The 71521-nt window shown below is 47.3% G+C and overlaps 5 protein-coding genes and 1 non-coding gene across 6 annotated transcripts; all 6 read left to right on the top strand.

Moving 5' to 3' along the window:
* The first annotated feature begins 28094 nt into the window (after positions 1-28094).
* On the top strand, positions 28095-30054 carry LOC125512664 (growth-regulating factor 1). The gene is made up of 3 exons (XM_048677760.2): positions 28095-28499; positions 28610-29599; positions 29685-30054. The coding sequence occupies exons 1-3, from the start codon at positions 28268-28270 to the stop codon at positions 29690-29692; spliced, it is 1230 nt and encodes a 409-aa protein (XP_048533717.1). The 5' UTR covers positions 28095-28267; the 3' UTR covers positions 29693-30054.
* Positions 30055-32852: 2798 nt separating this feature from the next.
* LOC147966210 (ubiquitin-like protein ATG12) lies at positions 32853-37173 on the top strand. Its single transcript, XM_087528733.1, has 8 exons — positions 32853-33304; positions 33392-33450; positions 34077-34145; positions 34229-35039; positions 35132-35190; positions 35868-35929; positions 36013-36075; positions 36783-37173. The coding sequence occupies exons 1-4, from the start codon at positions 33277-33279 to the stop codon at positions 34376-34378; spliced, it is 306 nt and encodes a 101-aa protein (XP_087384859.1). The 5' UTR covers positions 32853-33276; the 3' UTR covers positions 34379-35039; positions 35132-35190; positions 35868-35929; positions 36013-36075; positions 36783-37173.
* LOC147966209 (ubiquitin-like protein ATG12) lies at positions 34900-37173 on the top strand. Its single transcript, XM_048680256.2, has 5 exons — positions 34900-35039; positions 35132-35190; positions 35861-35929; positions 36013-36075; positions 36783-37173. Exons 1-5 carry the CDS (start codon positions 35012-35014, stop codon positions 36840-36842), a joined length of 279 nt encoding a protein of 92 aa, XP_048536213.1. The 5' UTR covers positions 34900-35011; the 3' UTR covers positions 36843-37173.
* A 3713-nt stretch (positions 37174-40886) lies between these two features.
* On the top strand, positions 40887-43300 carry LOC125514887 (uncharacterized). The gene is made up of 4 exons (XR_015608801.1): positions 40887-41226; positions 41410-41629; positions 41722-41833; positions 42349-43300. It is a non-coding gene; the product is annotated as an uncharacterized LOC125514887 (transcript).
* A 1913-nt stretch (positions 43301-45213) lies between these two features.
* RPA1A (replication protein A 1A) lies at positions 45214-48870 on the top strand. The gene is made up of 2 exons (XM_048680255.2): positions 45214-45662; positions 46883-48870. Exons 1-2 carry the CDS (start codon positions 45382-45384, stop codon positions 48564-48566), a joined length of 1965 nt encoding a protein of 654 aa, XP_048536212.1. The 5' UTR covers positions 45214-45381; the 3' UTR covers positions 48567-48870.
* A 4795-nt stretch (positions 48871-53665) lies between these two features.
* Positions 53666-53992, top strand: LOC147966208 (uncharacterized). The gene has a single exon (XM_087530755.1). It carries the CDS (start codon positions 53666-53668, stop codon positions 53990-53992), a length of 327 nt encoding a protein of 108 aa, XP_087386881.1.
* The last annotated feature ends 17529 nt before the right edge of the window (positions 53993-71521 follow it).

Genomic DNA, 71521 nt, shown 5'->3' with positions numbered 1-71521 from the left:
GGTCTTATATCGTTGCACCTTGATGCACTATTTTGTGGTGAAGATTCTTTTTCTCTTGCTTGTCTTGACGAGGCTTTCCATTTCGTTTGGTATCCCTCCTCTTGACAAGCCATCATTGTCTATCTTCACCATGGGTCGTCACAAGTTTTGTTTTTTAAGTTGTTCTTTGGAGAGCTTGTGAACCCATTTGCTAGTTAAGTGTGTGTGTGGGAAGGACATGTCTTGCACACTGTATCTCATTGTTTAAGACTATGTTGATGCTTAATGCTCATTCATATATTAGTCTTATCAAGTTCTTTGCCATGACTCACACACATCCTTTTGGTTGAGCCCATTCGTAAGTTGCCTCTTTTACATGTTGCTCAACCATGTGCTTGTTGCAAGAGCTATGCCTTGTCTCTTATCTTAGCCCACTTGCACTTGTTGTGAGTTTCTATTTATTTTTGGGGAGTGATGATCCTATTTTGTGCTCGTTGTATACAAATACAAAACTAAATAATGCAAAAAACATGGGGAGCTTCTCTAGTTTCTGTTGGGAAACATTGCATGGAAAATAAAAAAATTCTACGCGCATGCAAGATCTATCCATGGAGATGCATAGCAACAAGGGGGAGAGTGTGTCTACGTACCCTCGTAGACCGTAAGCAAAAGCGTTAGACAACACGGTTGATGTAGTCGAACTTCTACGTGATCCAACCGATCAAGTACCGAACGTACGGCACCTCCGCGTTCAACACATGTTCAGCTCGGTGACGTCCTCGCCTTCTTGATCTAGCAAGACAGGTGAAGTATTAGATGACTTCCGGAAGCACGATGGCGTGGTGACGGTGATGGTGATGTGATCTCCACAGGGCTTCGCCTAAGCACTATGAAAATATGACCGAGGGAGTAAACGGTGGACGGGGGCACCGCACACGGCTAAGACAATGTTGTATCTTGTGTGGAGCCCCCTCCCCACATATATATAGGTGGGAGGGAGGGAGGAGCAGACAAAGGAGGCGCCCAAGTAGGAGGAATCCTACTTGGGGTCCCTCCCAAGCCGCGCCCTCCCTTTCCTTATTTGGAGTGCGGGGAAAGGCAGGGGAGGGTGGCGCCCCCCTTTCCTTTCTCCCATGAGAGGGAAAGGCGGGAGGGGGAAGCTGAGGGAGTCCTGGATTAGGGGGTCCTCGGACTGCCGGACTACATACTTTGGCCGGACTGTTGGACTATGAATATACAAGATTGAACACTTCATCCCGTGTCCGGGTGGGACTCTCCTTTGCGTGGAAGGCAAGCTTGGCAATTCGGATATGTAGATCTCCTCCCTTGTAACCGACTCTGTGTAACCCTAGCCCCCTCCGGTGTCTATATAAACCAGAGGGTTTAGTCCGTAGGACAAGAACAATCATAATCATAGGCTAGCTTCTAGGGTTTAGCTTCTACGATCTCGTGGTAGATCTACTCTTGTAATACTCATATCATCAAGATCAATCAAGCAGGAAGTAGGGTATTACCTCCATCGAGAGGGCCCGAACCTGGGTAAACATTGTGTCCCCTGCCTCCTATTACAATCCGCCTTAGACGCACAGTTCGGGACCCCCTACCCGAGGTCTGCCGGTTTTGACACCGACATTGGCGCTTTCATTGAGAGTTCCACTGTGTCGTCACCATAAGGTTTGATGGCTTCTTCGATCATCGGCAACGATGCGATCTAGGGTGAGGTTTTTCTCCCCGGACAGATCTTCGTATTTGGCGGCTTCGTACTGCGGGCCAACTCACTTGGCCATCTGGAGCAGATCGAGAGCTACGCCCCTGGCCATCAGGTCAGGTTTGGAAGCTTGAACTATACTACCGGCATCCGCGGAGACTTGGTCTTCGATGGATTCAAGCCCATGTCATGTGCGCCACACAGTCACAACGAGCATGACTTAGCTCTGCCGCCGGACGGTGTTCGGGAGATCACACCTGTGTCTACTCCAGCCTTCAATCCGGAGTAGATCGTGCGGTCCGAGGACGAGTGGATGGACCCCGCCACGAAGACCGCACATCCAGCGGTGATAGAGCCTAATATTGACTTCATCTCCTATGAGACCTGTGTTGCCGGACCCTTGTATTCGTCCCCGGCCACAAGCTCCGAACCGCCTGCATCCGTGCCTATCGAATCTGATTGGGCACCGATCATGGAGTTTACCTCCATGGATATCTTTCAGCACTCGCCCTTGGGCGACGTGCTAAATTCATTGAGGTCTCTCTCCTTGTTAGGAGACCCTTGGCCGAACTATGTCCGGCTTGAGTGGGAAGCGGGCGAGGAAGAAATTCATTCCCCACCCACCACCCACTTAATAGCCACTGTCGACGACTTAACCGACATGCTTGATTTCTGCTCCGAATACATCGACGGTATGGACGACGATGCAGGAGAAGAACAGGAACCACCGCCCACAGGGCGCTGGACAGCCACCTCATCATATGATATATATATACATGGTGGACACCCCCAAAGAAAGCGATGACAATAAGGCAACGGAGGATAATCCCCACGAGAAGCAATCTAAGCACCGGCGTCATCGGCGCCACTCTAAGCCCCGCCATAGCAAAAGCAGTGATACCGGCACAAGAGACAATAACGCTGCGGATAGTGCCAAAGACGAAGACAATCCCCTCCAGCAAGGCTTCAAGCGGGAGGATGGGCAAGCTAGCCCTAAGGAACAGGCGGCAGGCGGAGAATCAGATGATGACAATTACATGACCCTCTCCGAAGACGAGGTGAGCCTCGGCGATGAAGAATTTATCATGCCTGAGAATCCCGTCGAGCAGGAGCGCTTCAAGCGCCGGCTTATAGCCACAGCAAAAAGCCTGAAGAAAAAGCAACAGCAGCTTCAAGCTGATCAAGATCTGCTAGCGGATAGATGGACCGAGGTGCTAGCAGCCGAGGAATACGAACTCGAGCACCCAACCAAAAGTTACCCAAAGCACAGGTTGCTACCCTAGCTCGAGGAGGAAGCATTAAAGCCTACACTACCAGCATGTGATGCGGTTGACCAACCACCTCGTGGCCAAGACAAAGCGGCATATCAGCCCAAAGCCCAGACCGCACCCCGTCGCCAGTCAAACAAAAATACCAAGGCCCGGGGTAACACGCAGGACCTGAGAGAAGTATTGGAAAACAAATCGGGACAGAAAAGATTGGTCTACGGATCACGGGGGCGCGCCCCAACGCGTGACGATAAACGTCACACCGGATATACTAAAAGCAAATCCGGCCGGGCCGAACACAGCAGACAAGACTCGTATGAACTGCGTTGTGATATAGCCCGGCACAGAGGCACCGCACACCCCCTATGCTTCACTGATGAAGTAATGGATCATGAATTCCCAAAAGGGTTTAAACCCGTGAACATTGAATCATATGGCGGCACTACAGACCCCGCGGTATGGATAGAGGATTTCTTCCTCCACATTCACATGGCCCGCGGGGATGATCTACACGCCATCAAGTATCTCCCGCTAAAACTCAAGGGGCCAGCTCGGCATTGGCTGAATAGCTTACCGGAAAACTCCATCGGAAGCTGGGAGAACCTGGCAGACGCATTCTTGGAAAACTTCCAGGGCACTTATGTGCGGCCACCAGATGCTGACGATTTAAGTCACATAACACAGCAGCCCGGAGAGTCAGCCAGGAAATTCTGGACTCGGTTCCTAATTAAAAAGAACCAAATTGTCGACTGTCCGGATGCTGAAGCCCTAGCGGCCTTTAAACATAACATCTGTGACAAGTGGCTCGCCCGATATCTCGGCCAAGAGAAGCCAAAATCCATGGCAGCCCTCAGGACACTCATGACCTGCTTTTGCGCGGGCGAAGATAGCTGGTTGGCCCGTAGCAACAACACAGCAAGAAACCCTGGCACATCAGAAGCCAGAGATAGCAACGGCAAACCCCGACGCAACAAACACAAGAGCCACAAAAATGGTGGAAACGCCGAAGATACGGTAGTCAATGCCGGATTTAGGGGCTCTAAGTCCAATAAGCGGAATGGGCCACTCAAAAATGACAATTCGGGTCCGTCCAGTCTGGACCGCATACTCGACCGCCCATGCCAAATTCATGGCACCCCAGGAACACCAACCAATCATACCAACAGAGAATGCTGCGTCTTTAAACAAGCCGGCGGGTCAGGTGCCAAAAACAAAGATAAGGGGTCTCAAAGCGACGATGGCGACGAGGAGCCCAGATCACCGAGTATAGGAGGACAAAAGAAATTTCCCCCGCAAATCCAAATGGTAAACGTGGTAAATGGCACCTACACTCCCAACCCGGACCGGACGCACACCCTTAGGGATGTCGACTTAACGGAACCAGTCGTCCCACAATATAAACTAGGGCCGATCACCTTCAACCGCACGGATCATCCGGTTAACACCAATCAGGGCAATCCAGCCGCACTAGTCCTCGACCCAATAATTGACAGGTTCCACCACACGCGAGTCCTTATGGACGGAGGGAGCAGTCTAAACCTGCTTTACCAGGACACAGTGGGCAAGATGGGCATCGATCATTCGGTGATCAAGCCCACTAAAACCACCTTTAGAGGTATTATACCAGGTATGGAAGCCAGCTGTACAGGCTCCATCGCCCTTGAAGTAGTCTTCGGATCAACAGACAATTACCGTGTCGAAGAGTTAATCTTCGACATCATCCCCTTTCGCAGTGATTATCAGGCACTGCTCGGATGAACCGCGTTCGCTCGATTCAACGCGGTACCACATTATGCCTACCATAAGCTCAAGATGTCCGGTCCGCGCGGCATCATCACGGTTAATGGCAAGGCCAAACTTCCCCTCGGCACCAAGGAGTATACCGCAGCTTTAACAGCAGAAGCTACAAGTGGCACCTTCCAACCGAACCTCGACTTGACGGCCCGATTCCCGGACACCGCCAAAGAACTTTGAACTACTTCGCGGCAAGATAGCCCGGCTCGTCCAGAGCTCAACTAAACACTCTGGCGAAAGCCAGGACGGGCCACATACCGTGGCTCAACCACCCTGCGGCACACAAGCATTTATTACATTTTGTTTGCAGGTTCAACTTTGCATAGACCAGGGCTGGCGATTTGGAAGCAGCTCGAACGCGCAAGGGAATCCTTAGATATTCCCCGCGATGACCATCCAACTATACTCCGGACCGCACACAGCTTCTTCCCCCTGGTCTCAGCAGGTTCCACAGTCATATTTCTTTTTTATCACATTACCTGTACTCACACGCAGCGACGTACTATTCAAATACATGTGGATTTATATAACGCTTATCTACTGTTATTTCTTATTGAGATTCTTTTGTCAAGTAGCATCCGTACACTGTGATATGCTTTAAATATGCCAGGGTCTTTGTTTTACCCATAATACGACAATAAAGTCCGAACACCTTCATGGAAGTTCGGCACCCTGAACTTATAGCATTATATGCATCAGCTCCGAATCATGTCTTGGGTCAAATGTTGGGTTTGCTCGGCTCCCATGTTTTGCTGCCTTACGTTCCACTATATAGGCTAAGGCGGCACAGGGAGAACTACTGTGATTGTGTCCCAGTTCTTTCGGACGAGCAGCTCAGTAGAGAAAGCCGAAAACTGACTGTCATGATACAGCGAGAGCTGGTCAACTGTTCGAGAGGTTGTAAAATCTTTAAGGATTTCTCCCGCATAATTCCATAACCAATGCAGTGTGCGATGGATCGGATTTTCTTCCGATTAGGTGCTTATATAGCCCCTCGTGCGGTCTTCCGAACATCAGGGGCTGCGCCTACCTTCCTTTTATAAAGCTCCTATGGCTAAGTCAGAGTGATAAAGCCCTATAGTCCGATTGCCTGGTTTGTTGTGCTGAACACCTCCTTCAAAGGACCCAAAACTAGGATAAAGAGTGATCAGGTTTATCCCGAACACCCCCGTACTTCCTATGTGGGGGCAGAAGCCAATGACTAGCCAACTCTCAGGATTAATATATAAAATGGTCGCGCAGAAGGATAAACTTTTATATAATAGGCAATAAATAATAGAAATGACCTCGTTCAACATTACAAAGGACAACATGATTGTATTCATGGAAATATAATGTCCTTGGTGCGTTGCTCCGCCGCTAGGCAGGACCCTTTCAGGACACTTTCATAATATAATTCAGGCTTGCGGTGCTCCTTCCCCTCTGGCGGTCCCTCGGTCATCAGCTTTTCAGCATCCATCTTCCCCCAATGCACCTTTGCGCGGGCGAAGGCCATTAGCGCACCCTCTATACAGACCGACCGCTTGATGACGTCAAGTCGAGGGCAGGCACTCACAAGCCGCTTCACGAGCCCGAAGTAGCTGCCTGGAATCGGCTCGGCAGGCCATAGCCGGATAATCAAATCCTTCATGGCTAGTTCGGCCGCCCTATGCAGTTCGATCAGCTGTTTCAGTTGGTCGGCAAAAGGCACCGGATAATTCGGTGCCAGATACTGCGACCAAAAGAGCTTATCCGAGTGTTCCCTTCTTCGGCTCGGTAGAATTGGGTAGCATCCGATATGCTACGGGGCAGTTTCGCAAATACCCCTGGAGAAATCCGAACTCAAAATTAGAAACATGATTTTCTCCTCAAATACTTGCTTTACATGGAAAATGCCTTACCCGCCGTGATCGTCCTCGCCTCTTGGATCTCCTGCAGGGCGCCTTGGGTTTCCCCCTGGGCATCGCGTGCGGCCTGATGAGCCCTGGCGAGTTCAGATTCTTTCTCCGTTAAACTCTGCTCCAAGGTCTCGCATTTCTTCATGGACTCTTGAAGCTCCTGCTCAGCTTCAATAACCCTGGCCTCGTGCTTCTCACGAAGAGCCTGCTCTGCGGCTGCCTTTTCCTCGGCCTCGGCAACAGCCTTCCTCAGAGCCTCGACTTCGGTCATCGCCCCTGGCGCAAATAATGAAACATATTTTATCATACTGAGAATTTGTTCGCACTGAACGCGAACAAGGCTTGCGCATACCTTGCTTATCTTCCAACTGCCTTTTCAACTGGCCAAGTTCTTCTTCGGCCCACTCTAGACTTTGATTCAGTCCGGAGACCTCCGCAGCATGAGAGGCAGCAGCCGCCGCAGACGTCGGCTTATAAAAGAAGAGAGATAGATGTCATCAAGTGAGTCTTCCTGCGAACATAAAATTGATCCTCTGTCTGGTCCTTTCTTGCACTGAACAGTGTATCAGGGGCTACTATCCATACTATGAAACTCTTCGAAACCTCATAAAACATACCTCAAAGCCTCTTATAAGGCTGATACAGGCTTCATTCAGTCCACTCTCAGCAGACTGAATCTCCTTAATCACCGCACCAATCAGGGCACGGTGTTAATCGACGATGGAGGCGCTCTTCAGTGCCGCCAACAAAACATCCGGCACCTCTGGCTGGACAGAGATTGCCGGTGGAACAGGCACGCCCCCTCCAGACAAGGGAGGTCGCCTACTTGATTCTGGAGCCGTATTGGTCTCCGGAATTGTGTCCGTATGGGAGCCGAATTCAAGATGGCTCCCGCCGTCGACTCCCATGGGAATCTTCTCCCCCATGTCTCCGGCCCTCAAAGTTTGACCTCCAGGCGCCGCTTTCATGAGCTCTTCCCCCCCCCCCTCCTTGGCTGGTGTCCTTCTGGGACGAAGCCTCGGTGTTATGTACATATTTGGGGGAAGGGGCCTTCGGGGGCGTCCTGCTCTCTATAACATCCGAGCTCATTGAATCCTCTGATGAGGATCATTCGGTGCGGGACCTCTTCGGACTACAAAAAATATAGCTCAGGTTAAAATATTATGCCATGATGAGTCTGGACGCATAAACGTGTTCAGATTTTATACTCATGAGTTCACCAGGGGCTGGGCCCTGGGATCCCACGCCGGGCTGCTGTCGGCAGCGGCAGTGGACTCTTCCAAAAGAGGAGCCTTTCCCCTTTTGGGCGACTCGGCCTCCAAGTGTATGGAGGCCGCCCTCTTCTTTCTTCCCCCCGCTGGGGATTCGTCTTCCTCCTCCTCCTCGTCATCCTCTTCGGAGGTAGAACAGACATTGGAGCCTTCGGATATTGTGCCCAAAGTGTCACGGCGACAAAGGCCGCCCCGGGTCTTTTTGGCCTCCTTCTCGGTCTTCTTCTTCGGCGCCTTGTACGGCGCCGGGGCCAGCATCTTCGTCGGAAGTGGGCCGGACAGTTCTTCGGGCAATGGGGCCGCACAGTGGATCCGCCCCGCCTTCTTCGTCCAACCCTAGGGGGTTGAGGAAAACACATTAAGCATTTCCCTTGGGTTATGTGGGTAAACCGCATAAAAACTTACCGAGCTTGCAGGGCGGGACAGTTGATACCCACGGTCCTCGGCCGAGTCCGGCCATGATTTTCCGGACTTGAAAAGCACCTTCCAGATGTCTGCATGCAAGGAGCCAAAGAGCTTTCGCATGGTCTGGTGCTTGGCCGGATCCCGCGAACTAACATCACCTAGACTACATTGACAAGTTCGATGTTCTTGTCTTCCATATCTTTAACGCGCGTTTGGAGCATAAACAGTTCATCGGACGAAGACCAGTTCAGGCCCTTCTTTGGCCAGGACGTAAGCCGTAGAGGGGCTCTGGATCGGAACTCTGGAGCAGCGGCCCATTCCATGCTGCGCGGCTCAGTAATGTAAAACCACTGTTGTTGCCACTCTTTGACGGAATCATTAAAAGTACCTATTGGCCATGTGATGTTGGGCATCTTGCTCACCATGGCGCCCCCGCACTCGGCGTGCTCGCCGCTCACCACCTTGGGCTTCACATTAAAGATCTTCAGCCATAAGCCGAAGTGTAGCGAGATGCGGAGAAAAGCCTCGCACACGATGATGAATGTCGAGATGTTGAGGAAGGAATTGGGGGATAGATCATGAAAATCGATCCCGTAATAATACATGATGCCACTAACGAACCGGTGGAGGGGAAACCCTAGCCCGCGGACAAAATGAGGGAGGAATACAACCCTCTCTTGGGGTTCCGGAGTAGGAACGATCTGTCCCGCCGTCGGGAGACGGTGGCCGATTTTTTTGGCGAGATATCCGGCCTCCCAAAGCTTTTTGATATGCTTCTCCTGGATGGTAGAGGCCATCCACTTGCCTCCTGCTCCGGATCCTGACATTTTCGGAAGGCCTTTGCGGGCGGAAAAGATGAACGCTTGGGCGCTGGAGCTCAGGCGAAGGGGAATGGATCGGGAAGAAGAAAGCGTGGGTGCGAAAGGGAGTCCTTATCCCCTTATAAAGGCAACAGGGATTCTGCGCCTCCCCACTTGCCTGGTAAACTTGCTTATTCCCCAAGCGCCGTGATTGATGGCGCGGTTGGGTTACCCACACCCGTATTGATGAGAATCCCGTGATAAGGGGACACGATCTCTGCTTCGACAAGACATGCCAAGAAAACCGCCTCGCAATATGTGCAATAGCTGGTTGAGAAAAACGGTTCGAATAATGACCGGGTCATAGCGTGATGTCACATTATAAAAAGTTGTTAGCAGATTAGATTTGTGGAATAATATACTCTCTACGGTGGTATGTGGAATTTGTTTTGCAGAGCCGGACACGATCCTTGTGTTCAAAATCTTCTATGGAGTATTCGGAGAAGGAACCCGCCTTGCAATGCCGAAGACAATCTATGCGTCGGACTCATCGTCATTGAAGCCTGGTTCAGGGGTTACTGAGGGAGTCCTGGATTAGGAGGTCCTCGGACTGTCGGACTATATACTTTGGCCGGACTGTTGGATTATGAAGATACAAGATTGAAGACTTCGTCCCGTGTCTGGGTGGGACTCTCCTTTGCATGGAAGGCAAGCTTGGCAATTTGGATATGTAGATCTCCTCCCTTGTTACCGACTCTGTGTAACCCTAGCCCCCTCCGGTGTCTATATAAACCGGAGGGTTTAGTCCATAGGACAAGAACAATCATAATCATAGGCTAGCTTCTAGGGTTTAGCCTCTATGATCTCGTGGTAGATCAGCTCTTGTAATACTCATATCATCAAGATCAATCAAGCAGGAAGTAGGGTTTTACCTCCATCAAGAGGGCCCGAACCTGGGTAAACATTGTGTCCCCTGCCTCCTGTTACCATCCGCCTTAGACGCACAGTTCGGGACCCCCTACCCGAGATCCGCAGGTTTTGACACCGACAGTAGCCCTCCCCCTTTTTCTTCCCTAGGGCTGGCCAAACAAGGGAGGGGGCGCACCAGCCCCTTATGGGCTGGTATGTCCCCTTCTTTGGCCCATAAGGCCCATATCTTGCCGGGGGGTGCCCGGAACCCCTTCCGGTGACCCGATTCCTTCCTGGTACGTCCTGAAACACTTCCGGTGTCCAAATACCATCATCCTATATATCAATCTTTACGTCTCGACCATTTAAAGACTCCTCGTCATGTCCGTGATCTTATCTGGGACCCGAAAAACATTCGGTCACCAAATCATATAACTCAAATAACACTATATCATCAACGAACGTTTAGCGTGCGGACCCTACGGGTTCGAGAACTATGTAGACATGACCGAGACACCTCTCCGGTCAATAACCAATAGCGGAACCTGGATGCCCATATTGGCTCCTACATATTCTACAAAGATCTTTATCGGTCGAACCTTATGACAACATACGTAATTTCCTTTGTCCATCGGTGTGTTACTTTCCCGAGATTCGATCATCGGTATCTTCATACCTAGTTCAATCTCATTACTAGCAAGTCTCTTTACTCATTCTATAATACATCATCATGCAACTAACTCATTAGTCCTTCGCTTGCAAGGCTTCTTATGAAGTGTATTACCGAGAGGGCCCAGAGGTACCTCTCCGATACTCGGAGTGACAAATCCTAATCTCTATCTATGCCAACTCAACAAACACCTTTGGAGATACCTGTAGAGCATCCTTATGATCACCCAGTTATGTTGTGATGTTTGATAGCACACAAGGTATTCCTCCAGTATTCGGGAGTTGCAAAATCTCATAGTCGAAGGAATATGTATTTGACATGAAGAAAGCAATAGCAATAAACTGAACGATCAAAGTGCTAAGCTAATGGATGGGCCTTGTCCATCACATCATTCTCCTAATGATGTGATCCCGTCATCAAATGACAACTCATGTCTATGGTTAGGAAACCATAACCATCTTTGATCAACGAGCTAGTCAATTAGAGGCTCACTAGGGGCACGGTGTTTGTTTATGTATTCACACATGTATTTGGGTTTCCGATCAATACAATTCTAGCATGAATAATAAACCTTTATCATGAATAAGGAAATATAAAATAACAAATTTATTATTGCTTCTAGGGCATATTTCCTTCAGTTTTTGTATAACACTTCTATGTCTTCAACTTAGGAAGTGATCATGCGAGTGACAACATCGTGGTTGTGTGTGCAGTTGAAGGAGAACGCCTTCATCATGGCAGAGTGAGCCTTGCCGATAAAACGAGAAAAACACCCAGAGGAGGTGGAGCTGGCAGTAGTAGGATGAGACCGAGCAGCAGACCTACGAGTAGGGGCAGACTTGGAGGTACCCTTGGGAGCAAAATCGTTGGCCATGTGAGGAGGAATAATCCACTTCTCATGCACATGGGTGCGGACAAGAGAGAATGGAGCCACACTCTCAATAAGAGCCTGAATGAATGGAGCATTAGGAAAGGCATGCTTCTACTGAAAGCTAGTAAGATGAATTTCATGCCATAGGACATGAGGAACATTGATCTTGCCTTTGGGAGACTCATGGAGGTGAGACATAAGATCAATGCAATAACTGTTGCAAGATCCCTTGTCCCCCATCTTAGGATATATGGTACGAATGATACATTGGTAGATGATGTAGTAGGCAGATCTCCAAATAGAAACCTGATTCAGATCCTTCATCTTTTCCTCCTTAGCAAGGTCATCAAGTTCCTTAAGAAGATAGCCACAAGCCTCAACTGCTTTGGGTTTGTGATTTGGGTCCTCCTTATGGATCTTAAATCCACTATTTGGAAACCCAAGAGCAGCAACAAATTGAGCATACGTGGTAGTGAGCTTGGTGTCAGAGGTCATCCAGGTGACGGTCTTGTTAGGAGCAAAGAAGCAGGTGGCATAAAACTGATGGATAGCAGCCTGATTGAAATCATGATGAAATGTGAATGGAGCAGCAATACCGGATGACTCAATGAACTAAATGGCACCCGGATACTTCACGGGATGTTTCTGAATATGAGCCAAGTCAATGTAGTGATGCAGAGAGAGACCCTTTGGAAGGACAACAGAGGTGTAAATATCTGCCTGAACATTTGTGCGAAAACATTGATCCAGAGAGTCTTGAACCACTTTGAATTGATCAACATCATGTCGGAACTTCAAATATGCAGGCTTGAGCACTTTGGTAAAATCCTTGAGGATACGTCCATGAAGTTGAGGAGCCTCAAGGGGTATGTGTCGATCATCGGCATGCGGCTGATCGGGAGGAGGAGCAGGCATGTGAGTGGCCCTGCGAGAACCGTGGGACGAAAACGTCGCTTGCACACCATGCTCCTCCTCCTCCATCTCTTCTTCATAGTTAGAGCCCTCTGTAGAGGAGGACTCCTCGATCACAGCATGTTTCCCAGGATGCTTGCATGGACGCAACTCCTCCTGAGAGTCATCAGAACCACCACCACGAGAGGCTGAAACCAGGAGGAGAGGGACATCGACGCACCATAGTGAGCCCTTGGTATAAACGGAGATGGAGATTAATAAAGGAAAGAGAATGAAAGGATATAAATTACCGCGGGCACAGGAACCCCTGGCATCCTTGCGAGCGGTGTGCTTGAATTTTACCATCATGAGACGAACCTCACCTCGGGGATTAACCAAGAGAGAAAGGGAATCACTACCGTGAGTACGAACAAGTGATGGAGACAAGAGAGAGAGCCGAGGAAACACATAGGGGGTACCATATCAAGACAAGGCGAGGAAGAGGAGGTTGGGCGCGGCGAATCGGCAGCCCCCCGGCGAAGGCGAGGGCGAAATCGCCCTCCTGGCAGCGCAGCAGCGGATGTAGTTGAAGGAAGGGGGGAACTGGATAGGGCAACCACACTGACCCGACCCCGAAGATGTTTCTGTGGGCCGCAAACTACGTCGGACGACCGATGGTGGTCGGACGTCCGGGCACTGCAGTACGTACCAGGTGACGGACGACTAGAGAACCTCGGACGTCCGAGACCTAGGTTTGGTTTTGGCATGTGCACGATTTCTGCACAGCAACTGGACAGCCGAGTGACGTCGGACGGCCGGAAGCTGTGAGTCATCGGACGTCCGATAACCGTCGGACGTCGGGGGCAAAAGTTTTTGCCAGATAGCACCAGAAAACCTAGAGGAACCAAAATACAAGAATGGGTATATGACAAAATACTATGGGCAATCAGACATGTAAAATACCACATGGTGAGCAACTAGACACACATGTTAAGACCCCTTAAACATGATTGGACATCCTCTCTTTTGAGAAGATTCGGTGGCCAATAGACCACCATGTGTGAGTATAGGTGTCGTGAAGCCGCGAAGATAATGTCCCTCGGCTCACTAACACTACCCCATCATTTAAAGTATCATAGTTTGAAGAACATGGTAACTTTGAGAGTGTTTGTTCTTTTTATGCATTTTATAGGGTGAGAGTACTCATGAGTTGAGTGCCTCCCCCTAAACATATGCCTACATCTAAACAAGATATGAAGTGAATGCATGGATGGATACTAGATTTCACATAATGTTGTCAAGCTCCAAGATACCAAGTTCACGCCTAAGTTGACAAAACCTTGCTTCATCCAATGGCTTGGTGAAAATGTCAGCAAGTTGCATATCTGTGCCCACATGAGCAATATCAATATCACCCTTCTCCACATGATCTCGCAAGAAATGATACCTAATATCAATGTGCTTGGTGCGAGTATGATCTTTGGGATTCTCGGCAATATTGATGGCACTTTCATTATCACACAGAAGAGGCACATGTCTATAGGTGATACCGTAATCCTTCAAGGTTTGCCTCATTCGTAGTAATTGAGTTGCACAACTGGCAGTTGCAATGTATTCAGCTTCGGCGGTGGAAAGAGCAACACAATTTTGTTTCTTCGAGGACCAACTTACTAAGGAGCGTCCAAGAAATTGACATGCACCGGAGGTGGACTTACGATCCACTTTGTCTCCAGCCCAATCCGCATATGTGTGCCCAATAAGATCAAACTTAGCATCCTTGGGGTACCATAGACCCAACTTTGGGGTGTGAACAAGGTATCTAAGAATATGCTTAACCGCCTTATGATGACTTTCCCTAGGGGAAGCTTGAAATCTAGCACACATGCATACACTAAACATGATGTCTGGTCTAGATGCACAAAGATAAAGCAGTGAACCAATCATAGAGCGGTAAATAGATGGGTCGAAAGGGATACCATTTGTGTCTTCAGTGAGTAAAATTTTGGTTGGCATGGACGTCTTACATGGACTAGCATCAGACATGCCAAACTTCTCTAGGATATCCTTGAGGTATTTTTCTTAAGATAGGAAAATTCCTTCTTGAAATTGTTGAATTTGGAATCCGAGAAAGAACTTCTAATCCGCATTGAGTGGCATTTCAAAATTCTTGGTCATGGAGGCCGCAAACTTCTTGCACAAATGAATGTTAGGAGAACCAAAAATGATATCATCTACATAGATTTGGCATAGGATCAAATCACCCTTGTCCCTCTTAGTAAAAAGAGTGGGGTCGATCACCCCTCTCACAAAACCATCATCCAGTAAAAACTTCTTAACATGATCATACCAAGCACGAGGTGCTTGTTTGAGGCCATACAAAGCCTTATGAAGTTTATACACATAGACTTTGTGATCGGGATCAACGAACCCAGGTGGTTGTGATACATATACTTCTTCTTGTAGAGGACCGTTAAGGAAAGCACTTTTAACATCCATTTGATGTAATGTAAAACCATTGAAAGCAGCATAAGCAAGTAAGATGCGAATAGATTCAAGACGGGCAACGGGGTCAAAGGTCTCACCAAAGTCCAAACCTTCAACTTGTGAGTACCCTTGTGCCACTAACCTTGCCTTGTTACGGATGATTGCACCATTCTCATCTTGCTTGTTCTTGAAAATCCATTTTTTTCCAATGACATTGTGCTCCGTAGTTGGTATCTCGACTAATGACCACACTTGGTTGCGTTCAAAACTGTTCAACTCTTCTTGCATAGCAATGAGCCAATCGTTGTCCATCAATGCATCTTGTACCTTGAGAGGCTCAACACTAGACACAAACAAGAAGTGAGCACAAAAGTTTGTCAAATGTTTAAGGGTGACTCTACCTTCCGATATGTCGGTGAGAATTTTGCCAACATCAACTCGACCGGCCACTCGAGGCATGATGGAGGTTAGTGTTTCGCGAGGTTCAACTTCATGTCCATCATCCACGTCCTCAACATATGGATCATTAATGTGTGGTGGAAGATCTACTTCTTCATATTGCATTTGTTGAGGTTCATCATTAATGATTGCACTTTCTTGTTCTTGCCCTTGATGATGATCTTGTTCTTGAACATTATCATGAAGAGGGACTTGATCATCTTCTTGTACTTGAATTAAGGGCATTGGTTGAACAATAGGAGCTTGTGATGGTATGGGTGTTGAAGTAGTTTGATTATGTGTGAAGCTTCCATCTTCTTCCTCATCATCATGAGGTTCTTGTTCCATTGGAAGAAGTGCACCAACACCCATGGTCAAGATATCTTGAGAAGAGTATTCTTCACCTACATCACTTAGATCAACTTGCTCCCCATTGGAGCCATTAAATTCATCAAACACCACGTCACAAGTTTGTACAACACATCCATTGGATTTGTTATAGACTCTATAGGCGTGAGAGTTTGATCCATAGCCAACAAATATCCCCTCAATTGTTTTGGATTGAAATTTTCCTAACCATTCCCTTTTGTTGAGGATGAAACATTTGCACCCAAATACACGAAAGTACTTGAAATTTGGCTTGTTCCCAGTTAGGAAGAGCCAATTTGACGCATGGCATGCAGTGTTGACAGCCTCGGCCCAAAAACTATGGGGCGACTTGTATTCATCCAACATGGACCTTGCCATTTCCACAAGTGTATGGTTCTTCCTTTCGGCTACACCATTTTGTTGAGGAGTGTATGGAGCTGAATATTGATGCCCAATCCCTTCATCACTAAGAAATTCTTCCAAGGTATAGTTCTTGAACTCAGAGCCATTATCACTTTGTAACGCCCTCGATGCGGCTATATCTCCTACGTGTCGAAGCACGACTTAGAGGCATAACCGCATTGAAAGCAATGTCGCAAGTAAGGTAATCTTCACACAACCCACGTAATACATAAGGGAAAGAGATACATAGTTGGCTTACAATCGCCACTTCACACAAATACATGAATAAAGCATTACATCATCCAGATACAATCAAGGTCCGACTACGGAACCAAAATAAAAGAAGACTACCCCAAAAGCGACACAGATCCCCGATCGTCCCGACTGGGCTCCACTACTGATCAACTAGAACGAAACAACACAAAGGACAAGATCTTCATCGAGCTCCTCCTTGAGCTTGGTTGCGTCACCTGCTCGGTAACATCGGCACCTGCAAACTGGTTTTGGAAGTATCTGTGAGTCACGGGGACTCAGCAATCTCACACCCTCGCGATCAAGACTATTTAAGCTTATAGGAAGGGTAAAAGGTATGAGGTGGAGCAGAGCAAGCGACTAGCATATATGGTGGCTAAACATATTTGCAAAAGAGAGCGAGAAGAGAAGGCAAAAGCACGGTCGAACAACTAATGATCAAGAAGTGATCCTAGAACAACCTACGTCAAGCATAACTCCAACACCGTGTTCACTTCCCGCACTCCGCCGGAAAGAGACCATCACGGCAACACACGTGGTTGATGTATTTTAATTAAGATCAACTTCAGGTTTTCTACAACCGGACATTAACAAATTCCCATCTGCCCATAACCGCGGGCACGACTTTCGAAAGTTCAAAACCCTGTGGGGGTGTCCCAACTTAGCCCATCACAAGCTCTCACGGTCAACGAAGGATATTCCTTCTAGCGGGAAGACCCGATCAGGCTCGGAATCCCGGTTGCAAGACATCCTCGACAATGGTAAAACAAGTCCAGCAAGACCACCCGATGCGCCGACATCCCAATAGGAGCTGCACATATCTCGTTCTCAGGGCACACCGTATAAGCTAAGCGTACGGGAGCCAACGTAACCCAAGTTGCCAAGGGACAGCCCCGCACGGTGCTCTGGGTTGGACCAACACTTAGACAAGCACTGGCCCGGGGGTTTAAAAATAAAGATGACCCTCGGGATGCGCGACTCCCAAGGGAAAAAGGCTAGGTGGCGAATGGTAAAACCAAGGTTGGGCCTTGCTGGAGGAGTTTTATTCAAAGCGAACTGTCAAGGGGTTCCCATTATAACCCAACCGCGTAAGGAACGCAAAATCCGGGAACATAACACCGATATGACGGAAACTAGGGTGGCAAGAGTGGAACAAAACACCAGGCATAAGGCCGAGCCTTCCATCCTTTACCAAGTATATAGATGCATTAATTAAATAAGAGATATTGTGATATCCCAACAAAATATCCATGTTCCAAACATGGAACAAGCTCCAATCTTCACCTGCAACTAACAACGCTATAAGAGGGGCTGAGCAAAGCGGTAACATAGCCAAACAACGGTTTGCTAGGACAAGGTGGGTTAGAGGCTTGGCTCAACAATATGGGAGGCATGATAAGCAAGTGGTAGGTATCGCAGCATAGGCATAGCAAAAGAGCGAGCAACTAGCAAGCAAAGATAGAAGTGATTTCGAGGGTATGGTCATCTTGCCTGAGATCCCGTAAGGAAGAAGAACGAGTCCATGAAGAATACAAACGGACGTTGTTGAGCGGATCCTCACAAACACGACGTTATCGGATTACCGAGAAGAAGTACACCGGAAAGAAGGCAAACAACATAGTAAACAATCATCACATAAGCATGGCACGATGCGCAAACAAGTATGATGCATGTCCGGTTTAATGAGGCATGGCATGGCAAAAATGCACAAACAATCCTACAAATTAAGTGGAGCTCAAAGTGCATCGAGATACATATTGACAAAACACCACATCCCATTATTTAGTTCGATCTCGTTTAGGTACTCAACAATATTAAATGTTGTTTAGCATGGCAAGGGGTGAAGCATAAGCAAACTAAACATTTAAGCAAGTTTAAATGAGGCCGGAAACAACAACAACAACAACAACAACAATTCCGACAAATCCCCATATGCATATATTAGGTTTGGTATTGTTCTGTCCTAAACACAATTTTAGAGTTATTAGACATGCAAAGTAAAGCCACCATGTTAAACTAGGCATTTTTCTACCCCAATTACATATAAAGATTATTTAAAACCGAGCTACGGTTAATTAGATATTAAATGCATGAAGCGCAAGGGTTTTCCTGTAAAACTGCAATACCCTGGAAAATAGACAAAATCACAGATCTAAAAAAACTACACTGGGCCGAAACAGAGGCTAGCCCAACATGCACAGGGTTGAGGGACTGGAGGGGAACTGCTCACTTTGGCCCAAGGCCCAGGTCGACGGTGAACAAGGGAGGCGCGCTGGGCCTTGGCGCAGACGGTGGAGGCGGCCCAGGGGCGATGCTGGGCCAGGAGGCCGAGCACTGGGCCTTGCGCGATCTGGCGCTCGGGCCGCCCAGTCGCTGGCGCTCCAGACGAACAAGGATGCGAGTCAACGCAGGGAAACGAACTGGGCTGGGCGCTGGGTCGTGCTCCTCGTGCAAGGGCGAAGCAGAGGAGGCGAGCAGGGCAGCGGGCAGCTTCGCTGGCGTCGGGACTCGACGGAGATGAAGCAGGCAAGGTGGGAGAGGTTCGTGGCCTCGTGGGGGTCGGGAACGGGCGCGGCGGCGCCGATTTCCTCCGGATCTGGCGCGACGGCATCGAACGCTGATGAGGGCACCCAGCGGGGTGGTTGCTTCCTCGAGCACCATGAGAGAACTCCTGAGAGAGAGAAAACGGAGAGACATGAGGCAAGGAGGAAGAAGAAGACCGACGGGAGGAAGGGAGCAAGCGGCGGGGCTCATCAGCAGTGGCGGGGCTCTCCTGGAGGGGCTCCGGTGGTCGATCTCACCAGCGGGAGGCGGAGCGAGGGTGCTGGCTAGCACACGGGACGGCGGCGCTGGATCAAGGGACTGTTGCTACTTTGGTGGCCGGCGGCCATGGCTCCCTACGAGGAACAACGGGACGGGGAGGCACGGTCAGGGAGGAACAACACCGAAGAGAGAGCGAGGGAGCCTGGGTTGGAGGAGATCGAGGAGAGGAGTGGTGGCTGTCTGCGGGTGGAATTTGGCAGCGACGAGGGGGTTGGTCCGGTTAGAAATTCGAGGAGGATTTTTGGATTTGGGGAGGATCCCGAGGTGGGAGATGCTGGCGACGGTGGGATGGGACAAGGGTCCTAATTTTTAGGGTTTGTCCAAATAGACTAGGAGTGGAGTATATATATACCTCACAGACTAGGTTAGGGGCTACCTCGTCCCTACGATCGCAATCGGACGATCGCGGATAAAATAGCTAGGGAGCCCAATTAACAAAACGGAGATATTTTGTAGACGTTTAGGGATGATCCGGTTCCAACGGTGACGACTGCCCGGGTCGGGTCCGGGGCAATTTTTGGACGCGCACGAGGGGGGCTGCGGGCTGACGAGAGAGGTTAGGTTGGACCTGGCGGTAGGTAGTGAGCTGTGTAGATGGTCTCGAGCTGAGAGAAGAGAAGAGAGGGAGGCCCGGCGACTGTTTTCGGAGACCGAAAACGTCCGACGTGTGACCGGCTATACTGCCACTATAGTTTAACGGTTGGGCTATCAAACGAACTCCGAATGCGATGAAACTTGACAGGCGGTCTATCTACACTAAAATAAGACCGCACGCCAACTTTCAACCCATTCCGAGAACATTTTCCGGCCACTTATAAAAATAATATTTTGGACATGCCGCGGGCGCATGCAAGTGTGTCTAGACTCAGAACGGACAACGGACGGAACTGGGGGAACCCGGGCGGATGCAAGTTTTGAAAACATGATGATGCAATGCACATGATGACATGACAAAGATGCAACACGCAAGCGAATGACATGGCAAAGACAACGAATAACTAGACGACACCTGGCACATCGGTCTCGGGGCGTCACAACACTCCACCACTACGTGAGGATCTCGACCCGAGATCCTAGGGATGGCACCGGAGGGAAAAGGAAGAGGAAGAGAAAAAGGTAAAACTAAGTTGCTTCTTTGACAATTGAGTGAAACCAAAGAACCTTGCGAGGTTGAACAAATTCGAGAAAAGAATACAATGAAGGTGAACAAAGTCTCAACACTCCATTAGAAAAGAGGGACAAAGAACATTGCGAAAAAAACCTTGAGGTTGAAGGGCAAGATATATATTGAAACCACTCCGGTTAAGTCAAGATAGAGAAGGATTAAGAATGATATAATTTGGACAGCACTCCGACTGTAAATGGAAGGAATTGAACGAGATCTTGACAAACAAGATGATGGGTCGAAGAGAGCATCATCACAATGCCTCCGGAAGAAATGAGAGAAAGGAATGGAATGAACGGAGGAGAAAACAAGATCTTCTACCTCAAATGAGCTTGAAAAAGCCTCTTTAGGAGAAGGTTCGAACAGAGTTGTTGGAAAACCAACAATGAAAAGGATAAGCTTGAAGTGGGCTTATGGAAAACATCTCAAAACTATGAGGTGAAATTCTGCCACTAACGGAAACAATAGATTGGATTGATATGAAGAAGAAGATGAGAAACTTATCTCACTGGGAGGATAAATGAAGAACTTGGGTCATTTATAAGAACAATAAATAGCAACAATCCTTAGGGAAAGCTTTAGGTGAAATATAACCCAAGATAACTCCAATGACGAGATTGATGGATTTAAACTACCTCATTCTTGATAACTTGTGAATCATGAAACATGAACTCAAATTTTTCAAGAATGACATAATACCACCTCCAATGATACGTAAGAAAGAATTACACTCCGGATTGCAAGATGAAGAATGCTTGAGCTCCACCGAAAAGAATCTCAAAGGACACTTGGAGAAGGAATTAAATCCTTGATGAACCATCATGTAGAGCCTCCATGAAGAACTCCGGTAATAAAAGAAATGATCAATTCAAAATGAAAGAGAAGTAGAAAAACACAAGGTGAAGACTTGCAATGATTAAATGGAGCTTCATGATGATGAGAGCTTGGAACTCCGTGAAAAAAAAAAGATAAAGCATTTCGAACCGAGAATGTGATATGAAGAACCTCCGGAATAAGGAATTGAATTTACTCGATGAAGCAAGAATAAGAATTATGTTAAGCGTATCCTTCACCAATTAAATTGATGACAAGCAATGGATTTGGCATACTACTTATTCTTCTTGAAAAAGGATTGAGGAGAGATATAGCGCAAACTTTGGAAAATCTTCAACGAACCACCGGTAGAATTGAAAATAAACGCAAAAAAGATAAAGAAACAACAGAAAAAAATTAGAGAACGAATGAAGATACTTGACAGAATTTAGATATATGAGAACGAAGAAATCACGAGCTGATTAGAGATCACTTGAACGATGCACCGATAGGGTTTGGAGTACAAGAGCTGAAAGCTGGAATGATTAATTCTTCTGAAGTGATGGCCTTCAGAGGAAAGAAATGAAAACAACTCATTAAATGCTCCGTATAGGTGAAAAGAATTCTCACAATCGAAAACAATTATGAGAGGATGACAACGAGCTAGAATCACGAATCTTGAAGAGAATGGGGCAGATTGAGGAGAAAATCTTCTTCGGTATTCTAAATCTGAGAATGACGACGAGAAACACCACCAATAATTGTAGAGGCACTCCGGAATTAGAATTGGAAAGGTTGAACCAACGATGAAAAGAATTTAACCGATCTTGGAGAAAGGCATTTGACTGATGATAAATCATTCTTACGTCAAACTTTGAAAAGAAATTTGAGGATAACTCCGGAAAAATTAGAAGAGTCAGGTAAGATCCTAGAAAAAGACTTGTGGGTTAGGGCCCACTGAAAAGATACATCGTTGAACGATTTCTTGAAAAGGAGATTGCACCGGTCGAATTAAATGGCTTGAATAAGAAAAGAACCTCGAAACAACTTGAACGGATTAGGAATGAAAACACGAATCTTCGAGATATCTTGAGCACTCCGGAACAATTAAATAGCGAGAAGTGAATGAATATAAGGTGCACCGGCATGAGAAAGTATTTGAAACGAGGAAAAAGATATGATCAACACCGAAAGCTTGAATTGGTTCCACCGGAGAAGAAAACGAGTGAAGAGTGACGAACTTGAAGCTCCGTTAGAATATTCATGAGAATCACTGGATAAGAAACATTGACGGAAAAGGAATGAAGAGGCCTCGCATCAATAAGATGGATACTTGATTAAGATATCTGAGTCCTTGAAGAAAAAGGGTGGGTGGGTGGGAAAACAAAGGCAACTTGGGACGAATGAAACAAACACCGTTGAGAAGAACTGATAATTGATCTTGCGGATGTTGAAATGATCGGATCCACTTGAAGAGAAGCACATTGGTTAAAAAAGATTGACAAAACAATCTTGATGATCAAGAAGGATTGGTATTCACATCGGAGTATGAGAACACCATTTGGGGAAGGTATGGAATCAACATTTGACTTCGAAGCAACTCGAATACCACAACTCAAAACAAAACAAAGGATTGGCTTGTAGAATAAGCCGGAACAAACATATGATAGAGATTTCGTCCGAAGTTTTCGTGGTGGGGCCTACACGGGCTCGATCGTACAGCACCATCATGTACAAGGCAGTGCACATGACATACGAAGCATCCCCGAGTCGGCATAGCCAAGGACTCTTTAAGACACAACGAGACCACTGTAAAACCAACCGTGGATAGGCGGACCACTAGACGTCGAACCCCAATTTCATATCATACATCTGTCGGAAAGATATCCTAAGAGCTACTTGAATTCCCACTTATAAGCTCCCGAAACTTTCCGGTTATGCAATCAGGTGTTGGGGATACAGGGGAAGCATAATATCTCACCCAAAACAAACAAATCCTACATCCAGCTGTATCCATCCTTCAACACATAACCAAGAAACCTTCGGAAATCGTTTACCTCAACCTTCGAAAAAGCATCCGTTATACGAGTTATGGCAATACTCCTGAACTCCCACCCCAGTACTGGGTGGCGTCGAGGTTATCTCACCAACAACTGCATAAAAGAGATTTTCGATGTCGGTGAAACTAAACTCAGGTATTCCAGAACTGCAACGATAAAATTATGACGACAACACCTCGGAGCTCAACTCCCCGGGACACTGCCACAACCCCTAAATGTCAGGAGGAACCAAGAACAATGCTCTCGTCACAAAACCATCGGAACGATTCCAAGATACCCGCGTGATCCTAAATTTTTTTAGTGAAATTTGAGAAGAGAAGAGTCAAAACTCTACGTCAGGATGCCTCACCAGAGCGACGAAGGGACTGCGGAGTAAAAAGAATTCCTAACTCTCCGATATATATAATCCTAAATCACTTAAAACATTTCTAGACTCAATAACGCCAGTGATTCGATCAAGCAGGGGCCTCCTAAGGTCGGGGAAGGCTCTGATTACCAACTTGTAACGCCCTCGATGCGGCTATATCTCCTACGTGTCGAAGCAAGACTTAGAGGCATAACCGCATTGAAAGCAATGTCGCAAGTAAGGTAATCTTCACACAACCCATGTAATACATAAGGGAAAGAGATACATAGTTGGCTTACAATCGCCACTTCACACAAATACATGAATAAAGCATTACATCATACAGATACAATCAAGGTCCGACTACGGAACCAAAATAAAAGAAGACTACCCCAAAAGCGACACAGATCCCCGATCGTCCCGACTGGGCTCCACTACTGATCAACTAGAACGAAACAACACAAAAGACAAGATCTTCATCGAGCTCCTCCTTGAGATTGGTTGCGTCACCTGCTCGGTAACATCGGCACCTGCAAACTGGTTTTGGAAGTATCTGTGAGTCACGGGGACTCAGCAATCTCACACCCTCGCGATCAAGACTATTTAAGCTTATAGGAAGGGTAAAAGGTATGAGGTGGAGCTGCAGCAAGCGACTAGCATATATGGTGGCTAAACATATTGGCAAAAGAGAGCGAGAAGAGAAGGCAAAAGCACGGTCGAACAACTAATGATCAAGAAGTGATCCTAGAACAACCTACGTCAAGCATAACTCCAACACCATGTTCACTTCCCGGACTCCGCCGGAAAGAGACCATCACGGCAACACACGCGGTTGATGTATTTTAATTAAGATCAACTTCAGGTTTTCTACAACCGGACATTAACAAATTCCCATCTGCCCATAACCGCGGGCATGGCTTTCGAAAGTTCAAAACCCTGCAGTGGTGTCCCAACTTAGCCCATCACAAGCTCTCACGGTCAACGAAGGATATTCCTTCTAGCGGGAAGACCTGATCAGGCTCGGAATCCCGGTTACAAGACATCCTCGACAATGGTAAAACAAGTCCAGCAAGACCACCCGATGCGCCGACATCCCGATAGGAGCTGCACATATCTCGTTCTCAGGGCACACCAGATAAGCTAAGCGTACGGGAGCCAACGTAACCCAAGTTGCCAAGGGACGGCCCTGCACGGTGCTCTGGGTTGGACCAACACTTAGACAAGCACTGGCCCGGGGGTTTAAAAATAAATATGACCCTTGGGGTGGTCTCCAAACCCTCACAAACTTTTCCGGGGGTAATCAAAATGGTCGATTCCTCTCCAAAAGACTCCTACCGCCTAGGAGTCTCCAACCTCCAAGAGTAACAAGAACGATGCGAAAAGCTCAACACTTGCTCAAATCACGAATTACTTTGGTGAGAAGAAGGGGAAGGAGTGGATCTATCACTTGACTGGACAACTTCTCTCTAATGCTCTCAAATCCCTTAGGGATCCAAGATTTGGTGTGGAAGGGTGAGTGAGAGAGAGAAATGTGTTCTTGAGGATGTTTTAAGTGAATGGTCAACCCTCACACGGGATAGGAGGAGGATATTTATTGTATACCTTAATAAGTGGCCGTTGGAGCACAAAACAACACTACAGCGCCGGATGTCCGATGTGCAACGGACGACCGAAGGCTCAATAGACACCGGACGTCCGACAGGGACCGGACGTCCGATGTTTTGGCACGGTATAGAAGGTACCGTATAACCGGAGGATCCTGGACGTCCGATGTTTAGGCTCGGTGGAGAAAGTATCGGACGACCGAAGAGTATCGGACGGCCGAGGGCTTGGCAGACAATGGACGACCGACAGGGACCGGACGCCCGATGTTTTGCTACTGCATAGAATATACCGGATGACCGGAGGGTACCGGACATCCGATGTTTTGGTTTTGATGTAGATTGTCGGACGTCCGGTGAATACCGGACGTCAGATGTTTTGGCTCTGTCTATGAGGAGTTGGACGTCCGGTGAGCACCGGTCGTCCATTGTCGAACCACACCCCCAATGAAGGGCTACAGGAATAAGAGCAGCGCATGGAACGTTGCCGACATCGTGACCGTCGTTGTCGGTCAAGAGTTTCTCCCGATCCATAGCCCCAACCCCAATGTCCCGATCAGCCACTGGATGCGGCCACCCATAGGTCGCCGGCATACGAGGACGGCAAGGGAAGGACGAAGAACACGAGGAGGATCATCGGCATCAAATCGTTACCACGGGCTCACAGAGCAGCCAAGGTCCGATATCCACGCTTGCCCACCGTCTCGCTGCTCGAGCAGCCAATAACGTCACCCAACAACATATGGCGCCACCCCCCGCCGCCGGTAAGGAGGCACCCTTTCGGTCGTGGCTGCCACCATCAGACCAAGCGCTTCAGGCACAAACCACAGCTAGCCAACATCACCGTAGCACGATGCGATTCAGATCGGGGCAAACATGACCTAGGCCCCGCCACCAGCACCACAGGGCCACACAGCCCCCGGATCCGAGTGTCCTCGCCGAACCCTGCGCCCCCACGAGTGGCTAACCCGCATTGTCGCGACCTCGACCAAGGGAGGGATGGTGGAACCCCGCTGCCGCCTGTGTCGCATGGGCTTCGTCCAGCGAACGCCCACCGCCGACGACGAGGAGGAGCAAGGAGAGCACCACCGGCTGAGCTAGGGTCCACGAGCCGCGCGCGGCGAGAGTTTGGAGAGGGGAAAGGTGGTCCGCGTGATAAGTACTTCAGTGCAACTTGCAGCTGTGATGACAAAGTACAGGTTGCATTTTTCATGAAACTAAATCACGCCTTTTAGAAAATCAACTTGACACACAAGAGCCTTAGATATGGCTGACGTGGACATGAGATGCACTGTCGTAGATACTTTTTGGCATAGGACGACCTGAACTGTGGATCATTTGAATGGGTGAAGCCACCATACTCTAAAATCCCACCTTAGGCCAACTCCACCACGCAATCCTATCCTATTCGGCCTCGTCCGTTTGGGGTAAAAGACACAAAAGAAGCGACCCAGTGCGCGGGAGCAAACGGACTTTTGTCCGTTTTGTGTCCGTTTTTGACCCATCCGCGGCCCAAGTTTGCGCCTTTTTGGGGTGAAACGGACACCACACGGACGCGCGGGTCGTCTGCGCGTGTCCTTCCCTGGCCCGCCCGTCGGTGGCACAAGGCGGGCCTTTTTCTATCCGCCCCCCTCCCTCCCTCCGGCCGCACCCCCTCCACTCTTCCCCACTCTTCCCCTCGCAGCCGCCGCCGCCGCTGCTATTGCAGTCGTGCAGTTCGGACGTGAGCTCGCCCAACCCCTTCCCCTCGGCGCCGCCGAGCTACCCAACCACGGCCACCTAGTTTGCGCACCCGCCGGCCGGTTTTGGGGCGGATCCGGTCGGTCTTGAGTTCGGCCGGCTGTGGGAGGCCGGGCCACGCCATGGACTGGCCGGGCACCTCGCCGGAAGGCCCTGGCAGGGCCGCAAGGCCACATGCAGGCAATGGCTCCTCCTCTAGCCGCTCGGATCTGCATCGTCGGTGGCCCGCCGGCAGATACACGAATGGCGGTCGTCCGGGCTCGGTGCTTGCCCAAAAGCTCGCCGGCGCACCGTTGCCACTCATTAAGTGCGACCACTGCCCAAGGATGGTCGTGCGCCGCGTGTCTACAACACCGGAACATCCCGGATGGGTGTTCATCAAGTGCTTAAACGAGGGGGTATGCGCTTTTTTAGCTTCGGTTTGTGCTCTAGATTTGACTAGTTGTGCTAACTTCAAATTTTGTTGTGTAGAATGGATGCAAGTTTTGGTATTGGGAAGAAGAGTACATCAATATATTGATAGAGCGAAATTTAGTACATGTTCGTGCACTTTTAACTAGTTTAGAGGCTGTAAATGAGACAAGTGCACTTGTTGCTAAATTAGAGGCTAGACATGAGACTAGGTGAGAGGAAGGAACATCTACATCTGGTTTGAAGAAGAAAGGAGGATGCCAGATCGAGCCTCCTCCACAGATCAACAATGAGTGCATCGAAAGGCCCTAACCCAACTCGAGGGGGCAGTTATGGAAGTTGTCTATCTTCTAAAATGTATTCTTATTGTTCTTATTTTCTTTGGCCTTACTTTACTAGTCAAAATGTGATGATATATTGACATGTATCAAAAATAAATGATAAAAAAAAATTAAGGACTTGCAAAGAAAAATACGCGAACAGGATACGGCCGGGATGCATCCACGCGCTGGACGCATGGCCACCGCATTCCAGGACACGCCCGAACACAACCTCAAATCCTTACCCAAACGAACAGAATCCGAACAAAATGAAAGTTCGTTTGGAATCGCGCGATGGAGTTGGCATTAGCGGACCCTCCATTTTGGTTCGCCGCGCCACGGGACGGGAACGGTCTCCGTGACTGCGCGCGTCAGCCCTCCTGCTTCCTCCGTCCTACTCCCACTACAAAACCCCCCAGCCTCCCATCCTCAGAGAGTGCTCCCCTCCACTCACCACCTCTCCCTCCTCACAAGAGCATCGCCATTCTCAACAACCGCACCACGTCGATCGCCAAGGTCCGTGCCGCACAACCACAGCGTAGCTAGTAGCCAGCTAGGTTGCTGTGTTCGGGAAGCCGAGCGGGGTACGAGCCGGAGACGATGATGATGATGGGCGGTCGCGCGGGGGCCGGCGGCGTCGGGGCAGGCGGCGGCCGGTGCCCGTTCACGGCGACGCAGTGGCAGGAGCTGGAGCACCAGGCGCTCATCTACAAGTACATGGCCTCCGGCGTGCCCATCCCCTCCGACCTCCTCCTCCCGCTCCGCCGCAGCTTCCTCCTCGACTCCGCCCTCGCCACCTCCCCCTCCCTCGCCTTCCCTCCCCAGGCCGCACGTACGTACCGTGTCTTCTTCACCAACCTGTTTGCTTTGATTTGCTTCCATGTCGACCTTGCTTGCATGCATGTACATGTTGATACTGACTCGTGATGGACGGTGTTGCAGTTGGGTGGGGTTGCTTTGGCATGGGGTTCGGCCGGAAGGCGGAGGACCCGGAGCCGGGGCGGTGCCGGCGGACGGACGGCAAGAAGTGGCGCTGCTCCAAGGAGGCGTACCCGGACTCCAAGTACTGCGAGAAGCACATGCACCGGGGCAAGAACCGTTCAAGAAAGCCTGTGGAAATGTCCTTGGCCACGCCCCCGCCGCCGCCTTCCTCCTCGGCCTCCTCTTCCTCCTCCAACGTCCACTCCGCCGTCAACGTCGCCACCACCACCACCTCCCCAGCGCCGTCCTACCACCGCCACGCCGCTGCCACTCACGACACGACGCCCTACCACGCCCTCTACGGCGGCCCCTACTCCTCCGCCGGCCGCCAGCAGCACGCCAGCGCCTACCACCACGCGGCGCAGGTCAGCCCGTTCCACCTGCACCTCGACACCACCCACCCGCACCCGCCGCCGTCCTACTACTCCACCATGGACCACAGCAAGGACAGCTACGCCTACGGGCACAGCGTCAAGGAGGTGCACGGCGGCGGCGAGCACGCCTTCTTCTCCTCCGACGTCAGCACCGACAGGGACCACCACCACCATCAGCACCAACACCACGCTAGCGCCGGCGGCAACGGCCAGTGGCAGTTCAAGCAGCTCGGCGGCATGGAGCCCAAGCAGCACAACCCCACGTCGCTCTTCCCCGGCTACGGCAACAACGCGGCGTACGCCATCGACCTGTCCAGCAAAGAAGAGGACGAGGAGAAGGAGAGGCGGCAGCAGCAGCAGCACTGCTTCCTGCTGGGCGCCGACCTGAGGCTCGACAAGCCGTCGTCGGGGCACGGCGACTCCGCCGACCAGAAGCCTCTCCGGCCGTTCTTCGACGAGTGGCCGCACGAGAAGACTGGCAGCAAGGGGTCGTGGATGGGGCTCGAGGGGGAGACGCAGCTCTCCATCTCCATCGCCAATGAACTCCCCATCACCACCACCTCCCGCTACCACCATGGTACGTTCAGCTCTTCTTCTCTTACACTTTGATGAAACCAGCCATTAGTTTCCTCGGCTCATTAGTTCGCTTTCACGATCTGCAGGTGAATGATCCCAAGTCCCAACGAGAAGACCAAGAACGAAGCTGCAACGAGAGACCATCTCCACGAACACGCACGTACGGAGCGAATCCATTGGTCCTTTCCCGGCGTGCTACTCCAGATGCATGCCGCCGAGACCTGGACCAGCTACCTCGAGGCATGCATGCACAGTTCGAGCGCTGAAGATCTTGAGAGGCCGGAACCTACTACGACCATCATTTTCATTTCTTCTTCCTTCTCCTTCATTTGTAATCTTTGGTTTGGTCAGAGTGTAACATTTCCACGACATCCATGGGGTGGCGAGGCTACTATGTTAATCAGTTGAGGTTGAGGCAATCTGAATCTTTTTCATTAGGGAACCTTTTCCCTTGCACTACCACCTGTGATATCATGAGATGAGATGCTAGCTTGCTAGCTCAGCCGAGCGTGTTGGCTTTAGTTAATGTCCTTTTTCTTTTCTCTTTCTGATTCCTCTGTGAGTCTGTCTGAGATGGTTTGTCACATCTGCTGATTCTGCCCAAAGCTCAGAAGCCCGCCCACACCACACACACGATGCTCGGCATCAGCAGCTTTACTTTATGCTGCCTGAGACGCTCGTACAGTACTTATTTAGGACAACACAGTACGCCAACTTGGTCACACCATGCCTCTGATAAGCGCTAAACATACTGTTACTTTTTCCTCCACGACTGACCTTTTGGCATGGTCTTTGCTTTGCTTTGCTTTGCTCCTGTCAAGCGCAGGCCTCCTACGCTCTCTAGTCTACCGTTTCTTTCGTGATGTCACGTCACTGGCTAGAGCTAGAGCTAGGTTTCAGTGCTCCACACGCTGCATGGCAAGTCCAAGCTCTATTCAGTCGCTGCGAGAAGCTGGCTGGGTGCAGTGTCACTGGCCGAGCTGCAGGGGGAGGAGGAGACTGACAACGACTCCTGGGCTGGGCTGGGCGAATTGAATGGCTGGCAATGGCAGCCGCAGTGCAATTGCTGCCGGCCGGCCAGCCAGCCCAGCCCCTGAGACGATGTCAGGGCGTGTGTCAGGCGTTGCGCCCATGCGACGGATTGACCGATCTAGGCTCAGATTTGCTGAGTGCTGACCGGCGTCCTGCATCTGCATGCCAGCGCTGCGTGGCCCCTGCATGCATGCATGCATGCGCTCCACAGTGGGTTTGGGTAGGTCGCTGTCTGCCGTAGCAGGACGCCGTAGCACGTCCCCTGACCCCCAGCGGTGCGCCGTGACAGTGTCGCGAGTCATGGGCGCATGTACCGGTTGTGCCGTATGCGCCCCTGCCCCGTGGGCCAGCCGATGCGTACGGCAATACTACACTGTGGCCGCAGCTCGAGCCCTTTCAAATGCATATCAACTTGGAGAAACTTGCTAGTAGTAGTAGTACCACTCTAGGGTTAATGGATCGATCCGTTCTCTTCCGGCAGGCAGTTCGTACGACTCGAGCTAGAGGTTAGATTGATTTCAGTGCGTAACCACGAGTTTGTTAGCCGAGAACGGCCAAGAAACCGGTCAGTGAACGTCAGTCGGCCGTACGTACGCGGCCACTAAACATTAGCCCGATACCCCGACGGTAGCATCTCTGCGCCAGCGGCGCCGATTAAACAAAGCCGCGCGGCCAGCGCTGCCACGGCCGCACGCACGCACGCCCGGCCCGTTCAACACGGAGCCGAGACCGGCCCGTGCGCGGCCACCTGCTGCGCAGCGACGAATCTGCAGCCTGCCGGCAGGGCTCACGTGAGAGGATGCACGAGGAGCTCGACGGTGGCGGTGGGCGTACGGCGCCGTGTCTCCGCCGTGCCCGTGCATGCATCATGTATGTATGTCGCCGTGTCAACTGAACCGGGATAGAGAAATCGGCCTCCGCCGCTTTGGAGTTGGTTAGCAATGGTGGCACCGCATTATTGTGCCGCTGCTGACACTGTCTCCTCCCTCCCTCCCTCTCCCCAGCTGTGGCGCCATGGTCCTGGCTGCCATTTCCGTGTAAGCTTCGCATGTGCTGGTCTGGTCTCTGATCCATGCCTGGTGTGGCGCGTAGTATATTGGCGCGGTGACCACTGATTTGTTTTTGCTTTCCTGTTTGGAGCGGGAGGTTCAATGGCGCTGCATGTCTGCATCATGGTATGGGCAGGCACCTGCACCGGCCCCCCGCGACACGGTCGCGAGAAACCCAGGAGATCGATCCACGGAGAGCATGTCTGGCTCCTTTGATGATTATAATCAGAAAGCTGTTACGGTTTCTACGGTGCTTGGTGTAGCACCACCATCAGTATGTTCTTCCGGTTTGTGTAGAAATCATGGCGAAACACGTGTCAAGCTACGTGCACTGACTAACAAGGTGGTAAGTGTAGATGATTCAAGTCAAAGGGCGACAGGCAGATCAAGGGCCTGCTGAGCTGATCAGAGTTAAGTAAAAAAGATATGGAAATTGGCTGGAAAAGCGAGTGTCATGTTGATGGGCAACCTAGAGCTCTGGGATCCTGTCAGGGGCAAACCGGCTAAACAACCGTCATGCGCGGTGCTTAGCTAGCTACGCTAGGCTAGACATGCCGATTTAACTAACCCGGCTGCGCAGTCTGACACCTCGGGATAGCGAGCCCTGCAACGTGCTCACCGCAGACGCAGGGAAGCCGGTAGCGGTAGCTCGCGGCCACAGCTCCATTCCTCCTTTGAATACTCGGATCGGGAGGTCGGTGTGGCGCGGAGATGCCCGCCTCTGCCTCGCCGCGTCGTCACCGCACGCGTTAGTTAGTGCTAGTTCTGTACTCTAGTTCAGTACACTGTGCTACTGTACATCAGTAGTTTAAATTTTGAACCCTCTGCGTCAGTTTTCTTGGGTTATTTTGTCAGTTCAGGGGGATCCGATGCGGGCAGAGGATGTATTTATCTCGGTTTCCCGTGCTCCATCGCCGGTGTCGCGGCTCGTCAGGGCGCTTAAACTAGACGTCGTTCGGGCATGGGGCTCTGGGTGCAGGTGCAGGAGTATCAATCGATGTTCAGACACGTACGCGCCTGCACATTGTCAGCTAAGTCAGTGGTGCACTCCAACTTGACGAGATGCTGCAGGTGGCTCCTCCAATGGCTTGCCTCTGGCATCGGTGCTACTCCTATTACTGTACCGCCGTTACAGACTGGAAGCCTCTGACAGAACGAGGATTAGGGCGTGGCCTGCTTAGTTGGTTTGCCTCAATCTCTGGCCTGTTTTCGCTGCTCCTTCAAGCATGTCTTGTGCAGGCAGCATTGCAGCTCCACAGCGACAATGTGTTGCTCTTGCTTCAGAAAAAGATCAGATGAAAGTTGCGTATGACAGCCCGTTTGTGATGGCTTCCAGGCCTTAATGGGCCTGTGAGGCCCCTTTAGACGTACCCGTTGAGCTTTCTTCGGCCCAGCGTACTGATTGAAAAACCCTCTCCCGGGAACTGGGTTTGCTTACGGACCCGGTCTGCGAATCCGCAACGGAGAAGAACTGATTGTTCGTCAGTTCATCGCAGGCCTACGTATATATGTATCCCCGGTCGCTCGGTTTCTTGTGATTATTATTACGGGATCGCGTCGCCGAACAGGACCTCCGGAATCCCCCACCTCGGCTCGGATGGCCGGCTCTGACGATGACCAGAAAGGTTCGCGACTCTCGCGCCCGTGTCCTCCGCCGCTCTGCTCTGCCTTGCGGGCTTAACAAGTTCTCTTGTTGCTGTGGAATTTTGCAGTTGTGGTGTGCTTACGCTCGCTCGGCAGCGCGCCGATGCTGAGGCGAAACAAGTTCAAGGTGCGGCTCCCGTCTCGTTGACGTTCCTCTTTTTTTGCCCTTCTAATTCTTGTTCCTGCCTGCAAACCGCCTACAGGGGCCTCGCCCCCGCTAGTTACCTGCTGCTTAGTGGAATCGAGGTTTCGGTTTTACTCGGTTTTCCCTGCTGAATTTATTCATCGAGTTCAGATAAACTGAAGAACTTTACCAGTAAGTAGTATAGCCAGATGCATCCTTGCTAAGAAACCAGGGGAGGTTTGCGGGGGAGGCAAATAAGCCAGGCATTTTTTCTCACCTTGATTGTTCCCGTCTGCTTGCTGGTTGTGGAAGGTAGTCTATTTGATGAACTGAATGTCGCAGGTTGGAAACCTTGCTAGGACCTGCACTTGGTTGTAGCCAACTAGAAGGGCGACTCTAGCATGAAATTGACTCGTATATATATGAACTTCACAGAGGATCTAGTGTTTAACCTAGCCTGAGTTACAGTAATCCCGGCGATACATTAGTAGCCTTATAGTTGCTGCTTCAATTGGTTGGCTTTACTGAAATTCTGCTATCTTTGAAATTGGATTCTGAACTGTTTACCTTGTGTTGTACGCAATGAACTTTCATTAATTTGTTGCTTTTGTATCTGTATCTGCTGCTAGATTTCAGGACGAGAGAAATTCTCGAAGATTATCGAATTTCTTTGCGGACAACTCCATAAGGATACACTGGTACGAACATAGTTGCGAGTTTGATGGAAATTTAATCCATGACACTCTAAATTTTCACTGACAGTTTTGTATGTTGCCCACAGTTTGTCTATGTCCACAGTGCATTTTCAACAAACCCATTTTCACCAAAACCAGACGAGCTGCTAATCGACTTATATAATGTAAGATTCTGCATTCTTTCTACTTATAAATACGTTCTTGCATCTTCATCCTTAGCAAACACTTGCATATGATGTGTGTTTACATTATCAATTAGCACCTTATAATGATTCTCTTGCTTGGGTAATCATTTATTTATCACCCCGATTGACACTCTAGGATTTGTCACCATTTATGTTAATGAGCCACATTTCAGTGAGACACAGATTCAATGGGCTGTTAAATTGGCAGATAGTGGATTCTTGCTTAAATCTCTAGTTGGCAAGACCAAACATATTCTTGAAATGTGTGGACAACTTTTTGATTACATGAAGATTGTTTACAAAATACATGAACATTTTATTAATGCATGATAAACTTTTTTATAATTTTTTAAATTATTTATATAAAAAATATTTAGAAATTTCGAAATATATACAAAGAAAAAATGATCAATCGAAAACAAAAGAGAAAGAAACGAACGAAAATAACATCTTAATGGGCTGGCCCAGTCGAGGTCTTGAGGCGAGACCTAGACGCGCCCGTCGGCCCTTCGGCCCAGAGTACTGATTTGATACCTTCTCCTGGCACTGGGTTTGCTTACGGACCGGTCTGCTGCTAATAATCCCCAACGGAGAAGGTAGGGGTTGTTCATCAGTTCATCGCGTCGCCGAGCAGGACCTCCTGAATCCCCCTCCTCGTCCTCCTCGGCCTTCCCAGCTGCTCCGATGGCGGGCTCCGAGGCTGAGCAGAAAGGTTTGCGACCCCCGCCCACGGGTTCCATCGTCTCCTGCGCCGCTCTTTTTCCCACGGGTTTAATTTCTCTTTGTTCGCGTGGAATCTTGCAGTCGTGGTGCACGTCCGCTCGGCCGGCAACGCGCCGATACTGAAGCAAGACAAGTTCAAGGTGCGGTTCTCGTTTCGCACCCCTTCTTTTCGATCTTGTTCCTGCCTGCAAACCGCCGCTGCTTAGTGGAACCGAGGTTTCGGTTCTACTCGGATCTCGGGGTTTTCTCCGGTGAATTTTGTCAGCGAATTCAGATAAACCGATAAACTTTTCTGGCAGTAGACTAGTAGCCGCCGGATGTTTAGGTACTATCTCTGCCTAGATGGGGACAGTGAAACCTAGCATATTTTCCATCCCTTGATTGATGGTCCCTTGCAGCAGTTTGGTCTGCTTGCTGGTTGTGGTAGATAATGTATTTAGTGAACTGAATGTCGCAAGCTGGAAACCTTGCTAGGACCTGCTCTTGGTTGTAGCCAACTAGAAGAGCAACTTTAGCAAAAAATTGAGTACTTTGCCTATTCCCGTGGCTCATAGATACTATACATATGAACATTGCAGAGGATCTAATGTTAACCTAGCCTGAGTTACACTACCAGTGCCGGGGATGCATTTAGTAGGCTTATAGACAATTGGTTGGCTTTATTGATATACCACTACTTCAAATTGTTGACTACTGAAATCCTGATATCATTTGTGTTTGTCCTTGAAATTTGATTATGAACTGCTTACCTTGTGTTGCACGCCATGAACTTCATTAATCTGTTGCTTGTGTATCTGTTTCTCCTGCTAGATTTCAGGACGAGATAAATTCTTGAGGGTTATTGAATTTCTTCGTCGACAACTTCATCAGGATACACTGGTAGGAATATAGTCGTGAGTTTGATGCAAATTTAATCCATGACACCCTAGGTTTTCATTGACAGTTTTCTATGTTGCCCACAGTTTGTCTATGTCAACAGTTCGTTTTCTCCAAGCCCAGATGAGCTGATAATTGACTTGTATAATGTAAGATTCTGGATGCTATCTTATTAACATATTTTATCACAATCCCCATCCTTTAATGATTAATGTGTACACTCATGTATGATGTGTGTTTATGTCATCAATTAGCACCTGAATACCCCCTCCATTCCTAAATATAAGACCTTTTAGAGATACCAACATGGACTACATATGGAGCAAAATGAGTGAATCTACTCTCTATAAAATACGTCCATATACACCCATGTGTAGTCTATATTGAAATCTCTAAAAGAGCTTATATTTAGAAACGGAGGGAGTAATTCCTTTCTTCGGAAATCATTTATTTATTATCACCCCGAAGATTGACGCTCTAGGATTTGTCAATCTTTTTATGTGATTGTCATCCTTTGTCTTAATGAGCCACATTCCACCGAGACACAGGGTAATAATGACCTTTTTATGTGATTGTCACCCTTTGTCTTAATGAGCGACATTCCACTGAGACACAGGGTAATAACTCCTATCAGTGGATTGGTTAATTGGCGACTAGTTGTATTCTTTCTTAAATCTCTAGTTGGCAAACTTACATAATACAAAGTCTTGGATCTTTATGGTTCGTATGCATATACTATTTTTAATGGATTCCTTAGTTACCAAGCATCATTTGTTTGCCATTGACTTTCTGTTATTTCAGAAGGCGTATTAATGAAGAAGAACGCTGATCATGTTCTTATGTTATAACTCTGCAGAATTTTGCAATAGACGGGAAGCTTGTGGTAAACTATGCTTTATCGGCAGCGTGGGGTTAAAAGTTTGGATTAGCAGGAAGAACCGAAGAATCGAATGGATTGAAAAGGTCGTTTGAAATTTGACCGTTTTACTGTGTATAGCTGGAGTTGTAGTTGGTCAGTCAAAGAGGCACTAGCTCTCACATATGTTGATGATGAAAGTAAAGGTTCTTGCGAGACTGCCTTTTCTGGCATTGAACTCTCCAAGTGCTCGTACGAAAGAATCGTCAAATGTTTATAATTTGTTTACTAAGGAGTAGGTTAGTTCTGAAAAAATGTTTAGGAAAAATCTGACGGTTGTGGTGTACTAACCAAAAGAAGGTCTATCAAGTATACCGTTTTGATCTTTTTATAGTGTATCTCATTCTTTTTGTGGTATTGGGTTTTTAATATGTACTTTCTCTGCTCCAAATTAATTAAAGTTCTAGGTTTGTGCTAATTTACAAAGTACATTAACATCTACAACACCAAATTACTTGCATTTGGTGTTTTTAAAAATATATTTCCATTTCATATATAATTGATGTTGTAGATCTTAGTTCATTTTTTTAAGACTTGGTCAAACTTTAAAAAGATTGATTTAGAGCACCTGCAAAACTTCAATTAATTTGAAACAAAAGGAGAAATAGGTATACACTTGACAAAAGATAGATATGCATCTTGTAGATCTTGGGGTAAAGGCAGATGTCACACACTCACATGCCTCTCTACTTATTCAAATGTTTCGACAGCTTGATTTCCGCATAATTAATTTCTCGTGAAACGTTTAACTTTCTATTCACCTCCGTGGTTGCGTGTTACATATGCAAGGATGAACTTGACAACTGTGCAAAAAGGAAATAAACTTTAAAACATCAAGAAAATAACAAATTCATGAGGAAAAGGGGCAAGCCCAACGATGTATGCAGCCCCGTGCAAAAAAGAATAGATAACACAAGAACTCAAAAGGAAAAATCTACATGAATCTTTGCACAAATTCAAACAGTTATATTAACAAGTCCATATTACCAGTAGACAGGAGAAAAACCATGTACTAGCATCCATGTCGCAGATCTTGGGTCGCGGCCGGACAAATTTGACCGGATGCGGACGCCAATAGGGTGTGTGTGTCACTCTCTCCCTCTCTGTAAAAAATGTTGGGTGGCACACATTCACACGTCTCTGCTTATTATTATTGAAATGTTGCGTCAGCAGGATTCCCGCATAATTAACTTTCTCGTGAAGCGTTTAAACAAATTACACTACTGCTACTATCGATGCCCGATCTGGATCTAACCAGCTGAGTTCAAAGAAAATATCTACTATCAGCTCCGTGGAGGTGCCCGTCCCTATATCACACCCCCATCACCCTGTTGGTGAACTCACTCCAGCAACCACATCCCTTCTCCTGCCCCGGACTCCTGCAGCACCTGAAGCTCGCCTTCGCCACGCATCTGCGCTTCTGCAGGTAACTGCGATATTTTCCTTGCTTAAGATCTTATCAGAAAATCAAGTTGGGGTGTTGCTGCAGACTGCTGTTCTCTCGTGCTCGCGAGCTTTAGCTCTGAGGACCTTATTATCGTGGTTAGGATGTTTTGGTAGAATCTGCTTGCCTGTGTCGTTGCCCTAGCCCTCTGTGAACTGGTTACCACCAGTTGCTTTGCTTTGCTTCCAGCTTGAAGTCAAACGCCTGAAGGGCGTCGACAAATCTAGTTGCGGTGGGGAACGATAGCAAACGAAAGAAAAATTGTTGCTTGGTCTAGGAACGAGATATGCTTGCTCGATCTACGTATTTCACAGTAATGATGTCCATGTTTTATCATTATTATTGTAAGGTGTCTAGCGTTGTGAGGATCTGAGGCTTTGTTTGGGGATCATTCTTTCAGAGATGGTCAACACCTCATGTTGTTAGTCTGGTACGCTGACTGTGCTGCCATCGGGCTGGGAGTTTCTTTTCTGTTTTCTCCGGTGGCTGTGCCTCGTGGGGTGGTGAGCTGGGCCTCTGATTAACAGAGGAAGAGCCTGTCACGTGGTATACATGCACCCTAGTTAGACTCTGTCGGTTGACATCAGGGCGTATTTGAGTAAATCCAGGCCAGCCCCATGGAAGCAAGAGTTCTGTTATGGAACCTATGTGCAGATCAGAGGAGTGATTATTGCATATATAATACTTGAGTGATTCAGGAGTTGGGTTTAGTAGCCTTATAAACCGTGTATGTTTGCTCTACCTTTGGTTGCAGGGTACTACATGAAGTGACCTAGAACACATGGAAGGGGATAAGTTCCAGGAAGAGATCAAATGCCTCATTGAGGTGAAGCGCAAAAACATCACACGGTTTCTAGGATATTGTGCCGACACACAAGGGAGAGTGGTAGACTTTGAGGGAAGCTTTGTAATGGCAGATGTACGACGACAGTTCCTCTGTTTTAAGTATCGACACAAAGGTAGGAACATGTGATGACATCTTTTCTTGGGTCATAATTATTGGTTCCCATCTGATAACAACAATTACTGTGGTGCCATATACTCTAGCATATGAAACTAAAGTACTTCAACTGTTTCGAATACTAACTCCTCTATCTTCTCTTTGTGTATAGATACGTACAGTGGAGTTGAATGGAGAGAGCACTATCAAATAATCAAAGGAAATTGCAAGGGTTTATGGTACCTTCACCGTAATCATATTGTTCATTTGGACCTAAAACCTGATAATATATTGTTGGATGATAATATGGTACCGAAAATAGCTGACTTTGGTCTCTCAAAGTACTTTCGTGCCGGATTATCATTTCAAAATTTGGATGAACATCGTAAGTTGGCTAATCTCTTGAAATCTTGATCTTTCCGTTAGCCATATATGAATCATATTGCATATTTTAGTATTCATCCATCAATTTTCTTGCAGGGGTTATTTGGCACCAGAATTCTACGGTGGAAAACTCACATTCAAGTCAGACATATACAGTTTGGGTGTTATAATCATAGAGATATTAATATGTCATATGAAATATACCAAAGACTGCTCTGCTTTGAGTATATACCTAAAGGGTATCTTTATGATTATATCACCGGTCACATTCAAGTCAGACATATACAGTTTGGGTGTTATAATCATAGAGATACTAACATGACATATGGGATATACCAAAGATTGCTCTGCTTTGAGTATGTACCTAAAGGGAGTCTTCATGATTATATCACCGGTACGATCACCATATCATCTCTCTTTTTTATCAATAAAACTAGCACATTATCTCATGTAACCGTGTGGGAAATATCTTTAATCATTTTCAATCTTTTTGAGACACTGTGGTGTAACAACATTTTGTAAGAACATTAACTAGACTATCAGGCTACCCGCAGAAAAAACTAGGCTATCAGGCAGATGTGTTGTTTCTACGAGATCTTGGATTGATATGCGTAATTTAAGTTTAGGTCATGAGTTGAACAATCATCCATTTGTAGAGAGCCCACAAATGTACATGACATAGGTTCAACTATTATCATTTGCGACATGTTCATATACAGTCACGGTGATCTATACATACATGCAATGTTGGGAAAATCTATCAACATGTGGTCAATAATTCATTCATTATGAGATGGTCCACCATGGTCGAATGTTTTGTCTTCTCCTTTCATTTTCTTGCTATCTCTGTTTTTACCATCATAATAGAAGATTTGGTTCAAGCATCAGAAGCATATAATAGAATTTACGTATAATGGAAGTTACTTGTTGTGTTGTATCTCTCTACTATTATAAGGACTTCAAGTATCTCAAATACTAAACATACTTTCATCTCCCCCTATTATAGATGCATCTCGTGGACTTGAATGGGGCAAGAGGTATCTAATTGTTAAAGGAATTTGTGAGGGCTTATATTACCTTGAAGAAGAAAGTATTATTCACTTAGATCTGAAACCAGCCAATATATCGATGGACAACAATATGTTGCCCAAAATTACCGACTTTGGTCTCCCAAGATGTAAGATGTTATGATGAAAATCAAAATTGGATCAATGTAAGCCGATTAAGTGTCTCAAAGCTCATTAATGGTGGCTTTGCAGTGGTTTATAAGGTATGCTAACTCTCAACTACTCTTGGTCTATAGCTGAGTTTATGCTTTATTAGTAGAAAAGTTGAGTTTATTCTAGCAAGGCATGTTAGCTGCAGGGAATTCTTTAAAATGGGGCAATCGCTGTGAAGAAGCTTTCCAACACGTCTTATATTCATGATAGCGAATTCTAGTGAGAGGTTGAATGTTTGATGAAGGCCAAGCACAAAAAGTACGGTTTATGAGTTATTTGGCTATGCACATGGGGAAATGGCTTCCTACGAGGGAAAAATTTCCATGGCAGGTGTACAACAGAGGTTGCTCTGCTTTGAGTATCTACCGAAAGGAAGTCTTTGTGACTATATGACCGGTAGGATCACACAACACATAACATGTTTTCCATGTTCATTTTCTTTCTTTTGATCATCCACAATCGGAGTAGTACTAGTATATAAGTATATGCTCTCGTCTACATCTAGCTAGATTTTAAAGATTACGAACTTTAAGTATCTCACACAATAACCTGTTTTAATATCTTCTCTTCCCTGTGTAGAATGCTTATGGATATGAATGGAGAGAGTGCTATGACATAATCGAAGGAATTTGTGAGGGTTTAAGTTATCTCCACAAGAACCATATTGTTCACTTCAACTTAAAACCGACAAATATACTTTATGGAATATACTATGGTTCCTAAAATAACTGACTTTGGTATCTCAAGATGTTTTGATGAAACAAGGACTTGTTATTACTTCAAAAGTGATGGGATTAGTGTAAGCCGGCTAAGCCTCTTGAAAGCTCTCAAGCTCTTTTTTTCAGGGTTCACTTTTAAATTATGTATTCATTATCTTCTCATTTCATGCAGGGAATATTTTTTTCTAGAAGTTCTTTTCAGTGGAATAATCACGTTCAAACCAGACATATACAATCTTAGTCTATATATCAATAGTTATGGAGATATTGATTATGATGAAGAGGTATTTTGAAGTTGATTATGTATGAATTTATATCACCCTTCAATAATAAAATGTTCAAATACTGATGCCATGCCTTTTACTTATGCATACTGTTGGAAGCACATCCAGCAGGGCACAAATTAGCTGCAAAAGACACAACAGACTTATTGTTATGTAAACCTATAGTTATGCAAAGGGGAACACATTCTGCAAAAGACACAACAGACTTATTGTAATGTAAACCTATAGTTATGCAAAGGGGTAAAACGAACACATTCTTTAATACAATTTGACACTACTTTATCTCTGTTTCTTTTTAGTTTTACCAAACAGTAGAACACAGATTACATGGTGCAGTTTTTACATTTTTGTTATAAATTATTGTTAGTCTGATATTGTAATTTAGTAATTTATGTGGTTTGCACATTAACATCATATTTATAGGGTTCATATGCAAAATATTACACACTTAATTGCTGATTACATAGAGGTTGATCCTTTTCATTAACCCACATCTCACTGTTGCAATTGAGCAGGTACTCAAAATTTGGAGGAATTGATTGGACAGATCACTGGGAGGAAGACAACTGGAACGAGTGATGGAGTGCATTGACACCGAGCTAGCGAGGAAACCAAGTCCTTAGCATATGAGCAAGCACCTCAGCCGCCGGAGGGGTCGATGCTCGTCAACGTGGATGCAGCAATCTTCTCCCAATCTGCAAGAGCGGGCTTTGGTCCGGTGATACATAATCACCGGGGAAGGGTGCACAGGCGGTGAACAGAGGCTACTTTGAATGAGTTCAAATTCCTGAAGGAGCAGAAGCCATGGCACTTCGTCAAGTCTTAATCCTTGCCAGTAACACTGGTATTAGGAAGATCATGGTAGGTTAACAAGATCAAGAGTTTAGGTTTTGATAGGTCCCCTACTGGAGCCATAGTCCATGATATGAAAAAATGTGCCACAAAGTTTGTATCTTGTACTTTTATCCATGTCAATCGTTCTTGTAGTGAGGCAGCACATGTTCTGGCTAAATCGGCAGAGCATGATGTTTCGTCCTGTTGGCTTAATGGTTTCCCTGATGTAATCAGGACCATTATCTGTAATGAATCAGTTATGAATGAATAAGAGGGTGCAGCTGCCCATTACCTCAAAATAAATAAATAAAGGATAGTACTTCCTGCAAGAGAAAAGAAGGAAAAAAAGAACCCAAGTACAACAACAATCTTGTGGACTTCACGGGACACGATTGAGAAGCGACGAGCAAAGAACACGGAAACTGCTACTACGGTGAACAGCAACTGTGGGAACAGAGTGTCACTATTTTAGAGAACAACCTCTTCGTTTGTTTTATTTCTTCTCCATTTTCGTCTCTGCAAAACCCGTCACAGGGTTCAAGCACATACCGGAAGCAGGGACAGAACAGAGTAGCTCCCAGTGTGTTGTAGTATTTCCTACCATTATTTATTTATTCTAATAATGTGTTGAAATTCAGCCTTTGTGCTTGCTCTCATGTTTCATTGCACTGTTCAGGCTCTCTTTGGACTGTTAAAATTTATAAAAATGATATTGTATATATACCAGCGATCTATCTAATATAATCTAATACTACCCCGTTCCAAAATAAGTGTCTTAATTTTGTACTAATTTTAGTATAAAGTTGTACTAAAGTTGAGACATTTATTTTGAGACGAAGAAAGTAGTATATATATAACAAGTATGTGATGGACCCAGAAAAAAAACATGCTAGAAAATCCCATTAGAAAGGAGAAACATACATCCATTAATCGACCAGTCATTAAAATAGGACTGGGTTCTTCTTTAACCTAACAAAACACCATCCGAATTGTTATGTTTTGCAATTATAAGCGACCAATGTTTTAAATGTACTTTACCTTCGGTTCATCTCAGTTCCTCCTTCCCCTTCTTCTTCTCACACCCGATCTGGCCCATTCCGACGAGTGGAAGACTTCCAGATGCGATTATGCAATGCGTGCGTCGATAACAGAGGCTTTGTCTTAAGCTTCCACATCATGTCCACCTTATGTGTGCTCTAAGTGAAAGTCTCGGATCCAGCCTTGGATCGGACTACGACAACGCCATTATGTTGTTACTTCATTGGGATTGGACTCTTGGGGCCAATGACCCGTTGTTTTTTTGGATAAAGAATGGATTTTATTAGCTCGAAATAGAGCATCAAGAGGATATAAACACTATGAGCACACACTCGGCCTCTGCATAGTTAGGATGCATACAGCCAATACCGACACACACAAAAACACGTCGACAAGTAGCGAAGTCATACAAGACCAAAGCTATCTGTGGGCGAGGAAAAAAACCCAAAGCATTCAGGTTCGATCGACAAACTATAGCAATGACTATATCCGCACCAAACATTTCATGACACCGCATGGACGACAACGTTCTTCAACAGCAACGCCTTCAGAAAGGGAGCGACGCTCATGAGCCGCCGTCACCGGATCCAACCATAATGGCTAGAATCTAGGTTTTCACCCTGACAAATCGATTCAAGTGCACCGATGCGTATCCGCACCAAACATCTCATGACACCGCAATGACCCATTGTTGGTTGTGTATTGCTCATATACACTGATGTGTACTTCTGTACATGAACAAATTGCAAGCCGTGACTGGCAGCACTTTCCACGATGAATGTGCTTCGACCTATGTCCCATTTCAAGTATTTTATGAATTTTTGACGTGTGCCGCTATGAACTAGTTCAACAGGTAGCATACACGTGAGATATAGTTTGATAGTAAACTTGATGAAAAAGGGAAATAAATTTGAAAATAGAAGAAAACTGAAATGAAGATTAAAAACCGAAAAAGAAGAAACTGCTAGCTTGGGGTTTGGAGCAAACACCCGCGGACATTGTTCGGACGTATGGGCTCTGGCCTGCGGGGGCACACCCTTCATAGGAGTTAAGTGTCAAATGGGTAGTTAAGTTTTCGATTTTGACAAAATGATCATGCACGACTAAATTTATGTTCACGCACAAGAAAAAGAAACAAAAAATTTAACCAGGAAATGAAAAGTAAATAATAAGCAAAAACGAAAATAGAGAACGGATCAAAAAGCTGGAGAACTGGATGAGAAAACTAGTAGATAAGAAACAGAAAATGAAAAAATAGCAGAAAGAAAAGAAGAAAATGGGCCGACCCATTCGCAATACCTGTAGAATGGAGAAACCCTCGTTCAGGCCAGTGATTTGTTCTCACAGTCACAGGGCTCCACCAGTAGCCAGCCCAGGCCCAAGTTTATGCCGCGCGCGCTCTCGTTACGTGGGTCGGCCACCGCCGTCCGATCATCTCACCCGGACCCGACCCGACGGTCAGATTCATCGAAGCTCAGTCTTACCCGGGAAGGAGCCCGCGACGCCACCGAGCAACCGCCTCTTCCCCCCTTCGACTCCCGTCGCCATTTCCGACGCCCCCCCAAACCTCCTAGATTTTCAAATCCGCACCACCATTCGCCTCCCCCAACCCCCCTCCTCTGCCCCATCCCGCCGCAGAGCGCGAAGCCCCCGCGAATCCGGTCCACCGCGAGGCGATGGCGTCGGCGAGGCTGACCCCGAACGGCGTGGGGGCGGCGCTGGCGGGGGACACGAACCTCAGGCCCATCGTGCAGGTCGTCAACCTGCGCTGCGTCAACGTCGACGGCAAGGGCACGCCCCGGAGCGACAGGTGGCGCGGCCTCGTCTCCGACGGCGCCGAGACCTGCCCCGCGATGTTCGCCGGCCAGCTCAGCGACCTCGCGCGCTCCGGGCTCATCCGCCGCGGCTCCGTCGTGCAGCTCGACGAGTACGTCATCAACATGGTCGGCGGCAGAAGGTTCGCCTCAGCATCCCTCAGCGTACCGTAGATCGATGCTCGATTGTTTGCGCTTGCGACCGGGGCGGTTTCGGCTAGGGTTCGTGCCCGCGCGCGGGTTCTGGCTGGCCATTTATGGTCGCGGTCTGTGATTCGCTGCGATTTCTGTGCCTGTAAGTGTAGTCTAATTGGTCCCTGCGAGTTGCTGTCCCTCAAATTGATTGGGGGTCTCGCTTTAGATTGATACTTTTCTAACTACTTGGAAAATTCGGTGTACGCTGATCCTGATACTCATGTTATGCTTCCTTAGGTACTACTCCGTAGAAGTGAACTAGGTCTTTTCCCTCTAGGATAACAGTACTCAACCAGAGTGGCGCCGAAATTTTGTTCCACTGATCTGCTGCTGATTGAATTGGATTCTGTAATTCCTTTTTAGGACTAGAAGATATCTGTATACCAACTGGAATGTGTAATTAAGTTGTGTTGTGAGGTATGATACAGTTTGGTGTTTGTGTAAAAGTTAGTTCATTGGATTATATTTCTGCTACTCATAATGGTCGTAAAATCGTAGATCTGGCTATGGCGCTGTGCGTTTCTGGCTTGTTAAATGATGTTATTTTCTGAATGATCGGGAGAGGAGGTCCTCTACCTTGAATTTCATAAAACAGTCAATATAAGAGATAAGAGTCAAATAGACTGGGAATAAACCTGCAAAGAGAACTGACATTATGGTCGTTTTGATGATTAGAAGAAGTTAATTGTGTGCTGTGGTTCATTTAGTTAGTTATGCAGTAAGTTGTTGCTATATACTCTAGTCGACTGGTCATGGTGCTGTGCATCAGCTAGGTTCCTTGTTTACTGATTGGGTCATTTGGTGCATGGAAGTTTGATTTGATCACTGTAGTTTACGTCATGCTCACAGATGTGGACATCTTTATCTGGTTGATTCATTTAGTGGTTTGTGTCTTTCAGCTCTACCCACTTGGTTCAGCAGTATACTTGATGATACAAGTTGTTATTTACCTATTTTAGCTGCCAATTGACTTTGTTTCATTGTGTCTTTTCTGATCTGCTCGTCAGTAAATGCTGCTGGAACATAGTTTGTGAACTGAAATGTGCCATGATTCAAGTTTCTCTGTCATATGTCTTAAGTAACTAGTGCAAATGCAAATTTGTCCTTTTGTCTTGTGGGTATGTGAAATTATTTGTTGTTGCTGAGCTGATTGGTTGAATATCTGTAGGGTTATCGTCGTTCTGAATTTGACAGTTCTTCTCGCGGAGTGTGACATCATTGGCAATCCAGTGATTACTCCAGAAAGTGAATCTTCTAATCAAAACAACCCAAGAGTGGAGCAATTTAACGGAACACGTCAATATGGTTTGGCGGCAGGAAACCCAAGTCCCACAAGGCCCAATGGCAATGTTCCAGTCTTCCAACCTTCGGTGTCAGGGAGCTCCTTGAACACACCCACCAGGCTCAGTGACAAATCTCCAGTCTTCCAGCCAACAGCACAGCCATCTTATCGTCCTGCACCCAGTTACAAAAATCAAGGAGCAATTGCGAAAAATGAAGCCCCTGCTAGAATAATCCCCATATCTTCTTTAAATCCTTATCAGGGCCGCTGGGCTATCAAGGGTAGAGTTACTGCAAAGGGAGACATCCGCCGGTACCACAATGCAAAAGGTGAAGGCAAAGTGTTCAACTTTGACTTGCTTGATTCTGATGGGGGTGAGATACGGGTGGCATGTTTCAACACTCAACTTGATCGCTTCTATGAAGTTGTGGAAGTTGGTAAGGTCTATGTGGTATCAAGAGGAAACTTGAAACCTGTACAGAGGAACTATAACCATCTGAACAGTGAGTGGGAGATTACGTTGGAGAGAGATTCATCAGTGGATCTTTGTCCTGATGAGAACAGCTCAATTCCCTCTCAGCAGTTTAACTTCAGACCGATCAGTGAAATTGAGGATACTCCGACCGGTACTATACTTGATATCATAGGTGTTGCTATCTCTGTCAGCCCTTCCACCACAGTACAGAAGAAAAACGGCACGGAAACTCTGAAAAGAATGATTGGCCTGAAGGATATGTCTGGTCGAAGTGTTGATCTAACCATGTGGGGTGACTTTTGCAACAGAGAAGGCTCACAGCTGCAAGAAATGGTTGAACGTGGGGTCTTCCCCGTGCTGGGTGTCAAAACAGGAAGAGTGAATGATTTCAATGGCAAGTGTGTCGGCACAATTTCTTCCTCTCAACTCCTCATAGACCCTGATCTCTCTGAAGCTCATACTCTGAGGCAATGGTTCGACGGTGGAGGAAGGGATGCTTCTACTCAGTCCATATCTAGGGATCACACTCCTTCAGCATCAAGGAACGAGGTCCGAATGACAGTTGCTAAAATCAAGGATGATGGTCTTGGAATGGGAGACAAACCTGATTGGGTTACTGTGAAAGCCTCCATTATATTCTTCAAGAGCGACAACTTCTGCTACACAGCTTGCCCTACTAAGGAAGGTGACCGGCAGTGCAATAAGAAAGTGACAAAGGGGACCTCTGGCTTGTGGGTGTGTGACAAATGCGACAAGGAGTTTCCAGAGTGCGACTACAGGTATCTTCTGCAGCTTCAGATTCAAGATCACTCGGGAACAACTTGGGTGACAGCGTTTCAGGAGACCGCGCAAGAGTTACTAGGCTGCTCGGCGCTAGAACTCGTTACATACAAAGAGAACGGAGACCCTCGTTTTGCAGAGACCATGCTCAGCTGTTTGTTCAAGGATTATCTGCTCAGGCTGAAAGTCAAAGAAGAAACGTACAGCGACGAGAGGAGAGTGAAGAACACATTGGTCAAAGTGGAGAGGTTTGATCCTGCTGCCGAAAGTAGATATCTGCTCGATTTACTTTCAAGGTTGGTGGCATCATATTGAGCAGCGAGTTTCGCCCGAAGAGGTGTGGCGGTGTCCATAACATGTTCTCTTTTACTCGGAAGGCCCAAGGTTTACTTACCATATTAGAGATTCAGGATTTATTCAGTTCATACCGATGTTTTTGATGTGATAGTAACAGTAAGCATGCCAATGTCTCGGCCTATGTAGACTTTCTGTCCTTGTTTAATTTTAACGGATCAATTCAGATGTAGCTACTGAATCATATTGATGTCTGTGTTAAGGCATCCCTGCTTTTTAAACTTACCAATGCAGTTGGTGGGCACACTGAGGGGCTGTTTGGTTCTAGGCCTAGCATTGCCACACTTTGTCACACATTTTTGCCAACCTTGCCTAAACTTGCCATACTTTTTATGTGTATGCCATGCAGGACTTAAGTGTGGCTTGCCTGAGATGTAACTTGAACCAAACACTCATCTAAGTTAGTCAAACTTGCCTAAAATATGACAACCTTTGGCAAAGTTAGTCATAAATCAAACAGCCTCTGAGTGACGACGGCACACAACGGCTTGGTTTGTAGCGAGCTGTATGTTCCCGTTGCAGTTCGAATCCCGGCATGACACAGTGCACTTCCCGGCGCTAAGACGTCTAGTTGGGGGCACAGTGTTCGGCCACGATGGCAGCCGAGGATGGTGACGAGTAGTCACATTCAAGGCGTGTCCAAAAGGACTGGATTGTAATCTTGATTATTTGTTTTAGGTCCATTTTCATAGTACACATGTGAGAAATGTTAGGAATTAAATAGTAGATTAATTAGCACATGCTAATTAATGACTCGTCATTAGCAAAGGGGTGTGTTCAACCCTGAATAGTCATGTCTCTTCTCTCTCTATTGTCAACAGGCACCTGTTCAGGAGGGATGCCTCCAAACATGCACCTTTTCTTCTCACCTTTTCTAAATGTATATATACTTGAGAATCAATAGAAATCAGGACTGATGGTCCATTCATTTTCAATCTCGTTTTACTCTATAAGCAATATCTTTATATTGTTCATCTTGAAAGTCAAATCATGTGACAACCATGAAGTCTCTATCAACTTCAACATTCTATGAACATGTTTATGGAATTGGTATTCGACGGCTTTAAGATATGCAAGTATCAGGGGGAGATCTTCCTGAATTACTCATGTTCAAAGCATCATATTATACTCCTTTTCTCTTTATAAGTTCATTTTTACAAGTTCTCATCAAGGTTTTTAATGAGGTAATATCAACATGAGATCATATGTCGTACTTTCTGTTTTCCCCCATCGGGTGTTTTAGGAAAGTATACATGACATATTTATTGTCCTCCAAACTCTATGGATTTTCCCGTATTGAGTTAAAGAGACAATTATCATGATATGTCATATATCTTTCTTCTTATATTTTTTCCACTGGATTTTGAAGGAGTTTTCAATGACATATCAGATCACACTCTTTTCCCTTATAAGCTTTCCCTCTTATAAAAGGTTTTAACGATACGACATATGCAATACTTTCTATTTTCCCCACTGGGTTTTCTAAAGGAAAATATACAAAGCATATTTATTGTTCCCAAATTCACCTATGACTTTTCTTCTTTCACAAAGGTTTTCTCATATGAGTTGTCGGGGGATGAACTCCAGATAGGCAACGGAACCCGGATCCTTTTCAAAAACACCGGGGCCAACAACGTCCCTCAATCCGGCTCGCGCTTGGCTGGGTTGCTCAACCCAGCCAAACTCCTCAACGCGGCCCCAACGACCGACACAAAGACGGTCGAACCCGACACGACCAAGACTTCTCCAACAAGCCAAGCCATCCCTTGGCGTGTTCCTCGACCCGGCCATGGGTCAGCTCCCGTCCCATCCCGGTCATACGATGGGACTAGTCTCCACTCAGGGATGAGCGGGGCAACAGTGTCCCACCAACTCCGCTGGTCAGCCGGGGCGTGGCAACAGTGCCCAACCTACCCTGCTGACCAAGGCCAACATGGCTACAGTGCACCCATCTGCACTGCTGATGCCAGCAACCAGCGACCTGACGGTGCGCCACTGTAGCGAAGTCGACTCGGCCACTCCGTGACGATCGACAAGACGGCAAACAGTGCCCCCTGGCACACGGGGCCCGCGCCCGAAGAACCCGGTGAGCCCTGACACCCGGCGGGTCCCAGCGCCGGCTTCCCGGACAATGACAACCCGACTCCATGGCCTTGTAACATTACCATTATACCCCTGGGGGGTTGACCTATAAAACCCCCCAGGAGCCCTCATGCATACGGGGACGACGCGATCAATAACACACGCACACACACACACACACACACACCAAAGGAGAGGGAGCAACCTAAGCCTTGGCCTGCCTCCCTTCTTCCTCCATACATCTCTAAGAGCAACTCTGTACTGTTACATATAAACCACACTCGGCAGGACTAGGGGTGTTATCTCTCCGGAGAGCCCCGAATCTGGGTATGTCTTGCGTCCCGTGCTCGCTCATGCTGAACTCGCCTCTGGAGCCCACCCATGCCCTTGAGCCTCCTCCTCTCTTTAGCCATCATCCCTTGGCATCTCCCGTGTGCCCACCACGACAGTTGGCACCCACCGTGGGGCAACTCGAGGTTCCGGCCGGAGCCATGTTCCAGACGGGGCCCTTCTCCAACTCTGACGAGCCCGTCATGCTGGCGGACGATGTCATCGACGCGCTCGCTGCCTCCTTCGCTGTGTTATGCATCTCCGATGCGCTCGCGGCCGATGAGTACCCCAGCGAGATACTTGACATCTCTAACTCCCCCATTTCCCTCGGTAGCGGCGCCCCTGCCGGGTCAATGGACCTCTGCATGGAGGTCTTCGTCACCAACACTAGCGCTTCTTCCTCGTCCAACGCGACGAGGAAGGCCGCCGAAGCCAGGGCCGCAGCGGATCGGGCTGGCTCGCCCAACCCGTTGCACGCCACGATGCAAAGCCTTCACGTCCCCATGGCCACCGCTGTCTACGCCTCCAACGTTGCCGAGGCCCGAGCTCGACTCGAGGAGGACCGCCAGTGCTTGATGGACCTATCCGAGACACTTGCTGCCATGCAGCGCCACATGGACTCCGCTCCGCTGGAGCGCAACGCCGCCTATGACTTCATGCCTGCCGTGGTGGAGCCAAGCCGGGTTGATGACGTGCGGGCCCGGGGTGGCGCAATCCCTCCCGTCTACAAGACTCCCGTGAAGAATATGCGCGCCCAGGCGGCCGCGGTTGGCCTGGATTAGCTTGCCAGCGAGGAGCTGAAGGACCGCCTAAAGCGGGTAAACGACCTCCTCGACACGACCAACGCGCAGCAGGACCGCCTCAACCAACTCACCGAGCCGGCGGGGTCCGGCTCGATCCACACCAACGATCCCAAGGACCAGTAGAACACGGCGTCTTTGCCACCTGGCGAAGCGCACTCCGGCCGCACCCGGACCCGGCGTAACCCCGCCCCGACGACTACCGGCGGCTTGACCGACGAGCCGGCCCCGGAAGACCGGCGCCGGCGTGATCCTCCCCCACAACCCGTCCAGTGTCTGGCTTTGGCCGACCCGACCCTCCGTGGCGCAGTCGCCAGCCGGCTGGGCTCGCGCTCCATCGACGACGCTGACGCTCGCCACCGCCTCGACCAACTCGCCCTCTCCTTGGAGCTGGAAGAGAACAACGCCGTCGGACCGGCGTGCTTCGGTCCGCGCATCCAGGATGAGCCCTTCCACAAAGGGTTCACGCTCCCCCGTGACACCCCCAAGTACAACGACATCGTCAAGCCGGAGGACCGGCTCATCGACTACACCACCGTCATCGGCATCGCGGGCGGCAACCGCCGTCTCGCCGTGCGCTACGCACCTCTCATGCTCCAGGGTTCGGCCCGCACGTCGTTGAACAGCCTGCCGGCGGGCAGCATCAACGTGTGGGTCGACTTCAAGCATGCCTTTGTGCGCAACTTCACTGGGACCTACAAGCGACCCGGCTGCCCCAGCCAGCTCGCCATGTGCGTGCAGGGACCGACAGAGACCGTCCGCGAGTACCTCGCACGCTGGACCGAGCTTCGGAACAGCTGCGAGGGCGTCCACGAAGTCCATCCCATCCAATACTTTGTCAATGGGTGCTGGGATGGCACCGTGCTCATGGTGACGGCGGACAAATACGCCAATGCCGACTCCGCCATGAAGATCCAGGTGGCGCTGGACGAAGCCGGCAAGGCAAAGCCGGTTCCCCTCCCAAGCCGGCCGGCGAAAGCAGCTGGTAGCAGCACAACCAGCAGAACAACAAGCGCAAGGCCGACCAGCCGGCTCAGCGCTATGGCAACCGGCTCGTCACGGCCGCTGAACAGGCGCCCGGAGCCGAGCCGGCCGCCAAACGCCGGCAAACTGGCAAGACGGCGTGGCAACCCGCCATGAGTTTCGAGGAGATGCTCGACGCTCCCTGCAAGCACCACAGCGGCGCGAGGCCGTCCACGCACACGCTTCGGCAGTGCGCCATCACCAAGCGCATCATGCGGGGCGACATCCCGCCTCCTCCGGCCCCGGCTCCGGGAGCAGGGCAGCTGCCTCCGCCTCCCCCCACCCCCAGCTAGCGACGCGATGCACGGTGACGTCTACGCCGACCAGAATGCGTCCTATGCCATCTTCACCAGCCTCGGCGACGATAAGCGCAGCGAACGCCTGCTCCCGCAGGAGGTGAACACTGTCGTCCCGGCCAAGCCGGAGTACTTGCATTGGTCGGATCGCCCGGTCACCTGGACACGGGAAGAGCACCCGACCATCATGCCGGACCCGGGTGGCTACGCCCTCGTCCTCAACCCCACCATTGTCGCGCCTCAACGCACGTGCAAGTTCTCCCGACTCCTCATCAACGGCAGCAGCATCAACATCCTCTACCATGACACCATGACCAAGCTCGGCCTTGAGGCCAAGGACCTAGAGCCGACCCAGACGATCTTCCACGACATCGTCCCCGGCCTCTCCTGCTCCCCGATCGGCCGGATCCAGTTCGACGTTCTGTTCGGCGACAACAACCACTTCCGACGCGAGCTGCTCTGGTTCGAAGTGGTGGACCTATCCAACGCTTACCATGCACGAATGGGCTGACCCGCGCTCGCCAAGTTCATGGCGGTTCCCCACTACGCTTATCTAAAGATGAAGCTACTGGGTCCGAAAGGCCTCATCACCATCACCGGCGATTACCGCAAGTCCCTGGAGTGTGGCCGAGACGGCGCCAAACTGGCCGAGTCGCTGGTAGCCGAGGAGCATCGCCAGCTCGACCGGATCATCGCCTTGGCCAGCGAGATGCCGGCCGTGCCGGTTCTGGCCGAGGAGCCGGCCGATGAGGCCTCGTTCAAGCCCTCCAAGGAGACCAAGAAAGTCAAGTTGAACCCGGAAGACCCCAGTTGCAGCAAGTACGTTGTTGTGGGCACCCGCCTCGACAGCAAATAGGAAGGGGAGCTCGTCGACTTCCTCCTGAGAATCGGGATATCTTCGCATGGATCCCAAAGGACATGCCGGGTATCCCGAGGAAGTACGTCGAGCACAAACTCCATGTCCGCAAGGACGCCAAGCCTGTCCGCCAACCCCTACGTCGTTTCTCCAAGGAGAAGAGAAGAACCATCGGTGAAGAAGTCACCAAGCTTTTGGCGGCCGGCTTCATCATGGAAGTGTTCCATCCCGAGTGGCTGGCCAACCCAGTCCTCGTCCTGAAGAAGAACAAGACCTGGCGTATGTGTATCGACTACACCGGCCTGAACAAGGCCTGCCCCAAGGATCCGTTCGCCCTCCCGCGGATCGACCAAGTCATCGACTCCACCGCCGGCTGTGAGCTCCTGTCCTTCCTGGATGCTTACTCCGGCTATCATCAGATAAAGCTGGACCTGGCCGACGCCCTAAAGACGTCCTTCATCACGCCCTTTGGGGCGTATTGCTACGTCACCATGTCATTCGGCCTGAAGAACGCCGGTGCACATTCTAGCGCTGCATGCAGAAATGCCTGCTGCCGCAACTCGGCCTCAACATCCACGTCTACGTGGACGACATCGTGGTGAAGACCAAGCAACACCTCACGCTCCTTGACAACCTGAAGGAAACCTTCGCCAACCTGCGTGAGTACCGAGTGAAGCTCAACCCGGAGAAATGCGTTTTCGGCATGCCGGCCGGAAAGCTACTCGGTTTCCTCATCTCGGAGCGCGACATTGAGGCAAACTCGGAGAAAATCAAGGCCATCGAGCGCATGCGCAAGCCAGCTCGGCTGCGCGATGTCCATAAGTTTACCGGCTGCTTGGCCTCGGTCAGCCGTTTTCTTAGTCGGCTGGGCGAGAGGGCCTTGCCACTGTATCAGCTGATGAAGAAGACGACACCGTTTGAATGGAACGACCAGGCGGACGAAGCCTTCCGGGACCTCAAGCTGTAGCGACCCGACCTCAAACGGTCAAGTCTCTATGCTTCAGTGTCATCCCTGGATCGGTAATGCTGACACACACAATACTCGAGGATTTATAGCAGAGTAGCAATCACACACTTATTACATTGAATGTCTCCAAAGAGAACTTATTACAATAAATATGGCTTAAGGCCATCTAATACGATAACAGCAGAAGGCTTGGAAGATAAAGTGAGTCCATCAACTCCAACGACATAGTTGAGCTGCACGACAACGACCTAACGAACCTTACTCCTCGTCTGAAAAGTCTGCAACATAATACGTTGCAGCCCGAAAATGGGTCAGCACATGGAATATGCTGGCAAAGTAACACAGTAGAGCAAAAACAGAATAATGCTATCGCTACATGCATATTTGGCTGGTGGAAAGCTCTATGGTTACATTTTTTGCGAAAAACCATTTTTCCCTAAAACAAAGGAATATATTTTAATTTAACTCTCATGGTAGTTGAAACATCATTGAGAAGGTTCCTCCAACTCAATCCCAATTAAAGTAATTATCAACCCAACAATATTAATTTAGAGTGATGAGATACTTAAGATATTCCAAGTACTAGATACTCAAGATGTCCATAACCGGGGACACGACTAACCATGATTAGTTTGTACACTCTGTAGAGGTTTGCGCACTTTTCCCCACAAGACTCGATCGCCTCCATTGAATTTCTCGCACTACATGGTGTTTGAGAAACGGATGACTGAGACACAGTCTTTCAGAAACATTAACTCTCTACTCCGGGCAGACCATACCAAACCTACAACCCACTACCTGCTGATCCACCTCTTCAAGAGCTTCACGTAACTTACTCAACTATGTTAGAGCCCATAATAGCTTGTGGCTGCACACGGAAGTTTCTAGCATGAATCATCTCAGTTCCCTTTGAGCCTGGGTGGCGGTCCATAGGAAGATCACACGGGTACTCCGGGATTTCCAAAAAATACAGGCAACACTGGGTACTCCAGGTGCCTCAGTCCACCTAGATGTGTATTTAAGTTGCCACCTTAAGTTGAACCATTAATTAACAATCTCACATCTGTCATGGATTTCACTCACCCAAACCATGTCTACGAGCATAACATAGCAATATAAGCAACGCGTAGAAGTAACTCCCAAGGGTTGGATGTAACAGGGCAATAGGTTCTACCTCATCACTACTTCCCAACCCACATGTTAATAACATCATAATCATGCAATGTTTGAGGATTGGAACTAATGCATAAAAACTGGGTGATAAAGGGGTATGATCAAAGTGTTACTTGCCTTGCTGACGATCCGCGTAACCTAGAGACTCCAAATAACACGCTTCGCACTTCGGGAATTCTATCGCAAACAAACAATAACATACATAAGCAATCAAGCATAGAAACACGGGTAAAACTCAAATAAGAAGATCTAACCAGAAAGTTCAACTTAAGAACTCCGGTTTACAAAAAGAATCAAATCAAACGGAGCAACGAAACTCAAACGACGAAAGAAACAAGATCCGTTTACTAATCTGGACCTAGGTCAAATTTTACAGTAGCAAAAGCTTGTTCAAGTTGGTTAAACGGAAAGAGGGTCTCGAGACGAAGATCCAGGCGCTTGAATCGCCTGATTCCGACTAACGAGCGAAAAGATAAACTAGAACGAAAATCGGATCAGAAATCGCGATCAGAAATAATCGCAGAAAAATCCGATTAAAGAAAACTAACGAACAGGCTAACGAACAAGCGTTCGCTGTCTGCGGCTAAATGGTGAAAACCGTTCGTAAAAACGAACGTACGGGAGAACGTCCGCTAAATAACTAAACCGAAAAAATAAACCAATCTACTAAAAAAACTACGGGTTCTAAAAAAACCGATTGGTTTTTCTGTAGAAAACTGACGGCAGCGGCGGCGGTTACCGGCAGCGGCGGTGTGTGGGCGGCGAGGCTCCATCATGCGGGGCGTGCGGCGGCGGGCGGCGGCTGCGGTGCGCGGCTCGGGCGGGCTAGGGTTTCAGCGGGGGTGCGGGTGGGCTGAGGGGGTGGCTCCCTCGGCTTATAAGGCCGGCCGGGCCGAGAGTCCTAGACGGACAAGGCCGGGTTAGGTCGGTTCACGTTTTTTGTTGGGGAACGTAGTAATTTCAAAAAAATTCCCACGCACACGCAAGATCATGGTGATGCATAGCAACAAGAGGGGAGAGTGTTGTCTACGTACCCTCGTAGACCGTTCGCGGAAGCGTTATATCAACGCGGTTGATGTAGTCGCACGTCTTCACGTCCGACCGATCCAAGTACCGAAAGCACGGCACCTCCGAGTTCTGCACACGTTCGGCTCAGTGACGTCCTCGGCTTCTCGATCCAGCAAGAGGGGCGAAGTAGTAGATGAGTTCCGGCAGCACGACGGCGTGGTGACGGTGTTGGTGAAGAACAATCTCCGCAGGGCTTTGCCTAAGCACTACGAAAACTATGACGGAGGATAAACTAGAGGGGACGGGGTTGCCGGCACACGGCTTGGTGTTTCTTGATGTGTCTTTGGTGCTAGCCCTACCCCTCTATTTATATGTTGAGCCCTGGGGTCGAAACTTGGAGTAAAAGCCTCCTCAAAGTCGGTTTCACCCGGAAGGCAAGAGTCCTTCTCGGACTCTAGGGCTAGATGCCAGGGTTCCTGGCGTCTACCCCCTAGACGCCAGGGTTCCTGGCGTCTAGCCTATGGTCTCCGCAAAACTTCCTTTTGCACTTTCCAAAAGCCTCGTGGGCTTTCCCCTTTGGCCCAGATAAAGTGTTCTGGTGCCCAAACATTTCGGGAAACATCCGGAACCCCTTCCGGTGAATTCCGGAACCCTTCCGGAGATCAAACACTACTATCCCATATATCAAACTTTATCTCAGGACCATTCCGGAGTTCCTCGTCATGTCCGTGATCTCATCCCGGACTCCGAACAACATTCGGTCATCAACATACATAACTCATATAGTACTATATCGTCAACGAACGTTAAGCGTGCAGACCCTACGGGTTCGAGAACTATGTAGACATGATCGAGACACCTCTCTGGTCAATAACCAATAGCGGGACCTGGATGCCCATATTGGCTCCTACATATTCTACGAAGATCTTTATCGGTCAGACCGCATAACAACATACGTTGTTCCCTTTGTCATCGGTATGTTACTTGCCCGAGATTCGATCGTCGGTATCTCAATACCTAGTTCAATCTCGTTACCAGCAAGTCTCTTTACTCGTTCCGTAATACATCATCCTGCAACTAACTCATTAGTTGCAATGCTTGCAAGGCTTATAGTGATGTGCATTACCGAGTGGGCCCAAAGATACCTCTCCGACAATCGGAGTGACAAATCCTAATCTCGAAATACACCAACCCAACAAGTACCTTCGGAGACACATGTAGAGCACCTTTATAATCACCCAGTTACGTTGCGAAGTTTGGTAGCACACAAAGTGTTCCTCCGGTAAACGGGAGTTGCATAATCTCATAGTCATAGGAACATGTATAAGTCATGAAGAAAGCAATAGCAACAAACTAAACGATCAAGTGCTATGCTAACAGAATGGGTCAAGTCAATCACATCATTCTCCTAATGATGTGATCCCGTTAATCAAATGACAACTCATGTCTATGGTTAGGAAACATAACCATCTTTGATCAATGAGCTAGTCAAGTAGAGGCATACTAGTGACACTCTGTTTGTCTATGTATTCACACATGTATTATGTTTCCGGTTAATACAATTCTAGCATGAATAATAAACATTTATCATGATATAAGGAAATAAATAATAACTTTATTATTGCCTCTAGGGCATATTTCCTTCAGTCTCCCACTTGCACTAGAGTCAATAATCTAGTTCACATTGCCATGTGATTTAATACCAATAGTTCACATCACCATGTGATTAACACCCATAGTTCACATCGACATGTGACCAACACCCAAAGGGTTTACTAGAGTCAATAATCTAGTTCACATCGCTATGTGATTAACACCCAAAGAGTACTAAGGTGTGATCATGTTTTGCTTGTGAGGGAAGTTTAGTCAACGGGTCTGCCACATTCAGATCCGTAAGTATTTTGCAAATTTCCATGTCAACAATGCTCTGCACGGAGCTACTCTAGCTAATTGCTCCCACTTTCAATATGTATCCAGATTGATATTTAGAGTCATCTGGATCAGTGTCAAAATTTGCATCGACATAACCCTTTACGACGAACCTTTTGTCACTTTCATAATCGAGAAACATATCCTTAATCCATAAGGATAATTTTGACCAATGTCCAGTGATCTACTCCTAGATCACTATTGTATTCCCTTGCTAAACTCAGGGCAGGGTGTACAATAGGTCTGGTACACAGCATGGCATACATTATAGAATCTATGGCTGAGGCATAGGGAATGACTTTCATTCTCTCTCTATCTTCTGTCGTGGTCGGGTTTTGAGTCTTACTCAACTTCACACCTTGTTATACAGGCAAGAACTCCTTCTTTGACTGTTCCATTTTGAACTACTTCAAAATCTTGTCAAGGTATGTACTCATTGAAAAACTTATCAAGCGTCTCGATCTATCTCTATAGATCTTGATGCTCAATATGTAAGCAGCTTCACCGAGGTCTTTCTTTGAAAAACTCCTTTCAAACATTCCTTTATGCTTTGCAGAATAATTCTACATTATCTCCGATCAACAATATGTCATTCACATATACTTATCAGAAATGTTGTAGTGCTCCCACTCACTTTCTTGTAAATACAGGCTTCACCCCAAGTCTGTATAAAACTATATGCTTTGATCAACTTATCAAAACGTATATTCCAACTCCGAGATGCTTGCACCAGTCCATAGATGGATCGCTGGAGCTTGCATATTTTGTTAGTACCTTTAGGATCGACAAAACCTTCTGGTTGCATCATATACAACTCTTCTTTAATAAATCCATTAAGGAATGTAGTTTTGTTTATCCATTTGCCAGATTTCATAAAATGCGGCAATTGCTAACATGATTCGGACAGACTTAAGCATAGATACGATTGAGAAACCCTCATCATAGTCAACACCTTGAACTCGTCGAAAACCTTTTTGCGACAATTCTAGCTTTGTAGATAGTAACACTGCTATCAGTGTCCGTCTTCCTCTTGAAGATCCATTTAATCTCAATGGCTCGCCGATCATTGGGCAAGTCAATCAAAGTCCATACTTTGTTCTCATACATGGATCTCATCTCAGATTCCATGGCCTCAAGCCATTTCGCGGAATCTGGGCTCATCATCGCTTCCTCATAGTTCGTAGGCTCGTCATGGTCAAGTAACATGACCTACAGAACAGGATTACCGTACCACTCTGGTGCGGATCTCACTCTGGTTTACCTACGAGGTTTCGGTAGTAACTTGATCTGAAGTTACATGATCATCATCATTAGCTTCCTCACTAATTGGTGTAGTAGTCACAGGAACAGATTTCTGTGATGAACTACTTTCCAACAAGGGAGCAGGTAAGTTACCTCATCAAGTTCTACTTTCCTCCCACTCACTTCTTTCGAGAGAAACTCCTTCTCTAGAAAGGATCCATTCTCAGCAATGAATATATTGCCTTCGGATCTGTGATAGAAGGTGTTCCCAACATTTTCTTTTGGGTATCCTATGAAGACGCACTTCTCCGATTTGGGTTTGAGCTTATCAGGTTGAAACTTTTTCACATAAGCATTGCAACCTCAAACTTTAAGAAACAACATCTTAGGTTTCTTGCCAAACCATAGTTCAGACGGTGTCGTCTCAACGGATTTAGATGGTGTCCTATTTAACGTGAATGTAGCTGTCTCTAATGCATAACCCCAAAACGATAGTGGTAGATCGGTAAGAGACATCATAGATCGCACCATATCTAATAAAGTACGGTTATGATGTTCGGACACACCATTACACTGTGGTGTTCCAGGTGGCGTGAGTAGTGAAACTATTTCACATTGTTTTAACTGAAGGCCAAACTCGTAACTCAAATATTTGTCTCTGCGATCAGATCGTAGAAACTTTATTTTCTTGTCACGATGATTTTCCACTTCACTCTGAAGTTTTTTGAACTTTTCAAATGTTTCAGACTTATGTTTCATCAAGTAGATATACCCATATCTGCTCAAATCATCTGTGAAGGTTAGAAAATAACGATACCCGCCGCGAGCCTCAACATTCATCGGACTGCATACATCAGTATGTATTATTTCCAATAAGTCAGTTGCTTGCTCCATTGTTCCGGAGAACGGAGTCTTAGTCATCTTGCCCATGAGGCATGGTTCGCAAGCATCAACTGATTCATAATCAAGTGATTCCAAAAGCCCATCAGCATGGATTTTCTTCATGTGCTTTACACCAATATGACCTAAACGGCAGTGCCACAAATAAGTTGCACTATCATTATTAACTTTGCATCTTTTGGCTTCAATATTATGAGAATGTGTATCACCACAATCGAGATCCAACAAACCATTTTCATTGGGTGTATGACCATAGAAGGTTTTATTCATGTAAACAGAACAACAATTTATTCTCTTACTTAAATGAATAACTGTATTGCAATAAACATGATCAAATCATATTCATGCTCAACGCAAACACCAAATAACACTTATTTAGGTTCAACACTAATCCCGAAAGTATAGGGAGTGTGCAATGATGATCATATCAATCTTGGAACCACTTCCAACACGCATCATCACTTTACCCTTAACTAGTTTCTGTTCATTCTGCAACTCCCGTTTCGAGTTACTACTCTTAGCAACTGAACCCGTATCAAATACCGAGGGGTTGCTACGAACACTAGTAAAATACACATCAATAATCTGTATATCAAATATACCTTTGTTCACTTTGCCATCCTTCTTATCCGCCAAATACTTGGGGCAGTTCCGCTTCAAGTGACCAGTCCCTTTGCAGTAGAAGCACTTAGTCTCAGGCTTAGGACCAGACTTGGGCTTCTTCACTTGAGCAGCAACTTGCTTGCCGTTCTTCTTGAAGTTCCCTTTCTTTCCCTTTGCCCTTTTCTTGAAACTAGTGGTCTTGTTAATCATCAACACTTGATGCTCTTTCTTGATTTCTACCTTCATCGATTTCATCATCATGAAAAGCTTGGGAATCATTTTCATCATCCCTTGCATACTATAGTTCATCACGGAGTTCTACTAACTTGGTGATGGTGACTAGAGAATTCTGTCAATCACTATTTTATCTGGAAGATTAACTCCCACTTGATACAAGCGATTGTAGTACACAGACAATCTGAACACATGCTCACTGCTTGAGCTATTCTCCTCCATCTTTTAGCTATAGAACTTGTTGGAGACTTCATATCTCTCAACTCGGGTATTTGCTTGAAATATTAACTTCAACTCCTAGAACATCCATATGATCCATGGCGTTCAAAACGTCTTTGAAGTCCCGATTCTAAACTGTTAAGCATGGTGCACTAAACTATCAAGTAGTCATCATATTGAGCTAGCCAAACGTTCATAACATCTGTATCTGCTCCTGCAATAGGTCTGTCACCTAGTGGTGCATCAAGGACATAATTCTTCTGTGCAGCAATGAGGATAAACCTCAGATCACGGATCCAATCCGCATCATTGCTACTAACATCTTTCAACTTAGTTTTCTCTAGGAACATATCAAAAATAAACAGGGGAGCTAAACGCGAGCTATTGATCTACAACATAGATATGCTAATACTACCAGGACTAAGTTCATGATAAATTTAAGTTCAATTAATCATATTACTTAAGAACTCCCACTTAGAAAGACATCCCTCTAATCTTCTAAGTGATCACGTGATCCAAATCAACTAAACCAAAACCGATCATCACGTGAAATGGACTAGCTTTCAATGGTGAACATCAATATGTTGATCATATCTACTATATGATTCACGCTCGACCTTTCGGTCTCAGTGTTCCGAGGCCATATCTGCATATGCTAGGCTCGTCAAGTTTAACCTGAGTATTCTGCGTGTGCAAAACTGGCTTGCACCCGTTGTAGATGGACATAGAGCTTATCACACCTGATCATCACGTGGTGTCAGGGCACGACGAACTTTGGCAACGGTGCATACTCAGGGAGAACACTTTTATCTTGAAATTTAGTGAGAGATCATCTTATAATTCTACCGTCAATCAAAGCAAGATAAGATTCATAAAAGATAAACATCACATGCAATCAATATAAGTGATATGATATGGCCATCATCATCTTGTGCTTGTGATCTCCATCTCCGAAGCACCATCATGATCACCATCGTCACTGGCATGACACATTGATCTCCATCGTAGCATCGTTGTTGTCTCGCCAATCTTATGCTTCCACGACTATCGCTACCGCTTAGTGATAAAGTAAAGCATTACAGCGCAATTGCATTGCATACAATAAAGCGACAACCATATGGCTCCTGCCAGTTGCCGATAACTCGGTTACAAAACATGATCATCTCATACAATAAAATTTAGCATCATGTCTTGACCATATCACATCACAACATGCCCTGCAAAAACAAGTTAGATGTCCTCTACTTTGTTGTTGCAAGTTTTACGTGGCTGCTACGGGCTTAAGCAAGAACCGTTCTTACCTACGCATCAAAACCACAACGATAGTTTGTCAAGTTGGTGCTGTTTTAACCTTCGCAAGGACCGAGCATAGCCACACTTGGTTCAACTAAAGTTGGAGAAACTGACACCCGCCAGCCACCTGTGTGCAAAGCACGTCAGTAGAACCAGTCTCGCGTAAGCGTACGCGTAATATCGGTCCGGGCCGCTTCATCCAACAATACCGCCGAACCAAAGTATGACATGCTGGTAAGCAGTATGACTTATATCGCCCACAACTCACTTATGTTCTACTCGTGCACAACATCAACGCATAAAACCTAGGCTCTGATACAAATGTTGGGGAACGTAGTAATTCCAAAAAAATTCCTACGCACACGGAAGATCATGGTGATGCATAGCAACGAGAGGGGAGAGTGTTGTCTACGTACCCTCGTAGACCGTTCACGGAAGTGTTATATCAACGTGATTGATGTAGTCGTACGTCTTCACGTCCAACCGATCCAAGTACCGAAAGCACGACACCTCCGAGTTCTGCACACGTTCGGCTCGGTGACGTCCTCGCCTTCTCGATCCAGCAAGAGGGGCGAAGTAGTAGATGAGTTCCGGCAGCACGACGACATGGTGACGGTGTTGGTGAAGAACAATCTCCGCAGGGCTTCGCCTATGCACTACGAAAACTATGACGGAGGATAAACTAGAGGGGACGGGGTTGCCGGCACACGGCTTGGTGTTTCTTGATGTGTCTTTGGTGCTAGCCCTACCCCTCTATTTATATGTTGAGCCCTGGGGTCGAAACTTGGAGTAAAAGCTTCCTCAAAGTCGGTTTCACCTGGAAGGCAAGAGTCCTTCTCGGACCATTCCGGAGTTCCTCGTCATGTCCGTGATCTCATCCCGGACTCCGAACAACATTCGGTCATCAACATACATAACTCATATAGTACTATATCGTCAACAAACGTTAAGCGTGCGGACCCTACGGGTTCAAGAACTATGTAGACATGACCGAGACACCTCTCTGGTCAATAACCAATAGTGAGACCTGGATGCCCATATTGGCTCCTACATATTCTACGAAGATCTTTATCGGTCAGACCGCATAAAAACATACGTTGTTCCCTTTGTCATCGGTATGTTACTTGCCCGAGATTCAATCGTCGGTATCTCAATACCTAGTTCAATCTCGTTACCGGAAGTCTCTTTACTCGTTCCGTAATACATCATCCTGCAACTAACTCATTAGTTGCAATGCTTGCAAGGCTTATAGTGATGTGCATTATCGAGTGGGCCCAGAGATACCTCTCCGACAATCAGAGTGACAAATCCTAATCTCGAAATACACCAACCCAACAAGTACCTTCGGAGACACCTGTAGAGCACCTTTATAATCACCCAGTTACATTGTGACGTTTGGTAGCACACAAAGTGTTCCTCCGGTAAACGGGAGTTGCATAATCTCATAGTCATAGGAACATGTATAAGTCATGAAGAAAGCAATAGCAACAAACTAAACGATCAAGTGCTATGCTAACGGAATGGGTCAAGTCAATCACATCATTCTCCTAATGATGTGATCCCGTTAATCAAATGACAACTCATGTCTATGGTTAGGAAACATAACCATCTTTGGTCAACGAGCTAGTCAAGTAGAGGCATACTAGTGACACTCTGTTTGTCTATGTATTCACACATGTATTATGTTTCCGGTTAATACAATTCTAGCATGAATAATAAACATTTATCATGATATAAGGAAAAAAATAATAACTTTATTATTGCCTCTAGGGCATATTTCCTTCATTTTTAAACAATTCAGACGTGCAGAAAAAAAGAAAAGAAATACCAAACGGACTCCAAAAATCCCAAAATAAATTTCCCCCATCCTCTAAAAATAAGCCAGACAAAGTGAACATTTATTTGGGCCTAAAATGCAATTTTGAAAAACGCGTATTTTTCCTAATTTAAATGAAATAGCAATAAAACACCGAAATAAAAACTTATTTGATTTTAATATTAAATCTCTGGTATTTCTTTATTTTGAGGAAGTCATTTTATCCTCTCTCTTTTATTTTTTATAAAAGAAATATTTCAGAGAAATAAAATTAAAATCAAACGATCATCTTTTCATAATTCAAGAAAAGCTCAAATATGAAAATAACGAAATCCCCAACTCTCTCCGTGGGTCCTTGAGTTGCTTAGAATTTCTAGGATCAACCAAAATGCAATAAAATATGGTATGCAGTGATGATTTAATGCATAACATTTCCAAATTGAAAATTTGGGATGTTACAAACCTAGCCCCCTTAAGATGAATTTCGCCCTCGAGATTCGGGTTGGCTAGAAAATAGGTGTGGGTGGTCTCTGCGAAGGTCATCCTCTCGTTCCCAGGTGGTTTCATCCTCGGTATGGTGGCTCCATTGAACTTTGCAAAACTTAATAACCTTGGTGCGGGTGACTCGACTGGCAAACTCCAAAATCTTGTCTGGTTTCTCCTCATAAGTCAAATCATTGTCCAACTGAATCGCCTCCAAGGGTACGGTATCTCTTAGAGGTATATCGGCCATCTCAGCATGGCACTTCTTCAACTGGGAAACGTGAAACACATCGTGAAATCCTGAAAGTCCTTCAGGTAACTCCAACTTGTAGGCAAATTCTCCCATTCATTCCAAAACACGATACGGTCCTACAAATCTCGGGGCTAACTTTCCCTTAACTCCAAAACATTTCACTCCTCGCAAAGGTGATACTCCCAGGTATGCTCTGTCTCCAGTTTCATAGGTTACCTCCTTGCATTTCGAATCTGCATAACTCTTCTGTCTGGACTGAGCTATCTTCAGTCTATCTCAAATCAGTTTAACTTTCTCCTCAGACTCTTTGATCAAGTCTGGTCCAAACAATTGTCGGTCTCCAACTTCATCCCACATTAACGGTGTTCTGCACCTTCGTCCATACAGGGCTTCGAACGGTGCCATCTTCAAACTGGCTTGGTAACTATTGTTGTATGAGAACTCCGTGTAAGGCAAATTGTCATCCCAACTAGATCCATAATCTAGCGCACAGGCTCTCAACATGTCCTCCAGAATCTGATTGACTCTCTCGGTCTGTCCATCCCTCTATGGGTGAAATGCTGTACTAAACTCCAATCTCGTTCCCAAAGTCTGGTGTAACTAATGCCAAAACTTTGAGGTAAACTGTGTCCCTCTATCCGATACGATGGTCCTCATAACTCCATGCAGACATATGATCCTGGTCATATATATCTTGGCCAATTTTGCACTAATATAAGTTGTTTTCACTGGGATAAAGTGTGCCACTTTGGTCAAGCGGTCAACTACTACCCATATAGAATCATAACCTGATTTGGTCCTGGGCAATTCGGTGATAAAATCCATGCCAAGTTTATCCCACTTCCATTCGGGTATCGGCATAGGCTGTAGCAATCCTGCTGGCTTTTGATGCCCGGCCTTCACTCTCTGACATACATCACATACGGCTACATACTCGGCGATATCCTTCTTCATCCCTATCCACCAGAAATGTTCCTTCAAATCCAAATACATCTTGGTGTTTCCGGGGTGTATCGAGTATGGTGAGTCATGAGCCTCCCGTAGTATTAATTTCCTGATCTCTGTGTTATTGGGCACATAAACACGGTCCTCAAACCACAAGGTGTCATGCTCATCCTCATGAAAACCTTTGGCCTTTCATTCGCTCATTTTCTCTTTATCTCGGCAATCTCTTCGTCATCCTTCTGAGCTTCTTGAATCTTTCCTAACAATGTAGAATGAGCCTCCATTGTTGCAACAAAACCTCTAGGAACAATCTCCAAACGTAGTTCCCAGAGATCCTCTGCTAACTCCTTCAGCAATCCCGTGCTCTCTAGGGTATTAGCATAACTCTTCCGGCTCAAAGCGTCTGCTACGACATTGGCCTTTCCTAGATGATAGTGTAGCTTCATGTCATAATCTTTTATGAGCTCCAACCATCTCCTCTGCCTAAGGTTCAGTTCCTTCTGTGTGAAGATGTACTTCAAACTCTTATGATCCGTGTACACATCACAATGGTTTCCAATAAGGTAACGTCTCCAAGTCTTCAATGCATGCACTACGGCTGCTAACTCTAATTCATGCGTGGCATAATTCAACTCGTGCGGTTTCAGTTGCCGCGAGGCATACGAAACAACTCTTCCGTCCTGCATAAGCACACTTCCAAGTCCTAAGCGAGAGGCGTCGCAATACACTTGGAAATCCTTACGTATATCTGGCAGTGTCAGCACTGGGGCTGTAGTCAAAAGTTTCTTCAGCTCCTGGAAACTTGCCTCGCAATCTTCCGTCCATTTAAACTTGGTATCATTCTTCAATAATTCTGTCATTGGCTTTGCGATCTTGGAAAAATTCCCAATGAATCTCCGGTAGTATCCTGCGAGTCTAAGAAAACTGCGGATCTCGCTAACTGAAGTGGGTGCCAACCATTAGTGACTGACTGAACCTTGGTGGGATCTATTGCTATACCTTCTCCTGATATAACATGTCCAAGGAATCCGACTTCCTTCAACCAAAACTCGCATTTGCTGAACTTGGCATACAACTGATGTTCCCTGAGTTTCTCGAGAACTAAACGTAAATGCTCCTTGTGTTCCTCTTCATTCTTCAAATATACCATTATATCATCAATGAACACCACTACAAACTTATCCAAAAATTCCATGAACACCTTGTTCATCATGCTCATGAAATAGGCAGGGGCGTTAGTCAGTCCAAACGACATGACCGTATATTCGTATAACCCGTACCATGTGGTGAAGGCTGTCTTTGGTATATCCTTCTCTCGTATCTTCAACTGATGATATCCCGATCGCAGATCGATCTTCGAAAACACCTTAGCTCCTTGTAGCTGGTCAAACAGATCATTGATCATCGGCAATGGGTACTTGTTCTTAATCGTCACTTCATTCAAGGCTCGATAATCAACAACCATTCTTAGGGATTTATCCTTCTTCTCAACCAAAAGCACCGGGGCTCCCCATGGTGATGAACTCCGTCGAATGTAACGTTTCTCCAATAACTCCTTGATCTGTTTCTTGATCTCCTCCAGATCATTCACAGGCATCCTATAGGGTCTCTTGGATATTGGCCCTATGCCTGGCAATAGCTCTATCAAAAAATCAATATCCCGATCCGTGGCATGCCTGGTAACTCCTCTGGGAAAACATCCGGGTAATCCTTTACTACAGGCACTTCCTCCTGAATAACTCCCGTGAGGGTATTTACTTGGCTACTTCTTGGCGCATGCCTAGATATATACTTGATCCTTTTTCCCTCCGGGGTGGTGAGACAAATTGACTTACTAACACAGTCAATGCTTCCTCCGTACGTTGACATCCAGTCCATTCCTAATATCACATCCAATCCTTGTGACTCCAAGATAATTAGGTCGGACGGCAAAACATGGCTACCAATGGTTAAGGGTATCTGATCGCACCATCGACTAGCCATATACTCTGCTCTAGGTGAGCTTACTAACAGAGGGGTACTAAGGGTTTGGGTCGGTAGTTTAAACTTATCCACGAATTCCCTTGATATGTATGAATGCGATGCACCAGTATCAAAAAGAACAAGAGCGGTAAATGACTTAACCAAAAACTTACCTATAACCGCGTCTGGCTGCTCTTCAACCTCCCCCACGTTAACGTGGTTCACTTGTCCTTTGTTGAATGGATTGGGATTCTTCCCAGTGCTCCCATTTCCGTTTCCATTCTTCCCTTCAGGGCACTCCGTGGCATAGTGTCCAGTCTTCCCGCACTTGAAACAAGTAACGTGGCTTCAGTCTCTCTTGGTAGGTGTGGCTGGATTGGGGCGATTCTGATTGTTGCTTGCTCCATTCCCATTCCCATTCCTTGGGCCAGTATGATTATGGTTACTTCCTCCATTATGGGTGTGGCCTCCATGGTTATGAACAAGTCCTCCCAAGTTCGGGGTTAGGTGAGGCTTCTGCTAAGCTCCTGAGTTATACCTCCCTTGTCCATACTTCCTCTTACGGCTCTCAATCTGCTGCTGCTTCCCTTCAATCATAAGAGCCTTATCTACCAACTCCTAGTAGTTGGTGAATGTTGCCACCATCAACTACATGCTCATCTCATCATTTAGCCCTTCCATAAACTTCTCCTGCTTTGCAGCATCTGTGGCCACATCATCAGGGGCATAGCGAGATAACTTGCTAAACTCATCCGCGTACTGTGCCACAGTACGGTTCCCCTGGCGTAAGTTGCGGAACTCACGCTTCTTCATACTCATTGCTCCACTTGAGACATGGGCTGTACGGAAGGCTTGCTGAAACTGGTCCCATGTCACCGCAGCTATAGGGTAGGTGACAGTGTAATTCTCCCACTATGATGCTGCTGGTCCATCCAACTGATGTGCGGCAAAACGCACCTTCTCAGCATCAGTACATCCTGCAGTGGTTAACTCCCTTCCAATCCCGCGGAGCCAATCATCTGCTACTATGGGCTCGGTGCTACTGGAAAACACCGGCGGCTGCAACCTCAGAAAACGGGCTAAGTTGTCAACTGGTGGTGGTGGTGGATTGTTGTTGTTGCCTTGGTTCTGAACTAACAACTGCATCAGGGTATTCTGTTGCTGGATCAACTGAGTGAGCTCCGGTGGGAAAGCAAATCCGGGGTCACGTCTCGGAGGCATCTGATGGGTTTAGAGGGGAGAGATTAGAATAGAATGAGGTATAATAAGAAAGCACTACCCATATGCACATGAGACAAACACAATCATTTCACTCAATCAATCAAGAAAGGTATACAATCGATCTAACTATCGCAAAAGTGCTCGGACTACTCTATTTACATGCTGGAATACTACTACTGATGTGGTGGTCTACTAAAAATATTCCTCGGTTGAAGACTCCATGATATCCGCTCCAGCTTCGTCTTTAAAGTCATCATCACTAAGGTCGGAGTCAGTGTCGTCGATGATGATGTAGTCCTCCGGGCGAATCTCCTTGGGTTCTTCGTCTTCTCCTCCTGGTGCGGGGTCTCCCAGGAACACTCCTATCTTCTTAACCAGGTCGTCATTCTTCTCCACTAGTACGACAATTTCCTCCTCATAATCTTCACGTGTAGCCTTAAGTTCTTCCTCCATTTCCGCGATCCTTGTCATCGCCTTCTTCAGATCTATCATTCCTGCGCACATTTGATTCTCTTGGCGTCGAATGTGCTGGTTTAGTTCCTGGATGAAAGCTGCAATTGATCTATCCTTCCTGGTGCTGATCATCTCCCATTGCTCATCTCGGCGCCCACAAATCTGATAGATAGTATCCTTAAGCTCCTTGTGATAAACTTCTCCAATGCGTCCCATGGTGATGTGAGCTACCATACTCTTTCCTAGACTCCAGGTTGGTGCATCAAAGGAAAACTCTATGGGCTTAGTAACTGGCATGAAGGTTCTTCTTGGAACTTGAACTTGAATCACCCATCGCTCCTCTTCTGGTAAAGTGGCGTTGTAAGTCCCGGTGAAGCTTGGTATTCCTATGTTCAGGTACCTAGTGACTTCCTTCAAGTGTCTTCCAAAAGGTGCTTCTTCATCCGGTTGTGCAAACTTGTTCCTTGCATCCGCCATCCTAAAGAGTAGAAAATGGGGAGGAGTCAGAAATGAGAAGAGAATAGTGATCTATGGCTTTTAGCTTAATGGTCGTGTCCTACACTCAGCGTGCGCTCTGATACCATCTTGTAGCGACCCGACCTCAAACGGTCAAGTATATGTGCTTCAGTGTCATCCCTGGATCGGTAATGCTGACACACACAGTACTCGAGGATTTATAGCAGAGTAGCAATCACACACTTATTACATCGAATGTCTTCAAAGAGAACTTATTACAATAAATATGGCTTAAGACCATCTAATACGATAACAGTGGAAGGCTTGGAAGATAAAGTGAGTCCATCAACTCCAACGACATAGCTGAGCTAC

Source organism: Triticum urartu, chromosome 6A, assembly GCF_056163025.1.
Source record: "Triticum urartu cultivar PI428250 chromosome 6A, HENAU_Tu73, whole genome shotgun sequence".
In the NCBI taxonomy this organism is placed as follows: Eukaryota; Viridiplantae; Streptophyta; class Magnoliopsida; order Poales; family Poaceae; genus Triticum; species Triticum urartu.
Note: the sequence above shows the minus strand (reverse complement) of the source record. Positions and strands in the feature narration are given on the sequence as shown.

Coding starts and splice junctions, on each gene's coding strand:
- LOC125512664 (XM_048677760.2), top strand. CDS start 28,268: ATGATGATGATGGGCGGTCGCGCGGGGGCCGGCGGCGTCGGGGCAGGC. Junction 28,500..28,609: donor CTTCCCTCCCCAGGCCGCAC/GTACGTACCGTG, acceptor ACGGTGTTGCAG/TTGGGTGGGGTTGCTTTGGC.
- LOC147966210 (XM_087528733.1), top strand. CDS start 33,277: ATGGCCGGCTCTGACGATGACCAGAAAG. Junction 33,451..34,076: donor TGAGGCGAAACAAGTTCAAG/GTGCGGCTCCCG, acceptor ATCTGCTGCTAG/ATTTCAGGACGAGAGAAATT. Junction 34,146..34,228: donor AACTCCATAAGGATACACTG/GTACGAACATAG, acceptor TGTTGCCCACAG/TTTGTCTATGTCCACAGTGC.
- LOC147966209 (XM_048680256.2), top strand. CDS start 35,012: ATGGCGGGCTCCGAGGCTGAGCAGAAAG. Junction 35,191..35,860: donor TGAAGCAAGACAAGTTCAAG/GTGCGGTTCTCG, acceptor TTCTCCTGCTAG/ATTTCAGGACGAGATAAATT. Junction 35,930..36,012: donor AACTTCATCAGGATACACTG/GTAGGAATATAG, acceptor TGTTGCCCACAG/TTTGTCTATGTCAACAGTTC.
- RPA1A (XM_048680255.2), top strand. CDS start 45,382: ATGGCGTCGGCGAGGCTGACCCCGAACGGCGTGGGGGCGGCGCTGGCG. Junction 45,663..46,882: donor AACATGGTCGGCGGCAGAAG/GTTCGCCTCAGC, acceptor GAATATCTGTAG/GGTTATCGTCGTTCTGAATT.
- LOC147966208 (XM_087530755.1), top strand. CDS start 53,666: ATGGCGGTTCCCCACTACGCTTATCTAAAGATGAAGCTACTGGGTCCG.